This window comes from Giraffa tippelskirchi, chromosome 9 (assembly GCF_054371585.1).
Source record: "Giraffa tippelskirchi isolate mGirTip1 chromosome 9, T2T-mGirTip1v1.2.pri, whole genome shotgun sequence".
Taxonomy (NCBI): Eukaryota; Metazoa; Chordata; class Mammalia; order Artiodactyla; family Giraffidae; genus Giraffa; species Giraffa tippelskirchi.
Window position 1 is genome coordinate 165,383,316 of NC_137283.1, and position 71,089 is coordinate 165,454,404.

The 71,089-nt window shown below is 50.5% G+C and overlaps 1 protein-coding gene and 2 long non-coding RNA genes across 11 annotated transcripts in view; 2 read left to right on the top strand and 1 right to left on the bottom strand.

Annotated features, from left to right (window-relative positions):
* Positions 1 to 18,576: 18,576 nt before the first annotated feature.
* LOC145519775 (uncharacterized) lies at positions 18,577 to 22,783 on the bottom strand. Of its 9 annotated transcripts, none has more exons than XM_081524482.1 (4): positions 22,711 to 22,783; positions 21,066 to 21,208; positions 19,927 to 20,121; positions 18,577 to 19,474 (listed from the first exon to the last, which is right to left on the bottom strand). In XM_081524482.1, the coding sequence occupies exon 4, from the start codon at positions 19,235 to 19,237 to the stop codon at positions 18,614 to 18,616; it is 624 nt and encodes a 207-aa protein (XP_081380608.1). In that variant the 5' UTR covers positions 19,238 to 19,474; positions 19,927 to 20,121; positions 21,066 to 21,208; positions 22,711 to 22,783; the 3' UTR covers positions 18,577 to 18,613. The 9 variants fall into 9 exon arrangements, with proteins under 9 accessions (XP_081380608.1, XP_081380603.1, XP_081380600.1 ...); XM_081524477.1 differs by having other exon boundaries at positions 19,859 to 20,121; XM_081524474.1 differs by having other exon boundaries at positions 19,859 to 20,121; positions 22,599 to 22,739.
* Positions 22,784 to 33,026: 10,243 nt separating this feature from the next.
* On the top strand, positions 33,027 to 38,804 carry LOC145520809 (uncharacterized). Its single transcript, XR_014064845.1, has 2 exons — positions 33,027 to 33,575; positions 38,157 to 38,804. It is a non-coding gene; the product is annotated as an uncharacterized LOC145520809 (long non-coding RNA).
* A 19,023-nt stretch (positions 38,805 to 57,827) lies between these two features.
* LOC145521195 (uncharacterized) overlaps positions 57,828 to 71,089 on the top strand; it is a 31,492-nt gene continuing 18,230 nt past the window's right edge. Inside the window, exons 1-2 of the long non-coding RNA XR_014065214.1 lie at positions 57,828 to 58,223; positions 65,224 to 65,415. This is a non-coding gene — a long non-coding RNA (uncharacterized LOC145521195). The remainder of the gene's footprint in view (positions 58,224 to 65,223; positions 65,416 to 71,089) is intronic.

The window sequence follows — 71,089 nt, forward strand, 5'->3', positions numbered from 1 at the left end:
ACAGAGGACTGGCAGGCTACAGACCGTGGGGTCACAAAGGGTCAGCCAACAGAGCAACTAACACTTTCGTGCTTTTGCGCTGCCCTGGGGCCCTGCACTGTGGCTTCCTCCTAGCTCTTACATCTGCAGTGATCCTGTTTACAGATCAGGCCGCAGGTAAGGCTCTAGGGTTTAGGACCTCGAGACCTGAATCTGGGGACACAGTTCATCACACAACACACACTTCAGTGTTCTAATGGAGAGAGCAGTGTGCTCTGGAGTCCCCAGCAGCTCTTAGGAGCCTCCAGGGTCCACACTCCAGAGCTTGAGAAGCCCTGACAAAAATATGCATTTATTAATACATTTTCCTATTGTGCTGTTATTTCACCGTTCTTTCTTTTTTTTTTTTTTTGATGAATTTTTAAAAAGCAGATTCTAAGTAATCGTGGTGGTCATGGGTTAGCAATCTTCCTTTCGGATGAACCGAGCTGTCAGTGACAACGTCGGGTGGGGGACCCCCTCTCCCTGCCTTCATCCGTGTTGCTAATCCAACCTCAGTCTCTTCCACGATGTTAGCTGGATGCTACTGATGCTCAGGACATAGAAAATTTGGGATGTTGAGGTTGTGATCAGCAGCTTGATGGATCGTGTCATTCCTGTTTTCTCTCAGTGATGTTTTACGAAGTGTCCCGGAGAGAGGGTTTGGGCTGTGGTTCCAGCTTGGCTCCTGGGGAAGAGGGAGCCCACAGAGAAGAGGCAGGCAGCCGCGTCTCTGACCGCAGACGGCTGGTCTCACCACCACCCCAGGGACCAGTGAGTCAGGGCCGGGACCTCCAAGACCCTGATGGCCTTGGACGCTTGCTGTGGGCTTTCCGGAGTGCTCCCTCCGGAGAACACCCTGACGCCCGGGGGACGTCACCTACTAGCCAGGCGGGTCTCTCCATCACTTCTCTCTTTTTCCAAACAGTCATTACCCTTGATCTGTCTGCTCCTGAATTACACTGCAAAACAGGCTGTGCGTTTTTTCACTGAAAATATTAAGCTTCATCTGTGCAATATCAGGACTGAAGAGAAGCAGAAATCCATCTGGGGTCACCCACTGCCAGCCTTTCCACCCGAGCCCCACGCCAAGGAGACCACCTCCTAGGCAGGTTGGGGAGGGTCTCGTTGCAGAACCACCTTTGATCCACAGGCCTGCTCCCCGTGACCTTGAATTACAGCCACCGTGATGTCCATGCAGACAGGGAGCTCTCACCACGCGAGGCGTGTTGGGCGGGGGTCAAGCGCTCACTCCTAGACTCGCGGCGCAGAGAGGAGCGGCTGACCCAGCCCTTGGCCCGCTGGGCTCGCTTCTGGATGAGAAAACAGGGTGAGGCGGGAGCTCTAAATTCCCCTCCACCCCACTTGGCCTGCGTGGGGAGAACTCCAAAGATGCAAATGACAAAGCAAGACATTTCACGTGGCCACCACAATAAGCTGATCCAAATCCAGTTTGAGCGATTTGTTTGGATTAACAAATGGGACCTGAAATGAAGAGGGAGCTATTGTATTTTTGTGCCTTTCCCTTTGGGCGATTTGCCTAACTTCTTATTTCCAGTGGTCCTTTGAAGGAGTCCTAATGAAACTTCTCTCTAAACCTCTCAGCTCTGGTTCTCACTTGGCCTTAATTGTAAAGTACTGAGCAGGTTTACAGGTGAACTTCATTTAGGTATCATCGCATAAGGGAAACAAGCCAGCTTGTTCCTCTCTAGGGAAGACGAATTCTTGCAGAACCCAGGATCCCCTCAAATTCAATCCCATTTAGCTTGTAATTGATAAGGGATTTAAAGCTTCCACGGCGTTAAGCCCCTCAGCCTAATCCCAGGCCTTCACATATCGCGGGGCGAAGGTCAGCGCTTTACGTAGGAGCCCAGGAATTCTTCCTCATCACCTGCTCATCCCTCTCGCCTCACACCACACTCACGTCTGTGATCAACAGCCCCTGGTCCCATCCGAAGAGCACAGAGCCGCTTTTGGCACAGACTGATGCTGGCGAACAGTCACTACATTCTTCTCAAAGCCCCGGGGCCGCGGGCCGTGCGGACCCTGTGGGTGGCTGAGCTGGCTGTTCACATACACGCAGGACCTCAGCTCAGCAGAAGCCCCATCACCCTCTGTGGACTAACAGGGAGAACAACCTGCATTCTTCACAGAGCAGCGAAAATTTAATACTCCAAGTCAGGATTGATTTAACTTGAACCAGCTGTTGGCCCACGTAGCTTTCTTCCCCTCCTGACATTTCAATGCACAGAAAAAAACTATTGTAAATACTTCTACTTAAACCTTTTCTCCACACTCATAATACAGTTAATTACCCTTGTCCTGTTTTCTTCTTTGGTGATCATAAATCACATTACATCCAAATTCAGCTAAGTGGAGAGGATGTTCGCTTTCAAAATCCCATCATCCTGGAGTGGAAACACTGTGTGTATATTATTTCAAGACGCCGCAATCAGCAGCAAGGGGTTTCTGAAGAATGATGGGCAGGGATGGGCCCCACGCTTTCCTCGAGAGCTGGTTCAGCCCTCCAGCAGAGAGCGCCGGGATTAGGGTACATTTCTCCTCTCTTCTCCCAGAATTTGTGTTTTAAAGGGACAACGCACACTACTGCATTTCGAGGCGTGACAACTAACACGTCTCTTAGCGATGTGCTACAGAAGGAGAGCCTCTGTTACCCAGTGAGAAAAGCTGAGTTATTGATTTCTTGTTTGCTACTGGCTACAGAGTACAAATACGTGCATATATGTGTGTGTGTATGTGTGTATACATATATGTCGTTGTCTGGTCGATCAGTCATGTCTGACTCTGCAACCCCGTGGACTGCAGCACACCAGGCTTCCCTGGCCTTCACCATCTCCCAGAGTTTGCTCAAACTCATGTGCATTGAGTCAGTGATGCCATCCAACTTTCACTATATATAGTAGTGTAGTGAAAGTCACTCAGTCGTGTCTGACTCTTTGCAACCCCATGGACTGTAGTCCACCAGGCTCCTCTGTCCATGGGATTCTCCAGGCAATAGTAGTGGAGTGGGTAGCCATTCTATTCTCCAGGGGATCTTCCCGATCTAGGGATGGAACTCAGGTCTCCTGCACTGCAGGAAGATTCTTTACCAACGGAGCCACCACATTGCCAGCTATTTAAAGGCAACCTATATGTCTGACCCTGTTAATTCATTGATTCGGGAAGCATTAACAGGTGCACTGACCAGCTCCGGGAATGTGGGCCCGGGGACGCTCGCCTCTCTGTTCTCCCCTCTGACCTCTGTCTGTGGAATGCAGCGCAGGCCCAGCGTGTTCAGGGGCCTCTCAGGCACCTCAGGACACCGTGGTGACAGTGACAGATGGTGCTCCAACCGGATGGGGAGGAAACAGGAACTCGCTGGTAGGACTGAAGACCCTTCCCACTGCAGGCTTCCTGTGAAGGCCGGGGTGCTGTCTGACTCGGTGTCCGGAGAGCCAGGCCCCCCAAGGGCTAGCTGGAGCCCTCTCCCCAAAGTCGGCATCGCCTGTGAGGGGCCGGAGGTCTGAGCTGACAAAGCTGGTGTTCAGCCTGGGCAGCAATGGGCACGGGGACCTGAGCTCTGCTCACTGCTCTTCCACCATCAGTCCGAACAGGGAGCACGAAGCTTCAAACAAGGATGGCATTGTGTGTGGGCCCTCGGCCTCTGGGAGCAAAGGGGTAGCTCTCCATTTCCACCTTCTTCTCCCGCAGACCCCTCCAGCCACTGACGCACCCCGCTGGGTCAGAGGGAGGGCGGGACGGGTTGGGAATGAATTTCTAAGGTGTCTGTCCTGTCAGATGAGTCGGGGGGCCCCCCTCAGCGGCTCAGGAGACAGGAGAGGAGGCCTGCGCTCCTTCCTGGGTGAGAGCACTAACGGAGGTGGTGAGAATCGCGAGGACATCGCCAGATCTTGGCAGCTCCCTGCGCCACCGCCAGCCCTGGAGCACGGGGACCGGAAGTGCGGTCTGTGCTTCAGGAAGCTGCTACCAACACGGAGTGCAAGTGCTAAGGTACTGATTGAATACAATCTGGATGGTCCAGACTTCAACAGAGCTACCCAGTAGAGTCCTACCTATTGAAAAACAGCTGACGAGCACTCTTCACATAAGATATGGTGTAACAGTCAGGGTTCTCCAGAAAAACAGACTCAGCAGGGGGAGGGAGGGACACCCGATGTAGGAGCTGACTCACTTGATCTGGGAGTTGGTGCGGGGACGTCTACGAGGCTGACTGGGGCCGTGTCCAGGGCCGGCTCTGTAGCTTGGTCCCCAAGGCCCTTGGAGAAGAGGCCCCCACCTCCTCTGGAGCCTCGGTCTGCTCTCGTAAGGTCTTCGATGGATTGGGCGCAGCCCCCCACACTGTGGAAGGTCATCTATTTACTCCAGGATGTGGGTCATCTACACAAACCGTCGCAGAGACATCTAGACCAAGTATCTGGACCATGGCCTTGCCCAGATGGCTCGTAAGCTAACCACCCTGACTTACTCCAGGGGTCAGCGTAGGAGTGTGGGCTCCGCTGCACAGCACAGGTCATGGGATGAGCTCACATCTGAGCATGTGATCCCGCCAGAGAGCGCGGGCCGTGTACCACCCGTGTCTTTTCTTACTTCATCCTCCCGACAAGCCTCAGAAGAAGACTGTTTTTCTCGCCACTTCCCAGAGGTCGCTGAGCAAACAGGGTCATGATGGTAAGTGAGATCACTGAGGCAGAGACATGTCTGCCTCCCGGGGGCATCCTTGGCCGCCAGGACATAACCGGGGGGCTACGGGCAGAGGCAGCTCGGTATGGAGGAAGCAAGGACACCTTCCGCCCCATGATACCTGCTTGCATATCTGCTCTGTCCCGAGCATCAGGCTGGTTCTTCTCACCAGTGCATGCGAGGGGCCTTTCCTGACTGTCCCAGGTGTCAGGACATCTCGGCTGGTTCTGTCTGTCTGCTCCAAGGCCGTGCAGACCTGTCCCCTCACACCGCACCCGCTGATCTGAGGCCGGGACTCCCGTCCCTAGCGGGAGGACAGAGGCCGACCAGGCCCTGGTCCCCCTCTGCCCGCAGCTGTGTGCTCCCCGCACGTGGCTGGTGTTCTGGTTTCAGCTCCCTGCCACGCCTCACACGGAGATCACCTGTGACTACAGAGTAAGCAGCCAGCCCAGCGTTCCCAGAGGATGCCGAGCACGCATGTCCTCATCGGGAAGAAAACCCCTGCATTCAGAGGGGGACAGACATGCAGCCTCGGGCCCAAGGCGGCTGAGAGCTGAAACCCTTCTGCCCCTTAGACACAAACCCACCCAGGCAAGGAAATGCTTGCGAGCACTTGGGGATGATTCCCCCAGGTGGCAGGTGAGAAAAATGGGGATGTGCTTTGAGAAGATCTATCACCAGGAACCACGCCTCCTTCTCTGGCAGGGGCTCCAGACCAGAGCAGGGAGGTGAGGGGCCCAGGGCAATGTTCAGGAGTTGGTCCCCCAAACTGGGCACTCTGTTGAATATGGGGCTCAAAAATTGGGCTTACATTTTCAAATATGCCTATTTTGTTACCTTTCGTTTTTCTTATAATTCACACCTTTGGGCTGTGATGAATTGTAAATTAAAATATATGCAGCTTAAAATCTGGGCCCTGCTCTGTGGTCCCGAGAAAACTCCCGATCCACCCAGGCCCCAGCACAGGCCGGCACAGCGTCTGCGAGGGCGGGGTGCCTTCCCCATGCAGACTCCATTTCAGCTCCTGGGGGGGGGACCCCAACACCGCAGAGGGGCTTCCGGGGATGGAGTGAGTCAGGGCGGCTGGCTCCAGCTCCCCGAGACCCGATGCAGTCCTTGGGAAAGTCTTTTAGCCTCCCCAGTCCTCAGCTTTACCATTTGGAAAGTGAGGGGACTCCACTAAAAATGTTTCCCTCTTGGGCTCCAAAACGTGTACGATTCAGGTTGAGAGGCTAGAGGGATTTGTTAGGGGAAAGTTCCATTTCGCAGGGGCCTCGAGGCGCCGGAAGCCTCCAGTGAGGCTGTGTGATGCTGGTATCTGCAGACCATGTCCCACAGCAGGGCCACCCACCCAAGGCGGGGGCTTGGATGAGGGTCTGGGGTGGCGTCCAAGTCCCCAGAGGCTCTGACGTTCTGACCAGACAGAGAGCTATGGCCCGCCAGCCTGCAGCCACCACATCCCAGCCCGCGTGCTGTGTAGACGGGCCCTGCACTGGGGCTGCAAGCCAGTCCCAGCTCTGGCGGGGCGCTTAGGGAGCGATGTGCCAGGATTGGCTCTGGGCGTCTCCAGCTCTTGATTGTGCCCGTGAGGGGGTCATGCAGGCAGTGCCAAGAAGAGGTGGTCGCCACTCTCCCCAGCGGGGGCGGACGCCTGCCCTCCGCAGACCACATGCGCGGATACACGGGCGGCTCCCCAGAGAGCTCAGGATGGCAGGATCGGACAGGAGGGGCTGCTCTGAGGAGGCAGGCAACGAGTGTCTTCAGTGACCTGTGTACGTTCACTCCTGATGGACTGTTTCAGAGAAGAGTCCGTGGCTGATGCCGAGTCAGCTCCAAGGTTCACGAAGTCCTCCTCCTCCAGCCGTCTTCCATCTCCTGCATTCAGAGATGCTAATAACTTGCAGATGAGCCACTCCAGTGCAGCCTGGAGGTCTGCGTGTGCGGAGCTGGAGGAAGGAAGATTTCAGGAAGCAAACGGGGACAGATGAGGGATTGTAACCAGGGAGAGAATCGTGTGTGCAGGGTTTGGGAAAGGAACAGAGAGACAGAGAGAGCCAGAGGGACAGAGAGAGAGAGAGGGAAGGGGGCAGACAGAGCCAGAGAGACAGAGAGAGAGAGAAAGACAGAGAGACAGAGGGACAAAGGGACAGAGGGACAGAGAGAGAGAGAGGGAAGGGGGCAGACAGAGGGACAGAGAGACAGAGGGACAGAGAGAGAGAGAGAGGGATAGAGGGACAGAGAGAGAGAGGGAAGGGGGCAGGCAGAGACAGAGGGACAGAGAGAGAGAGAGGGACAGAGGGACAGAGAGAGACAGAGGGACAGAGGGACAGAGAGAGACAGAGGGACAGAGAGAGAGAGGGAAGGGGGCAGGCGGAGACAGAGGGACAGAGAGAGAGAGAGGGACAGAGGGACAGAGAGAGACAGAGGGACAGAGGGACAGAGACAGAGGGACAGAGAGAGAGAGGGAAGGGGGCAGGCGGAGACAGAGGCTGATCTCCCCAGCTTTCCCATCCTTCTCCCCTCAAAGCTTCCCAGATGAAGAGAGAAGCAACTTTCTGCATCAGACGGGAGCGGTCACCTGCTGCCGAGGCTCGGACAGCAGGACTCGAGGGCCAGCTCTGGACGGTGTCCGTTAGGGACCTGGATTGTTCTCTATGTGTTTTTGACCAAGAAGAGATCTCAGGAGAGACGCTGACGGCCTCGGGGGCTGGCGGGGGGGAGGAGAGCAGACAAGGAGGGGGGTGGTTTGGGGGCTCAAGCTTGGGGCCCCGGAGGACAGGGCCTCGCTGACCTGTGGGCGGTCAGATGGAAGGACCACTAGTCCGTCTCCGCTCCGACCGCTCGGGAGGCAGAGCTCACACTCCAGCTTCCAGCCCCGCCGGGGAAAGTCCTAGCAGCACAGTGGGGGTAGGGGACGCTGGGGGACGCCCTTTCCTCCGCGTCTGCTGACCTCTGACCCGTGGGCGGTACCGCCAGCCTCTCTCTGCACAAAGGAGGTCCCTTCAGCTCAGAGCTGGCAGGTGAGGAGCTGGGGACCCCCTGCCATCCTCACAAGGAAGCTGAGCAAATGGAAAGCCGATGACTTCCCCACCGCGTCAGGGCGGCGAGGCCGCGTGGCAGAGGGGCCGCCAGGTCCGCCCTGGACTGGGAGAGCCCAGGCCCAGACTGGCAGGGAGGGTGCTGATTCCCACGGGTCCCTGGAGGCCGAGCAAGGACCCCTGAGGGGGCCCCACAGATTCCCAGCTTCACCCTCAACAAGGGAGCGATCCCGTGTGTCTGGCGGGGGAGAGAAGAGGGGCCATTTAGAGACTTACTCTCAGGGGCTGAACTGGGCGCTCAGATTCCTAAGCTGGAGCCTGACCCCCCCACCCCTGTTTGGAGCTGGGTCTTTGAAAATGGATTACATAAAATGACATCACGGGGGCTTTCCTGACCCCACGTGGCTGGTGTCCCTATAGGAAGAGGAGATTTGGTCACAGACACTCACAGAGGGATGGCCATGTGAGGACATGGGGAGAGACAGCTGTCTGCCCACCCAGGAGAGGGGCGTGGAGGAGCCAGCCCTGCCCACAGCAGGAGGCTGGGCCTCGGATGTCCAGGCTCCACTCTGCGAGCGAACAAGTGTCTGTTGTTTAAGCTGCCTGGTCTGTGGTGTTTGTCCAGTGCAGACACCCAGAACCTTCTAAGGCCATCTCCCGCAGAGCTGACTCCTGCGGGGCCCCGGCCCACCTGCCTCCTGGAGACAGCGGCCACTCGGGCTTATTTTGCAGAGTTAACCCCTCACTACTTGATCATCCAGGAACCACAGAGCTGGTCCTATTTCTCAACATACATCATGAAAATCTTTTTTAAAATGGTAAACATGAAAAAGACTTCCTTAAAGACTCACCTTCCTTAAAACATGTATTTTAACCCAGGGCAATAAAGCAACAAAAATACACAGCAGAGATTATTTCAGGTGGCGACTGCTGGAAAACCCAACCAACTGGCCAGAGTCACAAATCACTCAGCTGATCAGAGAAGTTTTTAAAAAACTGCTTAAACTGCATCTGAAGAGAGAAAATTGTCCTGTGGTACCTCACAAATGTCGGTTTCAACGTTGCAAGTATGAAGTTCAACCTATAATAAATGGAAAACTTGAGCATTTCAAATTGCTGCCTCATGTTGGTATCTGTCAGTTATTAATGGTTGGGGTAAGTGAAAGCTGTAAGCACATTTCTTTGGTCACCTACATATGCAGGAGTTAGATATATTTAGATATGATGTAAACTTTGGAGCAAAGGAAAGTCGTACTCAAGCCAATAATGAAATTAAATTTAACCAAATGCTTTATCCCAGCATCTGTTTCCTATCCACTGGGCACTAAAATTCTAAAACTGAGCCAGACCTCAGACTCATCACTTGCAGGGCGATGGTCCTGTATGACCCTCCCTGAGCGGCCTCCGCCAGCCTGGGCTCCGACCTCCAGGGGACAAGGTGCTCAGGGAGCTGAGCTAAGGGCTTGCAGTTTCATGCAGCCGAAGGGTGCTCCTCACATCCCATAATATCCCTCAGCCTCCTCCTCGGACCCGCCCTTTCACCAGGGCAGTTGAAACCATCTCCATTTGATCAAAATTGCCACACTATCAGTTTTCTGAAAATCCCCTGTGCCCCATCCTCCATGGTGGCCTCTGAGACCTCAGTATAGACACTCTAGGACCACGACTGGTTGACCGTCTCGTTTCTGCCTTGCTGGAGCCCTGTGACCTTGGGCAAGCTCACTCATCATTTTGTGCCTTGGTTTCCTCTTCTGTAATATTACCTCCCTTATAGATGCATCGTTTTGGCGAGAATTAAGTGAACAAGTACATAAAAAACACTTAGTATAATGTCTAGTGGTGAAGGGTGTTGGCACTGCCATAATTATTATTTCATTGTTTTTATGAAACAGCCCCAGTGGGATGGGCAGAGCACAGGGAGACAACTGCAGAGGCTGAAATCGAGCTGAGCCGTGGGGTCCTGGGCTCACTGTGGGCCGCCAGGGTCCCGGCAGAAAGAGAGTCTAGCTCACAGCCTGCTCCCTGCTGTGTCCACAGATGTTCATTCTCAGCACACATTCATTTAGGTCTCTAGGCTCCCACTGCCCCTGCACTGGACTGGCTGTCTGAACTTTGTGATAAGTCGTCTTGGCTGTTTTCTGTTTTGGGGGCTCACTTTTGTGTTTACAATCACCTCGTCTTAGCCTCCTTCCTCCTGGAAAGACCAGAGCTTTCTGCTTTCCACATGTCCTTTCCACCGAGCGTCATGGTGGTGGGCGTCCAGCAGGCACTCAGCAAGTGCATTGCAGGGACTCACTGATTCAGGCTCACACCGTGTTTTTCCCCAGGACTAACAGGGAAAGGAGTACCAAGGCCGTATATTGTCACCCTGCTTATTTAACTTACATATAGAGTACATCATGCAAAATGCCAGACTGGATGAAGCACAAGCTGGAATCAAGATTGCTCGGAGAAATATCAATAACCTCAGATATGCAGATGATACCACCCTTATGGCAGAAAGTAAAGGGGAACTAAAGAGCCTCTTGATCAAAGTGAAAGAGGAGAGTGAAAAAGCTGGCTTAAAACTCAACATTTAAAAACCCTAAGATCATGGCATCCGATCCCCTCACTTCATGCAAATAGATGGAGAAACAATGGAAACAGTGACAGATTTTATTTTCTTGGGCTCCAAAATTACTGCAGATGGTGACTGTAGCCATAAAACGAAAAGACGCTTGCTCCTTGGAAGGACAGCTATAACCAACATGCTGCTGCTGCTGCTAAGTCGCTTCAGTCGTGTCCGACTCTGTACGACCCCATAGATGGCAGCCCACCGGGCTCCGCCATCCCTGGGATTCTCCAGGCAAGAGTACTGGAGTGGGGTGCCATTGCCTTCTCCAATAACCAACATAGACAGCCTATTAAAAAGAGAGACATTACTTCGTTGACAAAGGTCTGTATGGTCAAAGTTATCATTTTTCGAGTAGTCATGTATGGATGTGAGAGTTGGACTATAAAGAAGGCTGAGTGCCAAAGAATTGATGCTTTTGAGCTGTGGTGTTGGAGAAGACCCTTGAGAGTCCCTTAGACTGCAAGGAGATCCAACAAGTCCATCCTAAAGGAAGTCAGTCCTGAATATTTATTGGAAGGACTGATACTAAAGCTGAAGCTCCAACACTTTGGCTACCCAATGGGAAGAGCTGACTCATTGGAAAAGACCCTGGTGCTGGGAAAGATTGAAGGCAGGAGGAGAAGGGGACGACAGAGGATGAGCTGGTTGGATGGCATCGCTGACTCAGTGGACATTCAGTTCAGTCGCTCAGTTGTGTCTTGACTCCTTACGACCCCATGGACTGCAGCACGCCAGGCTTCCCTGTCCATCACCAACTCCCGGAGTTTACTCAAACTCATGTCCATTGAGTCGGTGATGCCATCCAACCCTCTCATCCTCTGTTGTCCCCTTCTCCCACCTTCAATCTTTCCCAGCATCAGGGTCTTTTCCAATGAGTCAGCTCTTCCCATCAGGTGGCCAAAGTATTGGCGTTTCAGCTTCAGCATCAGTCTTTCCAATGAATATTCAAGATTGATTTCCTTTAGGGTGGACTGGTTGGATCTCCTTGCAGGCCAAGGGACTCTCAAGAGTCTTCTCCGACACCACTGTTCAAATGTATCAATTGTTCGGCACTCAGCTTTCTTTATCGTCCAGCTCTCACCTCCATACATGACCACTGGAAAAACCATAGCCTTGACTAGATGGGCCTTTGTTGGCAAAGTGATGTCTCTGCTTTTTAATATGCTGTCTAGGTTGGTCAGTTTTTCTTCCAAAGAGCAAGTGTCTTTTAATTTCATGGCTGCAGTCACCATCTGCAGTGATTTTGGAGCCCAAGAAAATAAAATCTCTCACAGTTTTCACGTCAATGGACATGAGTTTGAGCACATTCGGGGAGATGGTGAAGGACAGGGAGCCCGGCGCGCTGCGGTCCCTGGGGCCACAAGGAGTCAGATATGACTGAGCGACTGAACAACACCCACCACCTCGGGATGGTGGTGTCTGGGCTCCGACCTCAGTGACCTCCAGCTTCGGAGCAGCGGATGGTCCTGCGTTGTCTGTGAACATTCATCACTCAACACCCACCAGTTTATAGTCATTCATTTCTTCTTTCATTTCTCTGAAAACCTCTTTATGAGGTCCTACTCTGAGCCGGCACTGTGCTCAGAAAAAGGGTAAATAAGCTAGACTTGAAGGTCATGTCACGGTGGAAGAGGAGTTAGACGTGCAAGCGTAACTGAAATGAGTTTGGTCCATGACACGATGAGACACTTGCCGGAGGAGCGCGGCCTCTGTGACTGTCTGTGGCCGAGAGCTTGCCTGGTGGGGAGGCCGCCCGCCGAGCCGCAGGCCTGGGGAGGCTGCTTGTCTGCTGGACGGTGAGGGATCTGACAGCAGCCTGGGGGGCGCGGAGATGGGCTGAGCTTCTGGACAGTCTTCCTGCCTGGGGACGGCTCAGGCTTAATTCCACACGAGAAGGGAGCCAGAGAAGGTGAAGTCAGCCCGAGAGATGTGTGTTTCCAGAGGGAGCCCCGGAGACCAGGCATGTGCGGCTTGGGGAAGGCAGGGGACTGATGTTGGGTGTGAGACCCCAGCACCCCGAGAGTGTGACGCTGGGGTCAGCTTTGGAAGACCCGCAACAGCAGAAGGCAGCAGTCCTGACAGCCTCTGTGACAGAAGAGGGACGAGGGGCTCATCCCTGGGGTCCCACGGACACGTCCCAGGCTGGGGGGCAGCCAAGCAAACACACGTGCTTCCGACTGAAAGAGCAGCAAGGAGGCACTTTATGGAGAAGGAGGCTGAGGGGCTTCTATAACGATAAGTGGGGAATTATAAAGACTTCCGGAAGAATAATGCCAGGTATCCAATAAGAAATTTATTGTTCCATGGAGAGCAATCAAACACTTCAGTTTTTAATTGGAAAAAATACACACTGTGTCGTAATAACGCTTTAGTTCCCATAAATGTGGAGAGACAACCTCCCTGGGAGTCAAGAGGCTTATGGAGAAAGCCCGGGCGCTGTTCAGAGGAAGGCGTATGCGTGTGTGTGTATGTGTGTGTCTCACTCTCCCAGGAAAAGGCGCTGTTTCCCCTAAACATAAACCGCAGACTCTGAACTCCGCATGTGGATTTCAGCAGGGCACAGAGGAGAGGGGGCGACGTGTTCCTAACACAGTTGCCCCAGTTTCTGCTCATTTCGTCTGACCCTTTTTCATTCTTAGGCCTGTGAAGCCCCACACCGTGAGGACGCGTTGAGAAGCCGTGCGGACGGGCGGAGGCCGACACGCACCGGGGCCTGCAGCCAGCCGGGCACTGGGCAGGGCCCACGTCTCCCGCCCGGCTCGCTCTGGGGGCAGGCGCTGCGAGCAGTGGTCACACACTGGATTCATTAGATTTACTGGGCTTCAAGGCCACGGGTGCTCTTGAACTGGTTTAAAGGTCAGCTCCAGTGCCTTCTGTTAACACTTGACTTTAAACTTGGGGAAGCACATGTGATGTTGATTTCGAATAAGTTTCCAATTAGCTCCCAGAGAAGACAATGTCTTTTAATACTTGGGGTAAAATTGAGCCAATGGAGGTGGACGCTCTGTCCACCGCCCGGCTCTGAGGTGGTTCAGGAGGGGAGGGTTAGGCTGGATCGCGTGTGGATGCGACCCTTCAAGTCGAGAGAGCGTCCAGGACCCTCTCAGCTGAGACTCGCCTGTGTTCAGTGGGTGACGGTGGAGCTGAGGGTCTCCAGGCCCTCGCCGGGGATGGCTGTGCCCCTTCTGTCCTGTGTTTGGAGAGTTCGGAGCTGGTCAGGCTGCGACCTCTCCGCCTTGTGCGCCTCTGTTAGGGGACACTGGGTGGAGAGACCAGGGCGTCGGAGGACTCAGTTCACGGAAGGGGAAGAGCGGTGGTTCGGTCTGGGGGCCGCGGGCACAGTCGTGTCGTTTGCTGTCACTTGTGTGGACAGTTCAATGGCCGCTGGTCTTCCCAGTGTGGAAACAACTTCCAGAGCCTTTGCCAACCACTGTCCCCGTCACCTGGCCGTGACGCAAAGGGGCAGGACCGAGACCAGGCCCACCGTGGACCTGTCCTCTGGGCCTGGGCTCGGGAAGCAGTGAGGCTTGAAGGGACTGGTTCTTCAGTTGTTAGCAGCTTCATTCAACCCCAGTTCAAGCAGAAGATCTCTTAAGTTGAGAATATTTCGTGAAGAAGGCAATGCTAAACACATAGCATATACATAGAAAAAAAAATACATATGTATATATTTATAATGTGCGAGACAGAATTCACCACAACCCCAGGGTCAGCAAGGCGTAGACTGGGAACAGAGTCACACAAAGCAAGGGTCTCTTCCATGATGTCTCATGTTTCATGATCATCAATTAAATTGCAATAAAACTAAAAATTGCATACTTCTATGGAAACAGAGTTTTCTCTCTAGGGGATATGACATTAAAATAGAAAAATACTCATTGACAGGTGAAAGGTAGTTAAATAGTATGTGGAACATTGGGAGAAATTTGTTGCATATTCAGTTCAGTTCAGTCACTCAGTCGTGTCTGACTCTTTGCAACCCCATGGTTGTTGTATATTAGTTACTTAATTAACATGTATTATTTTACATGGATTTTCTATGCTTGAAGTATTTGTCAGATTTTTTAATTAAACGCATAATTTGTGTTTTTCACACTGTATGTGAATGTTCACCTTTGTAACTAATTTTCCATTTGTCCTTTGGGGTTATTTTTCCTGAAGAGGGCTGCGTAAATCATTGTGTGAACCCACGCTGAGGGCATTCACGTAACTGCAAGCTGATGAGATGTTTCAGTAGATGCCGAGAGGGTGCTGAAGGGGCCTGAAGTCACCTGCCCGTGTGAGCTGTGCACAGGGGTTGTGCACAGCGCGCGTGAAGGCGCCAGCCGGCCAGAAGGCAGCGGACGCGTGAGAAGACGCCCTCGTCGGAGGCGGGACAGCGCCCCCTGGTGGTCCAGCCGCGCCCCGACGCCGGCCGCCCGCCCCTCCCGGCTGACTCGGAGGAGCGAGCACATTTGGCCCCAGGGCCGGAGCTGCAGGGCTGACCGCCCCGGGACCGCGGTTCCGCCGAGGGTGGAGGGCACTCCCCCGGGTTCTGGCTCTGGTCCGGGGAGAGGCTGGCCCTGGGAGCCCTGGGAGCCTCTTGAGGCCGATTGCAGTGTGACCCCGAGCCGCCAGCCCGCCCCGAGCCCTTTGGTCCGGGTCAGCAGGAACCCATGGCCCAGGAGCGGCTTAGATTCCCGAGAGCTGGCCACGCGGTTCTCTTTCTTGCAGGGACCTGGGAAAGCAGTTCACTCTTTTTGAGTCTGTGTGTGCATCGTAATCTTTCGAGTGGGGGTGAAAGTCTCCCTCCTGGGACAGTTGGGGAGAGGAGAGCGGCCGCTCCGGCCCATCACCCTGCATGCTCTGTCCTCACAGTGAGGGACCCTCATGCCCTGCGGCGATCACGGCATGGAAACCAGACGTGGGGGAGCCCATGGCGGGCCCTCCGAGGTCGGCTGCAGTGACATGTACCCCTGGAGTGAATATTTGCGCCAGGGGGGCAGGCATTATTTCTGGAGTCAGCTCCCGGCCTGGACGCATGACTCACCCTGGGGGGGTTGAGGCCTTTTGGGGACAGCGGGCGGGACCCACGGCTCGTGTTTCAGGTGACAGCGCAGCTCCCTCCCCACCCCTCCCCTGGCCGGTGACAAAGAACCCACTGATGTAGGCAGCACAGAACGCCCGTGGCCTGGGGCCACGCAGCCCTGCCCTGGCGTCACCAAACCGAGATGAAGGATGCAGTATTTACGGCCTGTCTGTTGCCTGGGACACGCGGCTCCTTCACTCCAGACTGCAGCATCCCAACAAGGATGCTGTTGATCTCAAGGGCCAGATTTATCACTTGAGGGGTTGGGGAGGCCGAGGCGGGGTGACTGCAAATGGAAAAACGCACTTCTGGAAGCTGTTATTTATGGGCTGCTCAGGAACCAACCCTGAGACATAGCTGTGCTGTTTCCAGTCGGTGGACGCACCACCGAGGGGACCTGCCCGGGAGGTGGCTGTCCGAGCCGCGGCCGCGGGTGGCCCGCACGTCTGGGGGCCCAGCCCTCCCGTCCCGCCTGTGATGACAGGATTTACGCTCAGTGGTGCCCGCAGAGCAGACTCCGTCCGCTTCCCGCCGCCTCAGGGCCAGCGCACGGCAAGGCCCAGGATTCCTGAGCAGCCTCCAGGGTTCATTAGTGAGAGCTGTTTTGTTTTTCTGTATCTGATGCAAGGTTATCTTGGGCGATCGGTCCACAGGGAAATGTGAACACAGGCTGTAACAGAACCACAGGCCCACCTGCCCCGCTGGGCATCAGACAAAGCTGGAAATAATCTGTTGGCTGACAGTGTTCTGTCCAGTTGCGCGGTTTATTTCTATTTTCCCTTTTCTTTCTTCCTTTCTGTTCTGTTTTCAAAAAGGACACTTTAAATGCCTGACACACCACTGGTTGTTTACAAGAAAATAAAATGTCAAGAGGCACTAAAAATAGGCATCCACCGGCGTTCTGCATTCCTATTAGGGATTTTTTTTTCTTTAATAGAAACCTCTTTACTGGCATGCTAGCAGGTTTAACTGCTGAAAAATAGACAGATTTAGAGGTGGGAAGTTTTGCAGAGTTAGTTAACATTAAAAGGTGATTCGTGTCTAAATTCAGCTTTTACATAATTGAACTGAGGTCAGAGTCATTGTGGGCAAGTTTGGCCTTGGAGAGCCAGCCAGGGGAGGGGACTCTGCTCGCAAGTCTCATGCAAAATGCTCAAAAATAAAGCTTAGAACCCAAGTGCCCAGGTCTAATTGTCTGTTTCTTTTTTTCCGGTTATCTGTCTGTGGCTTTTGTTGAATTTCTTCTGAAAGAAAGTCCATAGGTTAACGTTCAGTGTCAACTTCCCAAGTCTTGACCTTTCACCCAAGGGGTGTTCCAGACTAGGACACATGATACAGATTAGGGGTCACACCGGTGCCCCAGAAGCACCGCATCCGGGGCAGGTCCTGCCCAGGGAGCTCTGCATTCGGGGCCCAGGGGACCCCAGTTCCCCAGAGCCTCCCCCGCTTTCCTGGTCAGGGCGAGCAACGCCGTCCTAGCTCTCCCGGGGTGGGGGAGAGGCTTCTTCTGGCTCTGGCTTTTGAGGGGCGTGGGGGGTGAGAAGATGTCTACCCTTGAATGCGGACCCCACATACGTGCACGTCTTCAGCCATCCAGAAGCCGGCTCTGAACGCGCCGCGTTCCTCTCACTTTGTGCTGACGGTTTGTCGAGGGAAGGATGGCATGAATGGGGGGAAGACCGAGCCCCCGTCCAGGTGGAAGGACCTCCAGGTTTAGAGCTCTGGCCCGGCGCTGACGGGGTGCAGGTGCACCTCCAGCGGGGCCCCCACGCGCCCTGGGGGCACCTCCATTCTGACCGTCTGCGTCTCAGACGCTGGCCTCAGCTCTCCAGCCACAGTGGCCTCCTTTGGGGGTCTTTGGCCCGTCTCTCTGAGGTCCCAACCCAGCCCTGAGGGTCCCTCTGCACTTCCCACTCTCGTTTCGTCTCCCTGACTCCAGGGCAGGGAAGGCATCTCTGGATGGGGACACCGGGCACGTCAGGGGCCGGTGCTGGGCAGCGAGTGCAGACGTCTGTTCTCTGGGGTGAGATGTAAGGTCAGAGTGGGTCCAAGAGCGAAGATTCTAACAGACATAATATCAGAAATAGTCAACCTTGAGTTGTATATAAATATGGCAAGATTATCTTAAAAAGGGGAACTGAAGTAAACATGTGTTTTGGCTGTGAAAAAAATAATACTGATAATAATCAATTATCTGGTGATGTCCATGTGTAGAGTCTTTTCTTGTGCTGTTGGAAGAGGCTGTTTGCTATGACCAGTGCATTCTCTTGGCAAAACTCTATTAGCCTTTGCCCTGCTTCATTCTTTACTCCAAAGCCAAATTTGCCTGTTACTCCAGGTATTTCTTGACTTCCTACTTTTGCATTCCAGTCCCCTATAATGAAAAGGACATCTTTTTTGAGTGTTAGTTCTAGAAGGTCTTGTAGGTCTTCATAGAACCGTTCAACTTCAGCTTCTTCAGCATTACTGGTCAGGGCATATAAAGAAAGCTGAGTGCTGCAGAATTGGTGCTTTTGAACTGTGGTGTTGGAGAAGACTCTTGAGAGTCCCTTGGACTGCAAGGAGATCCAATCAGTCCATCCTAAAGGAAATCAGTCCTGAATATTCATTGGAAGGACTGATGCTAAAGCTGAAACTCCAATACTTTGGCCACCTGCTGTGAAGAACTGACTAATTTGAAAAGACCCTGATGGCGGGAAAGATTGAAGACGGGAGGAGAAGGGGACGACAGAGGCTGAGCTGGTTGGATGGCATCACCGACTTGATGCACATGAGTGTGAGTGAACTCCGGGAGTTGGTGATGGAAAGGGAGGCCTGGTGTGCTGCAGTCCATGGGGTCGCAGAGTCAGACATCACTGAGCAACTGAACGGAACTGAACTGAAGGTAGTTTTATATTTTGATTCCCCATTTTTAAACAAGTCTGCATATATCAGGACCCCAGAAGTTAATTCTATGTGTTTATAAAGGTATCAGATATGTTGAGGATGTTGCAATAAATGGAATCTGAGGGCCTTTAGCTCACAGCAGCTGTGGTCCTGTGATGCGGGGGCCATGGGCATTTGTAACCAGCGGACTGTTTTTGATCCCTCACTGCCCCTAAAACCGTCTCACCCACAAGGAGACACTTCATTAGACATTGCTTTGCGAATGTTTAATATGCATCCACTATATACTTACAGCTGCACAATTGTACTAAGGTAATGTTTGGGTTTATAAAAAAAAAAGTCCAAGTCACAGGAGGTCCTCAGAGGGTGGACAGGGTTCACACAGACGCCAAGAAGAGTGAGGACATGAGGGAGGTTAGTCCAGGGCCCCAAGTCCGCGTGGTGAGAGGCGCTGGGTGCTCGGAGCGTGAGAGGCGCTGCCCGCGCGGCCAGTGTGGGGGCCCGCCGGGCAAGGGTGCTCAGGGCGCCCGGCTGAGCGGGGGCCCGCCGGGCAAGGGTGCTCAGGGCGCCCGGCTGAGCGGGGGCCCGCCGGGCAAGGGTGCTCAGGGCGCCCGGCTGAGCGGGGGCCCGCCGGGCAAGGGTGCTCAGGGCGCCCGGCTGAGCGGGGGCCCGCCGGGCAAGGGTGCTCAGGGCGCCCGGCTGAGCGGGGGCCCGCCGGGCAAGGGTGCTCAGGGCGCCCGGCTGAGCGGGGGCCCGCCGGGCAAGGGTGCTCAGGGCGCCCGGCTGAGCGGGGGCCCGCCGGGCAAGGGTGCTCAGGGCGCCCGGCTGAGCGGGGGCCCGCCGGGCAAGGGTGCTCAGGGCGCCCGGCTGAGCAGGGGCCCGCTGGGCGGGTGGCATCAGAGCGTCTGGCATCAGAGCGTCTGGCTAAGCGCGGGCCCGCCGGGCGGGTGGCGTCGTGGCGTCCGGCTGAGTGGGGGCCCGCCGGGCGGGGGTGCTCGGGGCATTCGGCTGAGCTCAGGCCCGCTGGGCAAGTGGCGTCGGGGCGTCCGGCTGAGCGGGGCCGGCCAGGCAGGTGTGATCGTGGTGTCCGGCCAGCACAGGGGGCAGATGGCACGACCGAGCTCTCTCAGCACAAGTTCACTTTGAAAACTGAAGAAAGATTGGGAAGGAGGCCGGTAAAAAACACAGCAGGCAGCTTCACATCCAAGTGGCCCACGCTGTCGTCTTGATTAAAGGGCCCGGGGCCATTTCAGTGGCCCCTTCAGAAGAAGCAGGCCCTGACATCCTGGCTGTGGACAGACCAGCGCCGGGAGGCACCGGTTCTAAGATCCAGAGCGGCCACCCGGCAAGTGGTGCTGCCCGCTGCCGGCCGAGCCCCGCGCCCGCAGACCCTGTGGTTCCCCGAGGAACGTGAAAGTTGCAAGTTAGGCGCTCAGTCATGTCTGACGCTTTGTGATCCCCTGGACTAGCCCAGCAGGCTTCTCCATCCATGGAATTCTCCAGGCAAGACTACTGGAGTGGGCTGCCATTTACCTCTCCAGGGGATCTTCCCGACCCAGGGATCGAGCCCAGGCCTCCTGCACTGCAGGCAGATTCTTTACCAACAGAGTCACTGGGAAGCCGCGAGGAACAGGGGGCATCAGAACCAGGCCAGCAGCTTCCTCGTGCTGGGGGTTCGGCCACCGCCCGGGCCCTAGGGCAGCGTCATGGCTGACAGCGCTCCCAGGATGAGAGTTTTCTGCAGCGGAGGAAGTGGGTTTCCTTGGATTCCTTCTGCTTTTGACTTAATCGTGCTCCTGACGTGGAGAGATGGGCGAATACTCAGTGTCCCTGGACGCCCCCCACCCCTCAGACCCCCTACTCAGGAGGCACGGGCTTTTGGGAAAGGCAGCTCAGGGGAGGGCGAGGTTTGGGACTCGGGGACCCAGGAGCAGCGCCTGGACCCACGCAAGCCCTCCTCATCCACTCTCCCTCTGGGTGCGGCTCTGGGTCCACCTCCCCAGCCCTCGGTGCTCCAGCGGCTTCTGGATCTGTGTGCCCAGAGGCGGGAGGAGCGTCCAGACATCCCACCTTGAGGGAGCCAGGGACCTGGTCTGGCTTCTTAGGAGAACCGCTGCCCTGAGAGACTTCCCCTGAGAAACCAAAGCGACTCAGGCTCGGGGTCCAGGGCAAAGTTGAGTTCACCAGTGAGCACAGGTCCGAGCCAGCAGCCAGGGCATCTTGGCCGGTGGGGTTGGCTCGGGGCGTGGACCCCGCTCCTCCACGGACGCCTCCCTGCTGCCCTGCCCTGCGGTCCTGTCCAGGGAGAGGGGCCTCTGGAAATGAGTACCATCCTCACCCAACTGTGAGGTCCATTTTCTAGAAAAAGGACCCCTCTTAAAGACGATCAGATCAGGTATGTAATATGTGCAGACACGTAACAACTGTGACCTCCCCCCAAGTTGTACACATCCCCCCGACATCAAACAGACTCCGAGCTTTGGTCCTGTGACCAGACACCACGCCGAGCACAGACCTGGCGTCAAGAGGAAAAGTCCTTAAATGAAAAGACGGCACCGTCTCAGGGCCGGGGTCTTCCGGCCCAGCCATCGGGTTTCACTGTAAGCTAATCAGCAGCAGTGAAGACACCTTAGTAAGCGGGTTTCTCTGGCAGCCCCTGCACCGCCACCCTGAGGGATGAGGTAGGGTCTCCGGGGGGCTCCGGGGGCCCTGCCCAGAGATGAGAGCGACACGGACCTACCCTCGTGTGTGTCCCGCCCAGCGCCTGCCCAGGGGGAGCTGGACTCTGCCTCCAGGTCTTTGCTCCAGTCCAATTGCCAGAAGGATCTTCTCCAAGAGATCAGGTCACCGAAGATGGAACTGTGACGCTTACAATGGCCGTGGCTTAAAGGGTAAAGCGAAACAGGCAGCTTCATTTCAATAAAATACTTAGTATATGTAAAACATTACTTCAACATGCTGCTGCTGCTGCTGCTAAGTCGCTTCAGTCGTGTCCGACTCTGTGCAACCCCATAGACGGCAGCCCACCGGGCTCTGCTGTCCCTGGGATTCTCCAGGCAAGAACACTGGAGTGGGTTGCCATTGCCTTCTCCAATGTATGAAAGGGAAAAGTGAAAGTGAAGTCGCTCAGTCGTGTCCGACTCTTCGTGACCCCATGGACTGCAGCCTACCAGGCTCCTCTGTCCATGGGATTTTCCAGGCAAGAGTACTGGAATGGGTTGCCATTGCCTTCTCCATACTTCAACATAAAACAGCACAAATATAAATGAATGGTTTTCTTTCTATTTTTTTTTTTTCTCTTTGGCCTCTACTGTGCTCACTGCATCTCTGGGAGGGGGATGCGGGCCAGCCTGCCCTGTGGATCATCCCACAGCACGAGGGACCCAGACCGTCGCCCTGTGACGACGGCAGCCATGTCTCAGCAGAGCCGGGAGGAGAGTCCTCGGAGCCCTTCACAGCCTCAGCCCACAGCAGTGCACACGCGGACTCGGGGCCCTTCACAGCCTCAGCCCGCAGCAGTGCACACGCGGACTCGGGGCCCTTCACAGCCTCAGCCCGCAGCAGTGCACACGCGGACTCGGGGCCCTTCACAGCCTCAGCCCACAACAGTGCACACGAGGACTCGGAGCCTGGGGGCTGCCCAGGACCACATGCGGGGCAGTGCAGGGCAGGCCCCCTCAGGCGGGCCCCGGGGTGACGCTGGGCGATGGGCCCCCCGGGGAGGAGCACGGCTGTGCCGGGGGCCAAGGGCTTCATCCGTTTCTGCCTGGACATGGGCTTGTTCTGCTTCTCATTTTCCTAACTTTATGCAGTCCTATTATAATTCTATTTTTATCTCTTTCCCTTTCACAATTGCACCTTTTTATTTTCATTTTAATGTGTTAACACCTGGGGGCTGAACTGCTCGGACTTGGAGCCCCACGTTTTGTGGGGACCCCTTCTCTGGTGGAGGGAAGTCCGCCCCTTGGCTCCCCTGCGAGCTCAGGTTCTGCTGCAGCTCTTTCTCCTGGAGAGAACTCTGAGCAGGTAGGAGAACTTGTCATTAGATTTGCTTAATATCGGAGGATATTTGGATATCTGCTTAATATCCAAAAAAGTTCTTTTTCCTCCAAGATCTCATGCTGCCTTCCCCGGTCATCCTTCCTGTGTCCTGGTCTCTTTTAATTTGATCCAAAGAGTCAAATTAATAAGGAGAAAGAACACAGCAAGGGCTGACCCCCAGCTGCGCAGCTGGAGTTGAACCCAGGTTCTCGCTAAGGCAGGCGGGCGCTGCCCTTGTCCTCCGCGCGCTGGGGAGGTCACCGCTCCGAGGACGCCCCCACTGCAGCCAGGGCACCGGGGGCCCCGCGCCGGCCGCCTCGGCAGGTGGTGAGGGCCGCACGCACCCTCCTCCTCCGTTAGCTCCTGGGATGCCGAGAGCGTCGCGCTGGCGTTTGTCCAGAAAGCACCCGTCGTCACAAAGAGCGGGTGCGGGGGGAGGGGTCCGGGACCCGCAGATCCAGGTCTGCGGGGGAAGGCGCCCGCGGGCGCAGTGTCCGGGCCTCCCACCAGGGGGCGCTGCAGGCCCGCCCCTCGAGGCCGGCCCTGCGGTCGGACCCAGACGCGGCCGCACAGGCTCCCGGCGTCCTGGGCAGGGTCAGGCTTCCTGGGCCGTCCCCCAGACGAACGCTGAAAGGCCGACCAGAGAGCAAGGAAGCTCCCACTACACGGATTTAAACGTGTATTTAGGATCCACAAGGATCTGATGATGCTCACAGTCTGGTTGGAAATACGTATGCGTGCACAGGTGTACATGCTACGTGCCTGTGTGTTCGTGCGTGTGCTGATGTGTGTGCCCGTGTGTGCACGTGTCCCCTGTAAACAAACCTGCTGGGAAAGGCGGCGAGCCGGCCCTCACTCAGTGCTTGATTCAGGCCCGTCTGCTGGCCTCCGAAGCCCATGGCCCTTACGCTCAGAAATCCGCCTTTTCCACACAGGGACTCGCAGACTCAAGTCCACCTTGTGTCTTTAGATCAAAACTGTAACATTCCCAGCTGCTGACAAGGCACAGCCTGGTCCATCCCCATTAGCTGGGTGAGGTGGGTGGTGTGGCCTGAAGTCGCCCATGAAGGCCTGGATTTCCTTCTCCGATAAACAAGGTGAACGAGGTTCTTTCTCCGCAAACCTGGAAGTCCAGGCCTGCCCCCTGCCTGGCTCCTGCTCATCCCCTCTCCCGGGTAAGGACTGAGCCACCTGGTGACAAGTTCCAGCTGCCCCGTCCACAGTGTTGCGCTTCCCCTGTAAGAGCCGTCTTTCTAGAAGGCAAATCGGCGATCCCCGCCCTGTGGCAGATGGACAGCTCTGCACACCTCCCCCAGCAAGCACCCAACAGAGTGAAATGCCTGTACCTTTCGGGTTTAAACTTCGTGGTTCCACCTGGCAACTCTGTCACATCTGATTTACTGGACGGGTAACAACCTGTGACTGATGTTCAGCTTGGCTGGTAGGTAGGGCTTCCCAGGTGGTGCAGTTGGTAAAGACTCTGCCTGCCAATTCAGGAGACACAAGAGACAGGGGTTCGATCCCCGGGTTGAGAAGACTCCCTGGAGGAGAGCATGGCAACTGTCCCAATATCCTCAGCTGAGAAATCTTGTGGACAGAGGAGCCTGGCAGTCTACAGTTTATGGGGCCGCGGAGTCAGGCACGACGGAACACGCGCTGGCTGGCTCAGGGCCGGGATCTCCGAGTGAGTGTGGACCGGCATTCAGCACCCACAGAAACCGCCACGATGCCTGTGGGTGGAAGGCTTTGAGACGGAAGTTTAAGCCTGTGCCTAAATGGATCTAGAATCTGATTTTATACCAGCTGCCCACGGCCATCAGTGTTTAAGAAACTAACACAAAAATTGATCCAAGCCAGTGATATGCCTGGAGTACACAAGAAGAGCAAATAAAATGACATTTTGAGCAGACTCTTTGATAATCCAAGTGGCATGCAATACTTTCAGGAACAAAAGAAACCCGGAAAAACTATAAAAACTGACACAAGGAAACAGTCATTGCAGCGCAGCGCTAGCAGACTTAGTAAGAACTGTATTTCAGGGAACACGAAAGAAAATATTCAATAGAGTATTGTTATTAATAAATAAAAAATATTGATTATTATTACGTAATAAATTTATGTAAAATAATTAAATAGGATATTTAATTCTAAAGATTGAATAGTCAATTCAATATTTAATATTCAGTTCAGTTGCTCAGTCGTGTCTGACCCTTTGTGACCCCATGAACCACAGCACGCCAGGCCTCCCTGTCCATCACCAACTCCCTGAGTCCACCCAAACCCATGTCCATTGAGTCAGTGATGCCATCCAACCATCTCATCCTCTGTCGTCCCCTTCTCCTCCTGCCCTCAGTCTTTCCCAGCATCAGGGTCTTTTCCAATGAGTCAGCTCTTTGCATGAGGTGGCCAAAGTATGGGAGTTTCAGCTTCAGCATCAGTCCTTCCAATGAACACCCAGGACTGATCTCCTTTAGGATGGACTGGTTGAATCTCCTTGCAGTCCAAGGGACTCTCAAGAGTCTTCTCCAACACCACAGTTCAAAAGCATCAGTTCTTCGGCGATCAGCTTTCTTTATAGTCCAACTCTCACATCCATACATGACCACTGGAAAAACCATAGCCTTGACTAGACGGACTTTTGTTGGCAAAGTAATGTCTCTGCTTTTTAATATGCTGTCTATGTTGGTCATAACTTTCCTTCCAAGGAGTAAGCATCTTTTAATTTCATGGCTGCAATCACCATCAGCAGTGATTTTGGAGCCCAGAAAAATTAAGTCAGCCACTGTTTCCACTGTTTCCCCATCTATTTGCCATGAAGTGATGGGACCAGATGCCATGATCTTAGTTTTCTGAATGTTGAGCTTTAAGCCAACTTTTTCTCTCTCCTCTTTCAGTTTCATCAAGAGGCTCTTTAGTTCTTCTTCGCTTTCTGCCATAAGGGTGGTATCATCTGCATATCTGAGGTTATTGATATTTCTCCCGGCAATCTTCATTCCAGCTTGTGCTTCCTCCAGCCCAGCGTTTCTCATGATGTACTCTGCATAGAAGTTAAAGAAGCAGGGTGACAATATACAGCCTTGATGTACTCCTTTTCCTATTTGGAACCAGTCTGTTGTTCCATGTCCAGTTCTAAATAAATGAATAAATTTATTTAATATTCAATAATTTAAATTAAATATTTAAATTTAAACACTTAATTAAAATTAAAGTATTTAAATTAAACACTTAAATCATTTGAATATTAATTAAATATTGAGTATTTAATTCTAAGTCTTCAAAATATTCAATAGAGTATTTTATTAATAAACACAAATATTTATTATTATTACATAATAAATTTATGCAAAATAATTAAATAAAAGGCAATGTGAAAACTATTATAAAATAGACTAAGAGGAATAGGCAGGTATGGGAAAAATACAGAAAGATTTTCAATAAATAAGAAACGGAGTCCCTGAAATTTTATATGTGATGAATGTGTAAAAACTGAAGAGCAGGGACAATTCCTGCAGGTCCGGTGGTTGGGACTCCAAGTGTCCACGGCAGGGGACACGGGTTCACCTCTGACTGGGGAACTAAGACCACGCAGGCTGCACAACACGGCCAGAAAAATAAACAAAGGAAGCTGAAGAACAGGTGAGCGAGAGGCAGGCTGAAGAGATGCCCCGGCTGCTCAGATTCTCCACCCGGGGGCATGCTGTGGGCTGAAGCCCCTCAGCCGCCCCTCTGACCACCCTGTATTTGGGAGAAGCTGCCCTTGGTTGGCCCTGAGTCGGGGGGGACTTGAGGCAGCTCTGCCTGGGAGACCCTCCATGGAGGAGACGACTCGGGGGTTCTCCCCCGGCCCCACGGCAGTGCGGTCGTAACGTTGCTGCGTCTGGGTCTCTTCCAGCCCAGTCCCTCCTCTTCTCCCTCGACGGGAGCCCAAGCTGCATCGCCGTCTGAAGACTCGTCCCACTGCTCCCCTCAGCCAGCAAGCCTCTCGCAACACCTCACCCCACCTGACATGCAGGCATAGCTGGTGTTTGAAGGATGAGAAGAAGCTGTTCGTGAAAGGGTGGGAGCATTTAGACGGCAACGTCCCACAACAGAACGTTAAAGAGCCCCGGGTGTGGAGCAAGAGTCAGAGCTCCTCATTTTAAGCCAGAGGCGGCCAGGGCCCGGGCTAGCAGGGGCCGTTTCAGGAAGCGCTGACCTGGGAGGGCCCCCTGCTACCCATCTCGAAGACAGGTGGGGTTAGCGTTCGGAGGAGGGGAAGCGCAGGCTCGGACCTCGGGGAGGCACAGGGGCTGCAGGGGAAACACGAGATTTAGCTTCCAGACCCGTCTGCAGCCCTGCCCACTGCGCAGACCCAATAAAGAGGCGGAAAGTGGTGGAAAGGAATGTTTTCTTTATTTCAGATGCCGGCAACCAAGAGCAGGAGGGTGGACTCCTGTCCAAAGGCTGACTCCCCATCACTGATAATCAAGGGAGGAGAGCTTTTATAGACAGAGGGAAGGGGCTGCCTGCAGAAACAGCACAGTCAGCTCTGACTGTCATCCTGAAATGGGTTGTCAGTGGTCTGACCAGCATCATCTTGGTTGTTTTGGGTACAGCTAATCTTCAGTTCTACGCTTTGTTTGTTTCCATTTCCTTGAGGCCGGTTCTCAGAATTGTGGGGTTTATGTCACGGCGATAGTCTGGTCATCGTGTGGTTAACCTCTCCATCTGGTGAGGGATTCAGTATCTATAAGACAGCTCACAGGATATGGCTCAGAATATTATCTACAGCCCTTGAGAAAGAACTAAAGGTCCTTGACTTCACTTAATGACTAAACTATTATTATTTAGTCTGTTGGATGCTTTTCTTTGCTCTGCGTTTTCTCACTTCTCTGAACTTATTCTTTGGCTAAAGTTTATCCACAGACAAAAGGCAGGCAGAGGGCATGGGAGAGGGACCTTAGGGCCTTGCCGGGCTTCCGAACCACAGGCCTGTCCTGCTCCTGACTCCTGGGGCCGTATCTATAGCAACAACACTGAAACAATAGCGTTCCATTGTAGAATTATCCCTTGACCTAAATTGAGTTGCCCCTGAATTTGCCTTTTCACTGCTTCCTGAAATATGACAGTGTTGGTTTGGATAAACAGAATGTTCTAGTTTCCACTGGGGAAAAAAATCTCATATTTTAAAATCAACACTTTTAATAAAGATGGTTCTTAGGAAATGGCCCAGAGAAGAGAGAGAACCAATCTTTACTGAAATTGTACCGTGTATCTAAAGCTAGATCTTTTTTAAAGCTTTATTGAAATTGAGGCATAAATGATACATAAGAATTGCAGGTTTATTTTTAGACTTTAACCTTTCTGTTCTGTGTTGGGGTATAGTTGACTAACAGTGTTGCGGTAGTTTAGGTGAACAGTGAAGGGACTCAGCCATACATACACACATATCCATTCTCCCCCAACCCCCCCCATCCAGGCGGCCACATAACATTGAGCGGAGCCCCCTGTGCTGTGCAGGAGCTCCTTGTTGATTATCCATTTTGAATCTATCATTGTGTGCTGTACACAGTTCACTGAGTTTAGACATCTGTCTGCACCTTCAGTACTACCAAGATACTTAATATATCCATCACCTCCAAATCTTCTTGTGTTCTTTCGTGATGAGTGTGTGTGTGCATGAGCGTGTGTGTACGTGTGTGTGTATGTGTGTACGTGTGTGTATACATGTGTGTGTGTACACGAGTGTGTGTTTGTGTGGTAAGAACACTTGACAAGAGGTATGCATTTTGAAACACGCGGTACAGGCCCACTGACCACAGGCACTGCTGGTATCACAGATCTCTAGAACTCACTTGTCCTCTGAAACAGAGAATTTGTACCCAGAATAGCAACTCCTCTGTCCGCCCTACCCCCAGCTCCTGGCAACTCCATCTGCTCTGTGCTCCTGTGAGTCTGACTTTCCAGATCCCTCATGGAGGTTCATCGGTGTTTGTCCTTCTGTGGCCGGCTCATGTCGCTCAGTGGGAATGTCCACTGGTGCAGTCGCGATGGAAAACACTATGGAGCTTCCTGGAAAATTAAAAATATAAGCTCCATATGCTCTAGGAGCCCCACTCCTGGGTATTGACGCCAGAGAATGGAGACCAGGATCTTGCAGGTCTGTCTGCACTCTCACGCTCACAGCAGCACTGCTCATGGTGGGCAAGTTGTGGGCAGACACAGGTGTCCATCGACAGATAGGTGGACACGTAGAAGAGGTGTGTGGGCACACAGAGGACAGGGAACACGGGAGTTTGCAGCTGCGGGGCTGGAGGGGCTGTGTGCATTTCAGAGAGCGACTGGCAGGTGATCACAGTTGCTTACTTGCAAATTTCCGTGAGATGTCCTTCAAATATCCTATTTCTTTCAAATGTCCTTCAAAGCCTATTATTCATAAAAAATGAATGAACCCAGCCAACCAAGCCTCCATCCCTCCCTCAGCAGACAGTGCTGAGTGCCCGGGGCTCTCAGGAAAGGGGAAGCAGCCCCAAGGACAGTGTTCCTTCCTCGTCTGCCTGGGTGTCCGGTGGTCGTTAGGATCTGGGGCCCCTTTACACCTCTGATCAGGCTGCATGTTCCTTCATTAATTTGTACACATCGTCCACACAGTTCACACAATATTTCCATTTGTCTTTGCTCATCTGTATCAATGTCCTTCTGCCAAACTTTCATCACGTAGGAGACAGAGAATCCAGCAAGGGCGATGGGTCTCCTACATACTCACCATATTCAAAATCCTCAGTCTGTTCCTACACGGACTTCCCCAGCTGATTGGCTCTTGCAGCTGTTAATCATTCTTTTCCAGTTTCCTGTGATTATTTGTTGAAGAATATTCTGACCACATGTAAACAACCTTGAACCTCAAGCGCAGAGGGTCATGTTCGTCAGAGCCCATGACAACAGGCTGTGTGTTCGCCGTGCAACGCTGCCCCCAGGCTGGGGAGATTCCATTTATCTCACACCCGAGCCTCCACTCGCTTTTCCTTGCTCTTCCCACAAACTCAACAGCAATGCGTTTAATGTGTCCCTGGATACGTAAGTGTCCCTTAAACACAGTTACTCTCTGGGTGTAAGCGCTTTTAAGGTCCATATATCGTATCGTCCTGTAGACTTCATAGTGGGTTTTTTTGGTGCTTCAGCGTTACTTCTTAAAAGATCGAGATTGTTCTGTGCGCACCTGCTTCCTTACAGTGTATACCTCGTGCGTTAAATGAACACCTTTCGAATTACTCCACAGCACTCCAATTTCACCGTCTTTCAGTGCTTCCTCATGACACCGCAGTTGCCCGGGATTTTTTGAGAGCCCAGGAGCTGTGATGAATTCACCTTGGAATCGTCAGATCACATGAGCTGCACAAGCCAAGTCCTTCCAGTTGAAATGCTTTCTGTGATGGCTGGAGCAGTTTGGGAGCACCTCGTGGGAAATCCTTATTTTCTCACATACTCACCAAAGCGTGGCAAGACCAGTCTCTCAAATTTCTGCCATCTGGTGAGAAGAAGCAGTGCACTCTTGACCTTCATTTACTAGTGCAATTTCGCACTTTTCACACACTTGTTGGTCACATACTTGAGTTCTGTCTCTGTAAATCACCTATCCGAATCCATTTTTCAATCTTGGATTTGGAGAGGAAGTTGTTGGTTCTGATGGATCTTCATCCAATGCCAAAGAATGTTCAACTGCACAACTGCACTCATCTCACACACTAGCAAAGTAACGTTCAAAATTCTCCAAGAGAGGCTTCAATAGTACGTGAACTGAGAATTTCCAGATGTTCAAACTGGATTTAGAAAAGGCAGAGGAACCAGAGATCAAATTGCCGACATCCGTTGGATGATAGAAAAAGCAAGAGAGTTCCAGAAAAACATCTACTTCTGCTTCTTTGACTATGCTAAAGCCTTTCCACAACTGTGGAAAATTCTTCAAGAGATGGGAATACCAGACCACTTTACCTGCCTCCTGAGAAACTTGTATGCAGGTAAAGAAGCAACAGTTAGAACCAGACATGAAACAACGGACTGATTCCAAACTGGGAAAGGATTACGTCAAGACTGTATATTGTCACTCTGTTTATTTAACTTATATGCAGAGCACGCCATGAGAAACGCTGCACTGGAAGAAGCACAAGCTGGAATGAAGATTGCCGGGAGAAATATCAATAACCTCAGATGTGCAGATGATACCACCCTTATGGCAGAGGATCTAAAGAACCTCTTGGTGAAGGTAAAAGAGTAGAGAGAAAAGGCTAGCTTAAAGCTCAACATTTAAAAAACTAAGACCATGGCATCTGGTCCCATCACTTCATGGCACACAGATGGGGAAACAATGGAAACAGTGACAGACTTTATTTTCTTGGACTCCAAAATCACTGCAGATGGTGACTGTAGCCATAAACTTAAAAGACACTTGCTCCTTGGAAGAAAAGCTATGACCAACCTAGACAGCATTTTAAAATGCAGAGATATTACTTTGCCAACAAACATACGTCTAGTCAAAGCTATGGTTTTTCAAGTGGTCATATATGGATGTGAGAGTTGGACCATAAAGAAAGCTGAGGGCCAAAGAATTGATGCTTTTGAACTGTGGTGTTGGAGAAGACTCTTGAGAGTCCCTTGGACTACAAGGAGATCCAACCAGTCCATCCTAAAGGAAATTAGTCCTGAATATTCATTGGAAGAACTGATGCTGAAGTTGAAACCCCAATACTTTGGCCACCCAGTGGGAAGAACTGACTCATTAGACAAGACCCTCATGCTGGGAAAGATTGAGAGCAGGAGGAGAAGGGGACGACAGAGGATGAGATGGTTGGATGGCAGCACCAATTCTATGGACATGAGTTTAAGCAAGCTCCAGAAGTTGGTGATGGACAGGGAAGCCTGGTGTGCTGCAGTCCATGGGGTCTCAAAGAATTGGACACACCTGAGCAACTGAACTGAACTGAACTGATCCATTATTACTGATTTTGTACATTGCAAAATCTTCTCCCAGTGTATCATCTTTATGGCTGCTGTTGTTGTTCAGTCACTAAGTCATGGTGACTCTTTGAGACCGTGAGAGTACAGCACACCAGGCTCCCCTGTCTCCCACTGTCTCTTAGAGCTGAAACTCATGTCCATTAAGTCGGTGATGCTATCCAACCATCTCATCCTCTGTCACAGAGTTTTGCCAAGAGAACACTCTGGTCATAACAAACACCCTCATCCAACAACACAAAAGATGACTCTACATATGGATACCATCAGATGGTCAATCGCCTTTATTAATTTTCTTAATATCAACTTTTATTGAAAATAAATCCTCAATTTTGATATATCAACTAATTAAACATTTGTTTTGTTCTTGGGATCTCATTTAAGAAGAACCCCCACCCCCAATTCTCAAGCATGTTCTTATATTTCTTCTTATATTTTCTTTAACATTTTTAGCTTTCACATTTAGAGCTTTCGTAAACCTGGCACCAAATGTAGCCCGAGGTAGATTCTAACCTATTTTTCTTAAGAAGCTGACCAGTTTCCCCATCTGCTAAATATCCCCCTCTTCTCATTGGCCTTGATGCTTTCGTTAGAGAAAGCACTTTCTGCCTCATATTGTGGATCTGGTACAGAAATAAGAGAACAATGGAAACCTCCGTCTCCACTCACACCGGTGCCCCCGGGGTCCCTGCACCCCTCCTGCTGCAGGCAGCCCCTGCCGTCTCCCTGGAGGTTTCTCCTGGCTCTCACACCTGCTCCGCCTCGTTCTCCTGTCCACCACATCTCAGGACTGAGTGGGGGAGGCGTCCAGCATCTCGGGTTAGTTTGCTAGAGGGTTGGAGCTGGGAGCTTATTGGTACAGTTCTTGGGTTCTTAGTTTCTGGTGGTGTAATTCTTTCTTTCTCTCTTGGTATCTACGTGTTCCTTGGGATTAGGACCCCCAACATCCAGTTCCCCCTCTGATGCTTGAAGTCAGTTCATTCATTAAAAAATAAAAGCTCCATCCCAACTCTGTGAAGGGTCATCAGTTTGGCTCTGGGAACTCAGCTGTGCAAAAAGACTGAAGTGCCCACAGATGTTTAAAAATGTTTCTAGTGAAATGGCGCAGCTCATAAATGGGAACAAGAGCGCCACTGGGCATGCTGCATGGTGGGAGGAAGTGGGCTGTGATAAATCGTAGGTGGTGAGAAGGTTGGCGTCTCCGAGATGAGGCTGAGCACCTCGTGAAGGGCAGACGGAGTGACCCCGCCCTTCTGTGGGAAAGTGCCGGGAAGCAGGCGGCGCAGGACTGAGTCAGGGGACCAGAGGTCTGCCTGAGTCATGCAGAGATCCGATACCGTGTGCGGAGTTTGGACTTGACTCTGAAGTGGTTATGTAAGCGTGAGAAGGGAGGCGTGGGGAAGTAAGTCTAATGTAATAAGGAGCCCTATGCACATAATGAGAAAAAGGTCTTTCTGTGACATTTGCTTCGTACTGGAATCCCCGCAATAACATTTCCATCTGTCTATAAACCAAGAAATTGCTTTTTTTGTGGAGGGGAGAAATTTTCCAACAACAAAAGTAAGACGTGTGTGCTCTAACAGTGATCTCAGCTAGAAGTGACCCCGTGACTCCTCTGGGCCAGCCCTTGTTTAAGTCTCGATGACTCGGCACTTTCAACGCTGCGGTTGACAGCACAGAGACAACACTGAGGAGGGAAAAGTCTGGCAAAGCCTCTGAAGGTACTGCTATCCCCACCATGTATGGGGTCATGCGAGGATTCTGCCAGAAGCTAGTTTCTCTCTCATCCAAGAAGGAGAGAGAACGCACAGGCTCCGTGACATCTCCTGGACCCACCAGTGGGGAGACGGCCACCCTGTGAGTCCCATGGGCCTGCCTGAGCATTGAGGAAAGGACCTCACATTGGAGTTTCCCACATTAGCATCCTTCAAGTTTCACACTGGATACCGACCCCTAAGCTCAGATGCGCATCAAATCTCCGTAAGATAAACACGGCTTTCTGTGAATAAGACTTAAAGAAAAGTGCATAGGGATCCATGCAAAGGAGAGGAATAAATTATAACAGACACACCCAGAGCCATCACCAAGAGGTCAGCCGGATAAACCTGCTTCTCAGCAACTACTCCTGCTTCGAAGAAAATAACCCCTTCTGTAATCGACAAACAAGACCTTCACCAGAGTGTGCGATTGGTACACCGTGAAACCACATGAGTTCTAAGTGAGTAGAAATACAAGCTTGAGAGAAGTCATGGGCAAACACTGGGGTCACAATATAACCACACATTTTCCATGAAGATTAGTTTTTAGACTATTTTTAATTGAAGTTAATTTGGGGGGCTTCCCTGGTGGCCCAGTGGCCTGCAGTGCAGGAGAACCAGGTCCAGTCCCTGGATGGGGAAGATCCCCTGGAGGAGGGCATGGCCAACCACCCCAATATTCTTGCTGGAGAATCCCATGGACAGAGGAGCCGGGGGGCTCCCGCCCATGGAGTCGCCAAGAGTTGGACTCAAATGAGCCACTGAGCGCACGCAGTTGATTTGCAGTGTTGTGTTGGCTCCAGGTGTGCAGCGCAGTGGTTCCGTTACACACACACATTGTGTGTATATGCACACATCATTTTCCATAATATTTCCATATACATTATTACAAGATACTGAGTACAGTCCCCTGTGCTACCCAGTTAGGTCCTTATTTTTTCTATTTTATATACAGTATTGCATGTATTTTAATTACAAACTCTTGATTTCTCTCTCCCCTCTTTTCCCCTTTAGTAACCATAAATTTGATTTCTACGTCTGCAGGTTCATTTCTGTTTCATAAATAAGTTCAGTTGTATCTTTTATTTTTTAGATTTCATATATAAATGAATGATATGATATTTGTCTCTCTCTGACTTACTTTACTTAAATATGATAATCTGTATGTCCACCCATGTTGCTGCAAGTGGTCATATTATTTCATTTTTTATGGCTGAGTAATATTCCATTATATATAGAGAGAGACACACACACCAAATCTTCTTTATTCATCTGTCGATAGACATTTAAGTTGCTTCCATTATCTTGGCTATTGTGGATAGTAATGCTATAAACGTGGAGTACATGTATCTTTTTGAACCCCGTTTTCTTTAAACCTGTACTGAAAGTGGAATTCTGAATTCCCACATTAAAGATAAATAAAAAGGACTATCAGACTTTGATTGGTTGTGAAATACATTTATATGCCTCTCCTGTTGTGATCACCTGAGGAGTCACAGGGCAGGGGGTTCCTCCAGGGGCAGGAGGTGGGGCCTCTGCGCTTCCCCTACGTTGCTTCTCTGCCTCTCACTCCAGCTCCCTCCATACACACTCACACATACACACACACAGAGATACACACACACATTCATCATGGACACACACACGTACACACACACGTACACACACTCATCATGGACACAAACACGTACACACACATGCACACACACACACACCATGGACACACACACGTACACACACGTACACACACACTCATCATGGACACACACACATACACATATGTGCGCACACACACTCATCATGGACACACACGTACACACACGTGCACACACACTCATCATGGACACACACGTACACACACGTGCACACACACTCATCATGGACACACACACATACACACACGTGCACACACACATCATGGACACACGCACGTACACACGTACACACACACTCATCATGGACACACACGTACACACACATGCACACACACTCATCATGGACACACACACATACACACCCGTGCACGCACACACATCATGGACACACGCACACACACATGCACACACACACTCATCATGGACACACACGTACACACACCTGCACACACACTCATCATGGACACACACACGTACACACATGTGCACACACACTCATTATGGACACACACACGTACACACATGCACACACACACTCATCATGGACACACACGTACACACACGTGCACACACACACTCATCATGGACACACACACATACACACCCGTGCACACACACACATGGACACACGTACACACACGTGCACACACACACTCATCATGGACACACACACATACACACCCATGCACACACACACATCATGGACACACACGTACACACACATGCACACACACACTCATCATGGACACACACGTACACACACGTGCACACACACTCATCATGGGCACACACACGTACACACATGTGCACACACACTCATCATGGACACACACACGTACACACACGTGCACACACACTCATCATGGACACACACGTACACACACATGCACACACACACTCATCATGGACACACACGTACACACACGTGCACACACTCATCATGGACACACACATGTACACACACCCTCTTCCTCATCCTATTCCTCCCCTTTCCTTTCTCTCCTTCACGCTGCCTCACTTCTTTCCTTTTGGCTAGTTTTCTCACTTCTCAGAAAGTGCATATATTCACAGTATCTTCACTAAAAGTCAGTTCAGCTCAGTCGTGTCTGACTCTCTGTGACCCCATGACCCACAGCATTCCAGGCTTCCCTGTCCATCACCAACTCCCAGAGTTTGCTCAAACTCATGTCTGTCACGTCAATGATGCCATCCAACCATCTCATCCTCTGTCGTCCCCTTCTCCTCCCACTTTCAATCTTTCCCATCATCGGAGTCTTTTCCAATGAGTCAGTTCTTCACATCAGGTGGCCAAAGTATTGGAGTTTCAGCTTCAACATCAGTCCTTCCAATGAACACCCAGGACTGATCTCCTTTAGGATGGACTGGTTGGATCTCCTTGCAGTCCAAGGGACTCTCAAGAGTCTTCTCCAATACCGCAGTTCAAAAGCATCAATTCTTCAGTGCTCAGCTTTCTTTATAGTCCAACTCTCACATCCATACATGACCACTGGAGAAAACATAACTTTGACTATATGGACCTTTGTTGGAAAAGTAATAGTTCTGCTTTTTAATATGTTGTCTAGGTTGGTCATAGCTTTTCTTCCAAGGAGCAAGAGTCTTTTAATTTCATGGCTGTAGTCACCATCTGCAGTGATTTTGGAGCCCCCCAAAATAAAGTCTGACACTGTTTCCACTGTTTCCCAATCTATTTGCCATGAAGTGATGGGACCGGATGCCATGATCTTCGTTTTCTGAATGTTGAGTTTTAAGCCAACATTTTCCCTCTCATCTTTCACTTTCATCAAGAGGCTCTTTACTTCTTCTTCACTTTCTGCCATAAGGGTGGTGTCTCTGCATATCTGAGGTTACTGATATTTCTCCCCGCAATCTTCATTCCAGCTTGTTCTTCTTCCAGCCCAGCGTTTCTCATGATGTACTCTGCATAGAAGTTAAATAAGCAGGGTGACAATATACAGCCTTGACGTACTCCTTTCCCAATTTGGAACGAGTCTGTTGTTCCACGTCTGGTTCTAACTGTTGCTTCTTGACCAGCATACAGATTTCTCAGGAGGCAGGTAAAGTGGTCTGGTATTCCATCTCTTTAAGAATTTTCTACGGTTTGTTGTGATCCACACAGTTAAAAGCTTTGGTGTAGTCAATAAAGCAGAAGTAGATGCTTTTCTGGAACTCTCTTGCTTTTTATATGATCCAACGGATGTCAGCAATTTGATCTCTGGTTCCTCTGCCTTTTCTAAATCCAGCTTGAACACCTGGAAGTTCACGGTTCACGTACTGTCGAAGGCTGGCTTGGAGAATTTTGAGCATTACTTTGCTAACGTGTGAGATGAGTGCAATTGTGTGGTAGTTTGAACATTCTTTGGCATTGCCTTTCTTTGCAATGTTTTTTGCAATGCAAAGTATCTTCTGCTAATTCAGAATCAGCTATTTCAGTCAGGTCCTCAAAGTTCTCTGAGCTTCAGTGTCTTCTGCACAAAAAGTGGCAGATTCTAGCACCCCGCTCTGGGAGTGCTCACGAGGATGAAATCAAATGACAGACCTCAAGACTAGCCCATATTAGAAGCTCCAGAAGTCCAGCCTCCTTCTCGCCCACCAGAGATCAGAGCAGCTGGTCCTGAGGCTGCAGAGACGTCTAACGCCCTGCTCCAGGCCAGGTCAGTGTGCAGCCTCTCCTGCCTCGCCTTCCGAGGCTCTGAGCTGTAAAGCCTGACTCACACGGTCGGGGGCTCCACGATCACTTCTCAGTTTACAGCTGGGTGAGAACCAGGCCCAAAGCTGCTGAAAAGTCAGACTGTTTTATTAGAAGTCTAGAACCTGGAACTAGAGATTAGGGTTAGGGTTAGTAGCTTAAAAAAAGTCATTTTGGGGGTGAAACCAAACTGGTTACCCATGTAGGAAAAGGCATTCTGCTTCTGCAAAACCCAAAAAGTATTAGCTTGGTGTTGATATCAGACAGCAAGAATTGTATGTGTCACAGACTGTGATTCTATAATTCAGGGTTTGAGGAAAGAACCCCAGACGCCAAGACAGGAGGGTGCCAGCAGGAGGAGCCTGGGATCTGCATTTCTTGTTTTTGCAGTCCCTGCATTTTGGGACAGCTTACTAAATTGGATGACTTTTGAAAACCGGATTCCCTGCACCAGAGTAAAGGTGGTTATGTGCTTGAGCTGGCCCGTGGGTCTCGTGGGCCCCGTGGAAACATCACCCAGGGCAGAAGAGAGTGTGGTCCTTGGCCGAGACCCCCTCACCCTCCCCATGCCATCAGCAATGTGGACAGTGCCGGACGGGCATTCAGGGGGCGGCTGGAAGGGACAGACCCTCCCTCTTTGGTCCTGCTCGGCTCCGGCTAAATCCGCACTTTCCTTGCAGCCTAGCAGGTAATCCTCCGAGAGCACCACACCCCAGTGAGCCAGCGACTGTAGCCTCTTGTTCTGGAGCAGAAGGAGGGGGCGCTGGCAGAGGTGACCTGAGGCTGCGGCGGCCTCTGAGATGCCTGGCTGAACACTGCCACAGCCTGCCCTCTGAGAGCAGGGACGCCGGCGGCTCCAGAGAATGAGAAACAGGTGCTTTTAAATTACAGGAGGCCACTCGCCTGCGTCAGGGCCGAGACGTCTGCCCAGAGGCCTTGGGGACCCCAGGAGCTCTGTGACCACCCGCCCCACCGCCCCCGCCACCGACGCCCGGGCCTGGCTGGGTTTCTGCTCCCATCACTGCACCCTGCGGACGGAGGAGCCTGGCCGGCTGCAGTCCATGGGTCACAAGGAGGCGGACACGACAGAGCGCAGGCGTGCACGCGCTGTGGGGAAGGGCTCATCGCTCATCACTCTCCCCCGGAGGCCCCTGACAGCCCTTCTCTCAGAGCCCGCCTGTGTCTTGTCCGTCCGCACATTCACTCCCTCAGACTAGAAAGTGCTTTTGAACAAACTGTGCCTGTTTTTAAAATTTCTGTTGGCTCATAGTTGACTCACAAGCTTGTGTGAGTTTCAGGTGTACGACAAAATGAACCAGTCTCACGTATGCATATAGCCCCTCTTTTTAGATTCTATTCCCATTTAGGTCTTTGCAGAGTGTTCAGTAGAGTTCCCTGTGCTACACAGCAGGTCTTTATTAGCGATTTGTTTTATGTATTGTGAGGAGGGCATGGCAACCCACTCCAGTGTTCTTGCCTGGAGAATCCCATGGACAGAGGAGCCTGGCAGACTGCAGTCCACGGGGTCACAAAGAGTCAGACATGACTGAGCGACTAAACACATTTCATATACCGTAGTGCGTCTATGTCAATCCAGTCTCCCAATTTATCCCTCCCCTCTCTTCCTCTGGGAACCATGGTAGTTTTACCCAAGAGTGACCATTGATTAAGATAAAAGTTTGGAGGACTTGGGGTCCAAGAGCCCATCACAGACTCCAAAATGTCTGTCCACTGACTGTGGCAAAATCAGGATTTGAAGGGTGGTCTCGAGGCCGACGGCTGGGTGCAGCCCCTCGGATCCCAGCAGCAGAGACATGGGCACGGGGACAGGGCACCTGCTTCAGACCTGGGCCGTGACCTCGCCTCAGCACGCTCACTCCCTGGACGTCAGCACTGTCTTATCCACACAACATCACACAATATTACACACCATATTGTGTGTGTACAATATTTAGACTTCAAAAATCAGAGCGATTGAGTCATTATAGAAGCCACACATGTTATTTCGTTTAGCTTGCTTCAATTTTTAGGGGGAAAAAGCAGATTCTTTTTCCCTTTTGGTATCTGGTTTAGCAGAAATGTATCAAAATCATCTATAAAAATGAATGCGTGTGCCTTTTCAGGTTTAGCAAAGCGGAATCATGCCTTCGCCGGAGGCTGGCCTCTGTGGCGAGCACCCCAGCGGGCCGTCCAGGGGCTGGGGGGCAGCACCCTCGCCAGGGCTGCGTGGCCCCCTGCGGCAGCTCCAACCCCAGCTGCACCCCGGACCCCCCGTCACAAGCCAGAGTCCTCAGGCAGCTCTTTCTCAAGGCTCCACCAGGGCAGGAGGTGTACGTGGTGGAACCAGCCAGCACAACCTGGAAACGCAAACTGCGTCGACCTCAACGCCGGTTTGCAGTTGACCTAAGAAGTTATTCTGTGAATTCTGACATCAGTGCGTTCACCAGGCGGTCCAGCGCCAGGGCCACCGTCCGCTGGCCAGTCACACCCCGGGGGTTTCATCCCTCTGGCTTCCCCTCCAGGTGGAGCCATCTTTGGGGGACCCCTCCCTTCGCCGGGTCCCTTCTCTGCACGATAAGCAGCCGCAGGTTGTCGGCTTCGGGCGACCTTTTGGAGCCTGTGACGTGTCCCCTCTAACTTGTGTTTGCGTCACTCACCTCCAGTCCTCACTGGTACCTCGCCTCTTCTCAAACACGCCCGCGGCCTGTCTTCCCTCCCCATCACCTGAAATGGACCGGCTACTTCCAGCCATGTAGATGTTGGGATAAATGTCACCCCAGGAAGGGCCTCTCTGATCTCCCGAGAGGAGGCAGCTACCAGGCCACTTCAGGTCTCACTGCCCAGCCTTAGTCCTCCCAGGGGAGCTGACGGTTCTGAGGAATTTCATTGTCGCTCATTTGTCTTGCTCTGCCCTCGACATCGAAGCGGAAACATCACGTTCATGAGAAACGTCAGCTGTCTCCCCAGGGCAGAAAAAGCTCCTACGTGCCTTGGTGAAGCAGACGGGATTACGTGTGTGAAACTGGAAGCCTGGAGACACAGTCCCTCTGTCTTTCTGTTGTTTCCCAAGTAACTGCTTGAATACTTGTTTTCACTGGAGTCCAGTTGCTTTACGACGTTGTGTGAGCTTGTGCTGCACAGCAAACTGGTTCAGTTACACATGTATCATCAGCCCCTCTTTTTTGGATTCCTTTTCATTTAGGTCACCACAGAGCACCAACCTGTGCTATATGGTAGGTTCTCATTGTAACCATAGAAACCTTCTTTAACTCATCCCTCCCCCCAGAATCGAGGGATCCCTTCCCATCCTGCAGTTTGGACTTTATCGGGTCAGAGGAAGACCCGTTCCCGGGGCCGATCTCTCCCAGCCCAGAGATTTCTCCCTTCCAGCTGTCCCTCTGTCAGGCCCCCGGCTTTGGCGCTGTGGATGGTGAAGGCCGCGCTGCGTCAAGTCATGGGCATTTTTCTCATCTCTTTCCCCTTCTGTCCCTCACAACCAACTGACGGTCAGGCCTTGCTTTCGATTATTAAAGAGCCAGGGCCATCTTCTCAAACTGTTTTAAAAGTGAAGCGAGCTGGTTCTAAACAGAGTTGCGTAGTGTTCTCTTCACACGCCCGTGTGCCTCCTCGGGAATCCCACCTGGCTTCAGGGGGCTCTTGTCCGTGGTTGAGCGGCCATGGGGATCCTGTGTCACTCAAAACAGCCCCCATTCTGATGGAGGAATTCACTTAACCTCAGGAGCTTCTATTGCTTGCTGTGTTGAGAAATGTTTGTGATAAAGATATGGGAAGATCATATGTATTATTAAAAACTAATGTAGTAAAGTGGATTTAAAAATTCGCATTTCAGCAGGTGCAGTGCAATGCCACTGAGGTCGGGTCGGTCACAGCTGGGTTTCCCCCGGCTCCAAGGCTCCTGAACTGAGCCTCTTCACACGAGCTATTTAACTGCTCCAAATCTGTTACTTCACAAGTAAATCCGGAGGTGATTTACTCCCTAGACTCCTAGTGACGATTACACACAACTCGGAAGGCAGTGCCACAGGCTCGCTCTGCTTATCCACAGGTTTTGCTTTCCTGCCACGCATGGCAAGGACACCCTCAGATCCCGGCTCATCTCAGAAACCACCGTCTGACTCACATCTTTTCCAGAGGACTTCCTAGTCTAGTCGGGACTTCCATTTTACAGCCATGGAATGAGTGGAAAATGCAAATTACAGATCAACTTAGAAATAACAGACACCACCCCTTATTTCTCTTCCTGCTTTGTCAGACACTCACTGAGACATCAGCAGCAATCTGCAGGATGCGCTATTTGAAACCAGCTCTGACAGGACATAAAGGAGGATGTGTGTACTGACTTTCGAAGGTTACAGAATTTTTCCATTAGAGTTGCATTATTGTCGATCATCCACCTGATACTTCTCACCCTCCTCAGAGATGTCAGCTTAGGAATCGGAATTGCCAGGTTTAGGAACCAAACACGCACCCAAGCAGCACAGGACACCCAGTTAAACTTAACTATCAGCGAAACAATGACTAACTCTGAGAACGTGCTGCGCTGGGCTGAGTGTTTAACTCTTTGTGACCCTGTGGACCGTAGCCCACCAGGCTCCTCTGTCCATGGGATTCTCCAGGCGAGAATACAGGAGTGGGCTGCCATTACCTCCTCCAGGAAATCTTCCTGACTCAGGGATTGAACCCAAGTCTCTTATGTCTCCTGCATTGAAAGGCAAGTTCTTTACCACCGGGGCCACCTGGGAAGCCCAATTTTGAGACAAGCTTATACATAATGATCAGTTCACTGCTGACCTTCACTCGAAGTTGCACTGGGTGTCCTGCCCTTTATCTGTTAAACCTATGTGCATCCCAGCTGGCCCTGGGAGGTCTGCTGGCTTATGGAACAGAGCTCAGCACATTCTCAAGGCTGAAGGTGGAGCCATGACATCTATCAACGGATTCCTAGATAAAGTCGAAGTTTCTCAAACAGACCCACAAATGTAGCAGAGAGTTGACCAGTAGTCTAAGTTAGGAGGCGTGGCTGCACTGCTGGGGGCAGGTGGCCTGAGTCCAGCCTCCCCTGTGGTAGACCAGGACCTCATCAAGGCTCAGTCTTGTCCCTCATCACATTAAGTTGTCAGCTTGACTTGTACTGGGGCTGCAATTTGTATTTATTTTTCCATTTGTATAAGAATGCAAGGATAAGGATTTTACATCTATCTACTGGAATATCTTACATGACATTATGTGTAAAAAAAATCATAGATCACAGTGCTATGGGCCTATGAGATTCATTTTCTCCTTTTAGGGACTACAGCACTTTAATCATGAGACTTAAGGTTGACGAACAGGCCTTGCCAGCTTTGTTTGTTGGTCTGTTTGTCTAGTGGCTACACACATTCTCTTAGGAGCCACTAAGCTCTGGAGGCTCTATCAGGCATCAGGAGGCGGCTGCTTGTCAAGCCTGCTATCTTCCTTATGACTCTCTGATGATGCTGAGGGTCCCGTGGAGACGGGGAAGAAAGGACGATTCACCCCACTGCCCTGAGCTGCAGTAACAGAAGCAGAAATCACTGAGAGACCTGCTTAGGTGGATGTACTCCAAGCCCAGGGATGGGCCCCGCGTGGATGCTGCAAAGGGCAGGTCACTTGTCCTGTGACCCTCTCTGTACCTGCAGCCGGAGGTGCAGCCTGGGCTGACCTGTCGCCTGCCTTCCTACAACCCCAAAGCGTGGGGCCACTTGCCAGGTCAATACCCATTTTCTGTGGCCCAAGTTTAAACCAAGACAAGTGGAACTCCAAAACGCTGACATTTAAAAAGGAATTATATAACTTTCTTTTTTCAATTTTCAAATCTAGTTGGAAGATTTTAGTTCTCCTCTTGAAATGTTTTTTTAAAAAAAGCAAGTTCAGATCACTTCATCCATTTCATCCAAACTGGATTGTAGAAAAAACCAAAGGGCAAGGAACCACAGGAAAAGGTCAACGTACATCACAGATGTGAGTGACCCCACAAGGCGGGACCCTGGCCTTGGGGCTGAAACCTCACCCTCATCATGCATCTCGAGCTTGACTCTCACTGTATCTCTTTCCACTTGAGTTTGAATTACGTCGATTCCAGTTCTTTTTTAAGTGTTAATTTGAGTGCTGCTGTGGCTGTTTTTTCACCAGAGCCATGGAGGTTCTGGGCTGAATACACTTAACATGGCTGTAAAAAAGTTTTAACCCTCTGGACCACTGACTTTTTTAAAACAAAAGTTATACAAATACAGTCTGTGTACAGCTTTCACACTATGTAAACTCACAGGTGAGAAAATGTTCTCAAAATAATTTTTAAAGATTTAAAAAAATTAGTAAAATTTTAGAGACTTTTTTAGAACCAGAGCCCACTTTTTATTTACTCAAGAAGACCAAAGGTTGGTGATCCAGGTCCTTCGGTGGCCCACGCCCCAATGGTTCCCGAGCCCCGCCAGCAGCTCCAGATGCGGCAGACCTCAGGAGCCGGTCCTCAGCCTGATCTCCAGCAGGAGAGGAGAGCTGCAGAGGAAGTGATCTCTAGGAACAGAAGACAGCCAGAAGGACTTGCAGAGCCGTGACCGTGACCCTCAGCCTCCTACCTGGGCTTCCGTGCTGCCCGTCTACTCGCCAGCGCAGGTCGAGAGCTCCGGAGGGCGGCAGATTCAACTTCGGCTCCCAGACTTGGCTCCTCTCCATCTCAAGTTCATGGGAATGCCAATCCTAGTTTTGAATTAGCTATCATTCCAATAACAGCTCATTTTCTTTCTAAAAACATTGTTAATCTTGTGGAAATGCACATAAACGACACAAAGCAGAAGCACAGTCTTTAATTTTTTTCATCATTTACCCAGGTCATTTCCCAGGTCCCCTCTTCATCTTGATCACTATCTTTCTTCCTATGATACTAATCAGTTCTTTGCCTTCCTGCAAAGATTCAAAACAACTTACGCTTGATAAAAATTCCTCCAGTTATTCCATCATGAAGCACATGGTGTAATACACACAACACACGTTACCTTTGATTCTACCCAGTTTGGTCAATTTAAAATGGATTATTAAAGTAGTTCAGGATCAATCTGGACAAAACTGTAAGATGGAAAAAGATGGTTAGCAAGGCAAGTCAACATGTTCAAGAGAATTGATAAGGTTAAATTGTTTCAGTAATTGAAATGGGAGGATCACTATTAATGTTATTGATCAAATCCATCAAATTTCACACCCTTTTTGCAAAGACACAGGATATTTTAAATGCAGTAAACAGACACATACATGCACTCACATGTGTAAGGAAGATAGGAGAGGATAGCACAGCTATTTTTGTTAAGAAACCAAACGACTGCCTCCTGGACTCCTGCAAGCAGGCACCCAAGCCCACTTATTTTATATGCTGCTCTGAGGACAAGGAGCTGGTATATTTTTAGCTTCTGGTTCTCTGGTCACCATCCCAACCACCTGCCCGGGCCCCAGGCCTGCCTTCTGCTCAGGCCCGGGTCCTCACTGGACAGGAGACCCCAGGGTACAGCAGAGAGTGATGGGGCGGTTTCCATGGAGACAGAGAGTCGAGGCTCCCCTCAGGCTGGGAGAGCTAAGCGGCTTGGCTGCAGCCACCAGCTCTCTGCTCCTCCTGCTTCCCACGCTGAGCTGTCTTCTCCACAGCACCCGAGACATGCTTGGTCCTGACCTGCAAAGGCGGCCAAAACCACAAGAGACAGCTAACTCAGCCGGGTTCCCGCTTCTGACTGCCCGCCGGCAGGAAAATGCAAACCTTCATTTTTTGGTTGAAGAAATCGTGACACGTTCATTGATTTCTCACCGAATTAGTTTAAGTGGAGTTTCAGTTTTTCTGAGGGCATATGTATCCTGTCTCTTGGCGGCAAGACCTGCAACAGAACACACTCTCTCTCTTACACACATGTACACATTATGCACACACACACGGGTTCACATATGCATGTCCACACACCACACATCATGATTAAAATGCTGGGGCATAATCTGGAGATAACCTAACATTCTGCAGCCATCATATTTTCAGCGAACTTGCAGGCATGTCAGGGGGCAGCAGGAAATGCCGCTGTCCTCACCCTCAGAAACTCGCTCCCCCTCTGACCCGGGCTCCAGTCCCGGGGGGCTGCGGCAATCCTTCCGTCATTCTTGGGGTCCACACCCTGGGGCGGCTGTGAGCCTCGGGTAGAGTTTTGCACGGTGCCAGGAGGGTGTGTAACAAGCATTTGCACGGCCCTTGCTGTGTGTCATGCCCTCTTCCCAGTGCTTTCAGGCTGTGAACCCACCTAAGGCTCATGGCAAACTTGGGGAGAACGCGGCTCCCGGGAGGAGCGCTGAGCAGCTGTCTCAGTGGGCAAGGCTGCCTGTGACCTGCCAGGACCATGGCCCTAGGCAGGTGGGCGGACTCTGAGCTCCGGGGCTGTCCTGCCCGCCAGCCGCTCCCCAGACACCCGGCTCCCGGAGGGCCTGGCCTGGCAGCTATGGGGACCAGCGGGTGGGGCCCACGCCATGCGGGAACCTCCTGCCCCCCTTTCCCTGAATGCGCCTCGTGTTCCTGCTTCCTGCTCGGCGCTGACCCTGGGAAGCAGAGGACCAGTCCTGTCTGATTTCAGGCTCTTGGTCAGACCTCTGCTGACCACACCAGGAGGCCGCCCGCAAGTGGTCCTTCTTGCCCCTGCTTTGCCAACACTCTCACTTCAGAGACTCACTGGCATTCCCCTCCACTCTCCCTTTCCCTTAATCTCCAAAAACCACCTAAGTCCTCGAAAGGCTGACACTTGGGGAAGGCTGTCCTTGCAGAGCGAGCAGCTTTCTTCTGTGCAGAAACGGGAAGAGCCCAGCAGACTACAAGGAGAGGATAAGTCCCTGCATGCAGACGTCGCCAACGTCCAGCCACCAAAGACAACCTTGCTTGAAATCCTTTTCATTAAATTATCATATTTCTTTCCTTCTCTGTGTTGGCCAAGATCCTAGCTGTTTACCATGGGCTGTTGAAAATGGCTCACAGATGCTGCCAAGATTAGAAACAGCAAAGTGTCCCAAACCAGACTTCTGACCACTAAGCTCTTGCTTGCCGACTCCAGCGGACTTGCCTTATAAAGGAATGGAACATCTGAGCACAGCACACCGTCCACATATTTTGGCTGAAATATATGGTTCAAAATGAGTGTTTTCCCACAAAAGGGTCATCAGTAAGTACTGGGCGAGTGTGTGATCTTGACCACGTGGTGGAGGAATAAAAGCATCTGTCCCTGGAGGACACTGTCCCACAGGAGAAGAGTATCTACCTGGTCAGCTCTGAGCTGCCCCTCACTCCTCCAGAAAGGAACTCAGCCACCTGGTGACGAGGACATGCTGGCCACTCGGCCTGGGTGCCAGAGCAAAGCAGCGGGAATGGCCAGTGTGTTAGCCAGAGCGTCAGGAATGCCAGACACCAAGGTCTAAGGATCCTCGGTGCCTTGAGGAAAAGGCAGCGAGCGGCCTGGAGAAGGGAAGGAGACCTGCCCGGGCAGAGGTTCCGTCTCCGTCCATCCGAGGGTCTCTGCTTCAGTGGTCTTGGTGGTGCTGCATCCATCCAGGGCTCTGTGCCCCTTTAGTGACACTCGTGTTCTCCTTCCCATGGGAGTGAAGTGTTAACTCAGTGTCTGTACCATGCAATCACTGTAGCAGCCATGAGCCATGTGCGGGTTAGAGGGATCAAAGTAGATATTACAAAGGGATCTGTAAAAAATGAACTTGAAGATAGTGCTTAAAATTTTTTAAGATGCTGTTTAGTAGGCATTCAGTGCTTACATAAGCAAAAGATGTGATATCATCTGGTCCCATCACTTCATGGCAAATAGATGAGGAAACAGTGGAAACAGTGGATGACTTTATTTTGGGGGGCTCTAAAATCACTGCAGATGGTGACTGCAGCCATAAAATTAAAAGATGCTTACTCCTTGGAAGGAAAGTTATGACCAACCTAGACAGCATATTAAAAAGCAGAGACATTACTTCGTCCACAAAGGTCCATCTAGTCAAGGCTATGGTTTTTCCAGTGGTCATGTATGGATGTGAGAGTTGGACGGTGAAGAAAGCCGAGCGCCGGAGAATTGATGCTTTTGAACTGTGATGTTGGAGAAGACTCTTGAGAGTCCCTTGGACTGCAAGGATATCCAACCAGCCCATCCTAAAGGAGATCCTGGGTGTTCATTGGAAGGACTGATGTTGAAGCTGAAACTCCAATACTCTGGCCACCTGATGCGAAGAGCTGACTCATTTGAAAAGACTCTGATGCTGGGAAAGATTGAGGGCAGGAGGAGAAGGGGAAGACAGAGGATGAGATGGTTGGATGGCATCACTGACTCAATAGACATGGGTTTGGGTAGACTTCAGCAGTTGGTGATGGACAGGGAGGCCTGGTGTGCTGGGGTTCATGGTGTTGCAAAGAGTCGGACACGACTGAGCAACTGAACTGAACAGAACACACATATCTGAATATTTATGAATTTCTTCCTCAGTAAGTAATAGTATTTTTCTCCAGGAAGCAACCTACACTGGATAACAGGGAGAGAGTGCTTTTACTGCTTAAAGGTGAGATTCTCTATTTAGGGAAAGAAATTTCACATTTCTGCTATTTTCTGGCTCTCTGCTTGGTTATCTGTTTTACTTATGGGTCTAGAGATCATGATCCTCACTAAGAACAGGACACCTTCCAAATGCTTTCTTCTTTTTTCCTTCTTTATAATAAGAATAAGTAACAGTATTAATTTAAAATATTGCAATTCTATTTTTAAGCTTTTTATAACAGTCTATTGAGCCATCATTCACATACTGTCAAATGAATGCATTTAAAGCATACAATTATCCTGCAAGGAGATCCAACCAGTACATCCTAAAGGAAATCAGTCCTGAATTTTCTTTGGAAAGATTGATGCTAAAGCTGGAGCTCCAATACTTTGGCCCATCTTATGGGAACAGCAGACTCATTGAAAGAGACCTTGGTGCTGGGAAAGACTGAGGGCAGGAGAAGGGGACATGACTTTGAGCAAACTCAAAGAGGCCTGGCGAGTCCATGGGGTCTCAGAGTCGGACGTGACTTAGCAACTGGACAGTAAGCCTTTATATACTCACAGAGTTGTGCAACCATCCACAAAATAAATTTTGGAACACAACATCACCTAGCCCCCATTATCAATCACTCCTTACTGCCCGCCCACCCTGGGCACCTGCCCTCTACCCTGTCTCTGCGTTCCCTGTCGGCACGCCTCCTGTAAGTGGACGAACGTCACAGGCCAGCTTTGGCTGTAGTTCTGTTTTGTCAGGAGCCTCCGGCTCCTCCCACATGCTGAGCTCCAGGGGAGGGAGTCTGGGGTCTTCTCTGCTTCAGGGGATATGAGAGTCCCCTTCGGCTTTGGGGTGACCCCAACTGTAATGACTGAATTTCTGGGTGCAAGGCCTAGGAAGCCAGTTTTCTCTTGTTTTGTCAAGACCCAGACACATGACCCACCATGAACACTGACTCATGAATCATAAAATTATCATTAGGAAAAGCTGGAAAGAGGCACAAGCAAATAGCCAAATGACAAAAAATTCTATTCTTAGTTGTTTTCATGTAAAGTTATGTAAATAAAGCCATCTGGTTCTCTCTACATAGTTTAACGGGCTGCTTAGCTTGTAGGACATTTTCTCAAGCTGTGAGTGGACACACACAACATGTGTCATTACTTAGAACCCAGTCATGTGGACAACTTCAGCACAAAGGCCGGACCTAGCACGCCTCGTGTGCTCTTAGCCACGCTCATCAGAAACTCATAGGGACTCGAGAAGTATCTTTTTAGTCCCAGCTTATGTTTTAACAAAGGGCGCTTGTTCACACCTTCTCACTAACAGAAGAGATAAGAGTGTGTCTCTCATGTGCAAATGCGTGATTGACCCCACCTAGAACACACTTCCACCCTCCCCTCCAGACTCCGAGACCCTCACCATGTGCCCCCAGAACTGCAGAGGCGGACAGTGCTCAAGTCACTGGACTTCCCACCTCCAGGCTTTCCCAGGAAGAACGGCCACGGCTGTTATGAAGCAGCCTCTCAGAGCTACGGTATCCAGTCCATGGGAACTAAACACCAGCACTAAGATGCTGTATGCAAAGGTGCTATTGGAGCATCACTGGCCTGCAGACACTGCACAGATGGAGCTGGGGCTGCCCGTGGTCCAAGTGGCATCATCAGATGGCTCTAAAGGGTGACCACGAGATCCTGTGTTAAGATCTGAACCTAAACCAAGGGTGCTCCCTGGCTCCCAACAGGAGCGAATGCAAATGTTTAGGGGCCTCTGTATTAAGCTGTCTGTGTGCCCAGTCGCTCAGCCGTGTCTGACTCTTTGTGATCCATGGACTGCAGCACGCCAGGCTCTTCTGTTCTGGGAGTTTGCTCAGATTCATGTTAATTGAGTCAGTGATGCCATCTAACCATCTCATCTTCTGCCACCCTCTTCTCCTGTTGTCTTTAATCTTTCCCAGCATCAGAGTCTTTTCTAATGAGTCAGCCCTTTGCATCAAGTGGCCAAAGTATTACGGACTTGTCTATTTCTCTATGCATCTCTGTTGGGTTTTTAAAAATCTATTTTTTCCAGATTTACTATAGTTGACAAATAAAGCTGTATATGTTTAAAGTGGACAGTGTCATGACTTGATACACATATACTGTATAAGACAATCACCAAATCAGGCTAAATAACACAATCATCAGCTCACATATTTCCCTTTTACTTTTAGTGGTGAGAATGCACAAAATCTACTCTCAGCAAATTTCGGGTACATGATACAATATAACTAACTATATTCACCATGCTGTACATTAAGTCTCCAGCTGTCCTGATGCAGGTAACTGTCGGGTTACGGAACTCACGAGGAAAAATAATCTGAATACGCATACTTCTACTCTTTCTATTGTTCCTTCTTTCATCCTGTTGCTCCAAGATTCTTCATCACTTTCTTCGTGACTGAAAATTTTGCTTTAGCCAGTCTTTAAGCATCTGTTAGCCATGCCCTCTTTTCGCTCTTTCTCCATCAGAATATGGCTTTATTTCCAGTATTTCTTAAGTGATCTTTTCAGATGTAGAATTTGTCGTCAGCGGCTCTTTTGCACCCTCTCCTCTCTTGGCCGAACCCCGTCATCTTGGAGATCTCTGAACATACCGCCCTCCTCTGCCCTGGGTGTGAGAGCCTCCCGATGACCCCCTTGCTCCACGCTTGTTCCCTCCTGTTCTCTCAACAGAGCCATGGGGACGACCCTATTGAAGTCCAGTCAGACACACTCAGTCCCCGGCCTGAGCCCTCCAGCTTCTGCTCGATGGGAGCAAGCAGCCCGCGGGAACCCGGGACGCGGCGTGGTCCGACCTCCGCACGCCTCTGCTTCCAGCGCCGGCTGGTTCCTGTTTGTTCTGCTGGACCAACTGCCCGCTGCGTGTGCCCAGGAGCCGACCTTCGTGACTTTCACGCACAGGGCCCCTTGCCCTCCGGTTTCTGTGCTGCTTAGAGTGGGAGTGGACAGCAGAGGAGGTCGGGTGTGGGGAACAGAGGGGCTATTCCGTGCTTCCTCCCACCCTTCGGCCTCAGGGCTGGGGGGCTGCTCCTCCAGGCGCTGACCGCAGGTCCGGGCCTACAGGTCACCAGAAGCCGAGGTCTCAGGGGCTCCTGGCTTGCCTTCCGATCCCCCTCACGCTCCGGGTAGAACATCTTACCTTAAACTGACCACCGCTTCATAACCATTTCGTGAACACATCGTCTCTTTGTTTGGTTAGGAGACCTCCTTCCCCTTGGTTTTTTTCTCTACACATGTGGTCCCCTCTCCTGATACCTCAACATCAACTGTGCTCTTTCTCCAAAGCTTTGAATTTGCTGTGCCTTCCGCCCAGATTGACCAGTATCTTCAGGGACCTCTCCCCAGAATTTCTAAATAAGATGACCAGAGAACTCCTTCACTTCTACTCTTGATTATTTTATTTACCATCCCAATATTCACTTCCTACCCCAGTACTCTGGATTGCCTAGATCCCAGCTTATTTTTCAATGGAGAAACACAAAAATGACTGAAGTAGAAAATGGATCACAGATAGTATTATAACCTGTAAGAAAGATGAATCAATACAGAAAGCCCTGTTCTCAGGTGGTTTTCAATGTATTATTTCCATAAAATTTGTGATATTCCTAGGAGGTAGGCAGTATTATTATTTCTTTTTGCAAATGAGGTAACAGAGGCTTTGAGAGGAGAAGGGACTTGTCCAAGGTCAAGCAGCGCATAGCATCCAGGCAGGGATTAGACAAGTCACCTTACTGCTACTTTAGAATCTTATAAAGCATACAACCAAAGTATGTCATCACTGCAAAGAATCCATAAGCTTTACAAATTGAAGCACAAGAGAAGGTATAAGCTCACACGTTTTCGGCAGTATGTCCATGAATTGCTTTCATGGGGTTACCTCCCTGAGTCACCGAACCTGCCACGACTGTGCGCATGACGCGATTTCCCTAATCACTGTAACCGCAGCAGAATAACCCAGCGTGTTTCCTGTTTGCTGAGCCAGTTATGAAAAATGAACTACAACGGCCAGTCCTCTGTGCTTCTCTAAACTCGCGTCAGAAGCCTCGGCAGAGAAGTGTGAGGCGCCGGAGCCCCGAGCGGCGCGGAGGCTGAATGCACCGCGGCAGTGGACTCGCTGACGTGGCCGGGCCGGCGGGAGCGCCGCGCGGGCTGTCTGTGCCGGTCACCGCTGCCTCTCGACATCTTTAATTTATTATTCCTCTTATATAACTTTGTTTTGCTGCTGGAACTTCCACTCCCGTGACTTTATGTTGAAAAACACTTTAAAATCAGGATTTGCCTTTCACAACAGGGCTGGAGCTCGGTAATTTATTGCTGTGGCAGCCTGGCCCGCTGCCCTGCGAGGCTACGTCTGGAGTAAGTGAGGACCCGCCGTGGCACTGAGCGAGGCGGGTGCCCCTGCGGACCCGGGTGGGCCTTGCTGGGGTTGAGAAGACCTGCCCCCGCACCTCCCGGTCCGCCCCCCACCTCGGCCCGCAGCCTCCCGTCTGACGGCTCGCATGTCCAGGTCCGTCTCGGAGAACAGCACACGCCGGGTCGGGCTGGAGTGAAGGATGAGCCGGGTGCTGCTAAGCGTGTGACGACTAAACCCGAGAGTTTTACCGAAGAGAAGGTTTATAAAGAGGAACAGAAACCACTCCTGCACATGTCTCGGGGGCCGCCACCTGGGCGTCCCTCCCCTGCCCCTGCCTGGCCAGCCGTGCTGGGCGCTGCCGCCCCGGGCCGCTTCCCCGAGACCCCGGCCAGCTGCCCGGCCGGCCCGGCCCACGTCCCCCACCTCGGCACGCGATGCTCTCTGCTCCACGGCTTCCGGACGTCCTCGGAGCGCTAAGTGCTTACTGCCGTGTGGACACCGAGACGAGAGGGACGGGGCAGGAGATGAGTCCTCAGCCCTGACCGCTGACCTCCGACCCCACCTGTCTGAATCCCCGATGCTTCCTCTGTGAGGCAGCCGCTGCGAGGCTCCTCCTGCCCGGGGTGCATGCAGGGGGAGATGGCAGGAAGGTCAGAGGGAAGGGACGGGAGCCGGGAGGTGGAGTGGAGTGAGGGGCACACCCGGGAGCCCCAGGGGTCCTGCGGTCAGCACCCTGGGTGGGGGCCTGGGCCCCGCCCCCCAGCCCCCACCCCGGGCCCCCTGCCGCCCCCGTCCCCCACCAGCCCCCGGCCCCCCCGGCCCCTGCCGCCCCCACCCAGCCCCCGCCCCCCCCGGCCCCCCCAGCCCCCGGTCCCCCCCGGCCCTCCCAGCTCCCGGCCCCAAGCCCTCCGTCCTCGGCCCCCGGGGCCCCCGGCCCCCAGCTCCCTCGACCCCCGGCACCCGGCCCGCTGGTCCTCCCAGCTCCCGGCCTCCCGCCCCCGGCCCCTGCCACCCCCACCCAGCCCCCGGTCCCCCCCGGCCCGCCCCCCAGCCCCCGGCCCGGCCCGGCCCGCCCCCCAGCCCCCGGCCCGGCCCGGCCCTCCCAGATCCCAGCCCCCCCCGGCCCCCGGCCCCGTCCCTCGCAGCTCCCCGGCCCCCGCCCCCGCCCCCGCCCCCCGGCAGCCCGCCCAGCCCCTCGTCCCAGGGCTCCTCTCCGGGATGCCGGGGGGACACACAGCCTGGCTCCGCGGTTTACTGTTCACCCTCTGAAAACAGTTTTATCCCTGAAGCTGTCATTCTCTCGTGCTTTTCTGTGTGCGTGCAGCATGCTCAGTGGTGTCCGACTCTTTCGACCCCATGTACCATAGCCCACCAGGCTTCTCTGTCCTGGGATTTTCCAGGCAAGAATACTGGAATGGATGCCCATTTCCTGCTGCAGGGGATCTTCCGGACCCAGGGATCAAACCAGCATCTTCTGAATTGGTAGGCGGGTTCTTTACCGCTGAGCCACCGGGAAAGCGCCTGGAAACTAGCGTCTCAGCACATGGAGTCCTGCGGCATCTTCTCTTTCACACTGCTTCCTGTCCTCGCAAGATGGGCTGGATTCCCCCATTCAGGGCGCGGACCAGCTGCATGTCCCTTCCGTACCTGGGTGGGTTGTTCCACAGCACAGCACAGTTTGCGTGTCCATCGTGAAAGGGGCTTCCCTGGTGGCTCAGCTGGTAAGGAATCTCCCTGCAATGTGGGAGGCCTGGATTCGATCCCTGGGTTGGGAAGATCCCCTGGAGAAGGGAAAGGCTGCCCACTCCAGTGTTCTGGCCTGGAGAATTCCATGGACTGAATAGACCATGGGTCCTAAACAGTCAGACACAACTGAGTGACTTTGATTTTCACTTGTTGATGGTCATTCAGATCATTTCCAAGTTTTGGCTGTTACAAATGACAGTTACTTTGAGCATCTGTTTCCAAGAATTTGTGGTTTAATTTGTGTATTAATTCTAGGAGTAAAATGATTGGGTCCTATGAGAGGTATAGTTGTAACATTTTATGAATTTGCCTAAGAGTTTTCCAAAGTGATTTTGCTCTCCCTCCAGGAGCACCTGGGTTCAGCTCCCACCCACCCTAGCCCACACTTGATGTGGGCACACCTCCATTCTGGCTGACCAGTAAGGTTTTGATTTGTGGGTTTAATCTGCTGTTTCTAATGACAGATGCTGTTGGGATCTTTTCGTTTGCTTTTTTGCCAGTTTTGCAGTTTTTGCTGTTACTGAATTGCCCCTGGAAATCTCTGCCCACTTTTGAGTCAGATTATTTATTGTTATCATTGCACTGTAAGCTATTTGCATATTCCAAACAAAAGCCCCCTGTCAGATACTTGTTTTGTAAATATTTTCTATCAGTCTGATATAATCATTAATATTGTCTTTTGAAGGATGAAAGTTCACAATTTTCATGTTTTCTATATATACATAATTTATGCTTCTTTATGTCCTTTCTACGAACCTTTCACCAGAGAGTAGTTCGTTAATCTTTTCTCCTGTGGCCTTTCTATAAATCCTAGTAAATGACTTGACATTAACAGATAATTCCATGTAACAGCAGCAGCATGTATTTTTCTCAAGATGAAACATTCATCAAGATAGATTATATTCTGTGGCAATAATAGAAAACACGCACAGTATAGCTCTCAATATAACTACCTGGGAAATAAAAAACAATGTATTCAGAAGATATCTGAATATATGGAAACTAAAGAGCATGCTTCTGTATAACTCATGGGTCAAAAAGAAGTCTTGCACTAAATTTAAAATATATTAGGATAAATGAAAATGCAAACATATCAAAATTTGCAAAATATAGATAAAACAGTGGTTAGAAGGAAATTTAGAGTATTTAGGGTATTAAATGCTTGAGTTAGAAAATAAGAAACATCTAAAGTTAGTACTATTCCAAACATAACTGTGCCCATAAGTTAAACAACCTATAAAAATGTTAAATCTATTTCTATGTACATAATGAACATCTAGAATTTGAATTTTAAAAATTTACAATAGCACTGAACAAATAGGCTACTTAGGTAAAAATATAACAAAATAAGTGAAGCATCTGAATGCTGAAAACTATAAAACACTGATGAAAAAATTAAAAAGTTCTCAATAAATGGAAAAATATATGGTTTGTGAATAGGAAAATTCTGTATTTTAAAATTGTCGATTCTTCCAATTCTCCCCAATTTGATCAATGCCGTGTGTCAAATTCCAGGAAGTCTGGTTTGTACATAATAAACTGAATCTAACACTCGCATAGAAAGCAAAGGAACTACAAATAAGAACAGTAATTCTGGGGGAAAAAAACAAACACGTAAAGGATGGAATTTTGTAAACTCCCATGACCCAATTTCAAGACTCACTCTTTAGCTATCGTAATCAATACAGTGTAGTGTAGGTATTGAGACGGACAATAAACCCGCGGAGCAGGAGAGGCCAGAGCATTGGTGCATGACTTTTGTCAAAGGGGCAAAAGGCATTTCAGTTGAGAAAGACAGTCTTTTCAATAAGTGGTGTGGGAACACTTGGATGTTCATATGCAAAAAGGAGCATTGATCCATATTACGCCCCATATACAGACAGTCATTCGCAATGAGTAAACTTCTAGAGGAAAATACCAAGGGAAATCTGCTTGACTTTGGTTTTGGTGGTGAGTTTATAGATGCAATACCAAAAGCTTGACTCATAAAAGAAACATTTGCTAAGTTTGACTCGATCAAAATTAAAAACTTTTGCTTTGCAAAACACACTGTAAGTATAATAAAAAGGCAAACCACAGAGTTGGAGAAACTATTTACAAATTACTGATTTAATAAAGGGCTAGCATTCCAGAAGCTTCCTCCCACCCAACTGTGTGTCGCTAAAACCATTTTTTTTAAAGTGGCAGCGCCACACGTGTGTGGAGCCACGAGAATGCGCCTTTGTAGCGGGCAGCCCTGCAAGGACAAAAGAACCACCCTGGGGACGGCTGGCTGCTTCCTCAGGTGAGAAATGCACGTTCACCATGTGCGACAGAAATCCATCTCTAGAACTGTGCCTAAGTGAATGTAAAACTCATGTTTCCACAAAAATCTGTTTGCGAATGTTCATTTTAACTTCATAACACCTCAGACTGGAGACAGCCGAGCTGCCCTTTAAAGGAGAGCGGATGAAAGCTCTGCGGTCTGTTCTCACTGTGGACGAGGCTCAGCAGTGAGGGCCGTGCTCGTGACTCCCGAAGGTCACGGATGCCTCCCACCTCCATCCCGGAGGCGAAAGACGCCAAAGCCCCAGAGCTCCGTGCTGTAATTTTCTGTCTACATGACATCCCGGAAAAGGTGAAAATACAGGGTTGGAGGGGAGAGCGGTGGTTTTTTGGGGTTCGGGAAGGGGTTTGGTACAGACAGGCCACAGTCAACTATCAGAGCGATGGAATTCCATATGTTACCAGATGGAGTTCTGGCTGCATTTGTCAGATTCCAGAGAAATGCCAAAAGACATAGAAAAGCCAAAATAAAATGTACTGCATGCAAAGCAGGAAAAAACAACCAACCAGGATGTAAAAGGATCTCAAGACAGAATGCAGACCATGACAGATGGATCTGACTGTATCACACATGGTAACACATCTCACAAATTTGGCTCCAGATTAAAAGAGATTTGGGGAAGAGTCTGCTGAGAATTTGCAGGACAGCTTGAAGGGTCATTGGGTCAGCCACTTGGTGGTGCCAGAGTTCCTCAAATAAAATCTTGGCACCTCTTTTTTTATTCCCCATGAAATAGCCTTTTATAGCAAAGACAGATTGGCCACCGGACTCGGTCATAAGAGTGGGAAATTTGCTGAACGCAAGGCTGAAACATCCCTATTGGTCAAGAGTTTATCACCAGTAAAACTGAAAACCACGCAGGAGCTGGGCCTCAGGGCTCCTTCCTGGATTCTGCGTAATGACCCTGTGTGATGAGTCTTTCTTTGGCTTTTCTCAGAACCAACAGGGACTTTCACAGGTCAGAGATCTTGACCTGGACAGCAGAGCAAGAAAATACATGAATAAATGTACTTACGTCCGTTCTCAGCGAAGAAAACATATACATGTCCCCACTGTTGCCTGGATTGTCACAGAGAGCCTGGAGTAAAACCTGCCACTTACTCAAACACCTCACCGTCCTCCCGGGACAGAGGTCCCCAAAGGTGGCCCAGAGCTCACACCACCCAGGAGGTCCGGCACACCCAGTTTCCCTCCATGAAGACAGTTCACGCTTGTGACCGTGACCCACAGCCGCTAGCAGTCATGGACCTTCACACGTGACACGGCGCGTCTCACTATGACGTCAGAGGCTTGCCCCAGTTTCCAGCTTTCCCTCCCTTCAGGCAGATTCAGTCAGTGACTTCGTGCAATAGACTCGGTCCTGTAGCCTGTGTGTAGAAGCTGCCTTTTCTCCACATGCTCCCAAGACGCTCCTACTGGACCCGGAACCTGGAGACCTTGTCTTTTCTGAGAGTGAAGAGAAGACCAGGCCTTAAACTCATGTTGGGAGGGCCCCTGTAGGTCACTTACGATGACAATGAAGCTCCAGCACAAAGGCTCCTGGACTTAGGTGTCCCGGGGCAAAGCTGTGAGGTCTCACCCTGGGTCACCTGGACCACCATCCCACCAGGACACTTCGCAGGAAAGGCTGTCAGCAAAGTACCAGAACAGATGGTTCTGAGGGGAGGATGCTCACCCCAAGACCTTCAACTGAAGAACAGAATTGAAAAAAGTGAGTTGTTTCAACCAAGAGCCACTAAATTTTTTTCAGACGGCTAGATAGAGATTGTCACGCTTCAAATCTGTATGCTTTTATTTCCCAGTCTTCTGAGCGCTTTCATTATTTTCTGCATGTGTAAGCTTAACAGACACAAGTTTCTCAACTACCATGCCTACAATACTTCTTCCTGTCTGTAGGATGACTTTTCTACCCCCAGTTAGCCTTGTTATGACTCTAATTTCTCATTTTAATATTCTCAAAATTTAACTGGCTCACTTGATCAAAGCAGCTCTTAGATTTCTTTCGCTTCCTTTGGACGCCATCCAGACTCTTTTGGTGTCAATGTCTTGTAACAAACTGGTTGGTTTCCCGGGTAACTGTGCTCGACCACGAAAATCATGCATGTTCAATGCAAATTTAAAGATTGTTTCAAGGCATTTCTGAAAACCAGTTTATCAAGAGAAACAGTTTGATAATCCGAACAAAAGTCACTGAGGACAGTATATTGCTAATCTAAGTAAAAAGTTCATTTGTGAAGCAGGAGGTGTGAAGACTCACCTCAAACTTGCTTCCCTGTGTCATCAACCCTACGTGGCCTCACGGCTAAGCACACAGTCCCCTCACTCACACCTGCATCCTACTCCCACCTCCAACACAGGGAGCTAAGACTCTGCCAAGTGATATTTCTCCTTATTGCAGGAAATCTAATAAACCAGCTTTGCTTATTCAACAAGCCTGTGGGCTTGTGTGGAGTTGATAATCGACCCTTAATTCGCACAAAAACATTAATCTGGGTGGTTTTCAGGCCACGAATTGGCTCTCGCTTTACTCCTTTCTTCCACTAATATTTTGGCTTTTGCAAGATCCTGACTCTACCAAGGAGAATCAGTGTGGGGTCTGGGTACTCTGAGCAACCCTGGGGAAGCACTAAGGCTGAAGGTTCTTAAGCTGCAGCAAACACACTCACCGTTTCCTCGTATCATTTCTTTCTCACAGCGTGTGTGCGTGCATGCATCATGCGGTCACTGCGTGTGCCTTGTGGCGCACACGTGTGTCCTGCTTTATGCATCCACTTCAGTGGGGTATGTAAAACAGTGCTTTGTCTTTTCTATCTTTCTGAAAAGTTTCCCAGAAAGATACACGCATTGGCACTGAGTGCGTGTACATGGACACGTGTGTGGTGGGGTAAAGAACCCAAAGCTTTGAAAGATTACATAACTTGCTCAAGGCCACACAATAAGTTTAAGAACTAGAATTCATATATTTTGAAGATTTGATAGAAACAGGGGAAAATCGTAAAATGAACTCATACATATAAAGCTCAAATCTTCATGAAAATGTATTGATAGATGTGCGCATGTGTGCGTGTGAGCTCGGTCATGTCTGACTCCGTGACCCCAGGGACTGTAGCCCACCAGCCTCCTCTGTCCGTGGGATTTTCCAGGTAGGAGCACCGGAGTGGGTTGCCATGCCCTCCTGACCCAGGGACTGAACCTGCGTCTCTTGTGTCTCCTGCACTGACAAGTGGATTCTCTACCACTGGTGCCACCTAGAAGGCCGTGCTTTTAGGCAGAGCTCACTTATTAGACTTCATTCATGAAATTCCAGTCAATCCAGAGCTCCTGAAGTTACATGGGCTGACCTTTTCTATAAGTGAATATTGTCATAGTACCAATACTGAAGGATAAAGTACAAACTATACAAACCAATGTTTTTGGTCTGTTCTCAGTTTTGTGCAATCATAACCATTGTTAGTCTCGGAAAAGCTGATACCCACCAACAGTCACTCTCTGTTCCCTCCACATCCCTCCTCCAGCCTAGGCAGCTTCTAGCCTGCTTTATGCTCTATAGATTAGTCTACTCTGGACATTAGATATAAATGCAGTTTTATAATTTATGAACTTCTATATTTGACTTCTCTCACTTATAACATTCTCAAGATTCACCCAAGTTGTCTCCTGTGTCAACTTCATTTCTCTTAATCAAACTGATTTTTTTAAGCTTTCAAAGCTCTGTCTTTTCCCTGTTCGCCTGTGTTCATGAAACTTTTGAAATACTTAACGAAACGTTTCAAGTTACTGTTATCAGAAAGAGTAATACACAACATTTGAAAAGAATGTGTCCATAAACAAATTTCTTTGAAGAGCTCAATTGTTAGTGAAAATTCCTAGCCCAAGGGGAAATAAAATTAGGATGCTGCTGCTGCTAAGTCGTTTCAGTTGTGTCCGACTCTGTGCGACCCCATAGATGGCAGCCCACCAGGCTCCGCCGTCCCTGGGATTCTCCAGGCAAGAACACTGGAGTGGGTTGCCATGTCCTTCTCCAATGCATGAAAGGGAAAAGTGAAAGTGAAGTCACTCAGTCTTGTCCGACTCTTAGCGACCCCATGGACTGCAGCCTACCAGGCTCCTCCGTCCGTGGGATTTTCCAGGCAACAGTACTGGAGAGAGATACTAATTTATACCACAGTTCATGATGGGAAAAAGATCTGAGGCATTTACTGGAAAGTCAATTCCTGACCATGCACAGCAGGGCATGAACTCTGGCCGCAGAGAACTCTGAAGAGGACGCATGGTCATTCCCATTAAGTACGTACGTGGGAACCTGGTTTGATTTTAGGAGACAAGCTGAAATATTTCAGTACATGCATGGTGACAAATTCCAGTTTTATGGGGAGGAAAACAAGCTCTCCAAAAAGGGACTGGGCGAAAAAGGCAAGAGCGGGCAGGGCTTAAGCCGAGGCTGAGGGTCTTCTGGTGCCTCCCTGCCCGGCAGCCCGCTGTCTCGTTCCGTCCACCTCGGTCCGGAGATGGAGGAGAACGCGTGGAGTTCACCTCCAAACGGGCTCACGCGTTCCCCAGGCTTCTCTCCACTCGGCCTAGATATAGCAGCCCATGCGTGTGGAGGGAGCCCTGACGCGTGGCAGAAAGTGCCGGCTCTGTCTTGGGTGCTCTCTGGAATCTGGATAGACGGCAGTAGCTCTCTGACCCTCAGACTCCTCATTTACAAAATTCTGGCTTTTTGTAACGGCTAATTAACATGCCGAAGTCGCAGTCCCGGGCCTGGCTTGCTGCAGATCCTCCACAACTGCCACTTGAAGTAGATTCCAGGGGTTCTTTGATAGAAAGACAGCTTAAGAAAGGAGGTTTTAAATACCTTACCCACAACCTCCGAGAGAAGCGGTGAGCATGCGAGGTCTCTGTCTCTCAGCTGAGCTGTGGCGCATGGTCGCTGTCTGCAGCGCGAGCTGCTGGTGCAAAGGCCAGCGTCCCCTATGACCGTCACTGGAGTGGCCGCCATTGGAGCTCCCCTATGACCGTCACCGGAGTGGCCGCCGTTGGAGCTCCCAGATGCCAACCATTTCAAAGCTTTTAATTCCCTCAGTGCAGACAGCTTCCTCGCTCACAGTTGTTGCTGTGTGATGCTTTGGGACACGTAGCCGAGAGGCTATTTTGAAAATGAAGAATGGATGTTTTTCCCTTAAAAAGAAGTCTTTCCCTGGAGAGCAGGGCCACAGAGACAGGGGTCCCTCGCTCCACATGCTTGAGGCTTTCTGGAGACGCCTGGGGGCCTAGGTGTGCTGGTATTTACCAGGAAACACCCCCTTCTCAGTCTTTAGCTCTGCCCCGCTGTCCCGCTCGCTGGTGGCCAGTCCTGGTCAGTCGCCTTTGTGTCTGCTGATGGGACAGGGCAGCCCTCCCTGGGGTTGGGGTTTGCTCTTCTTAATGGCTAATAGCAGACTTATTAGAAAAGACCCTGATCTGGGAAAGACTGCAGGCAGAAGGAGAAGAGGGCGACAGAGGATGACACGGTTGGATGGCATCACCGACTCAGTGGACATGAATTTGAGCAAACTCCAGGAGATGGTTAGGGACAGGGAGGCTTGGTGGGCTGCAGTCCGTGGGGTTGCAAAGCGTCAGACATGACGCAAAAGCAAAAGCAATGGCTAATAACATTGGGCTTCTTTCATCTGTTCACTTTCCATCCAAGTATCTCCTCCGGTGACATGTCTGCTCCAGCCTTCTGCCCATTGTTTAATTGGTGGTTTGTTGTCTTATTACTCGGTTTGGGGGGGTCCTTAGACACTTAAAGCGTGAGCCTCTTTTCAGAGGTGTGACTTCCTCCCAGTGGCTGGTTCCTCGCGGTCCACGGCTCGTGTTTTACCCTCTCAGTGGTGGGGGCTTTTTACCAGCATTTGCTCTTCATTTGGAGAAGGCAATGGCACCCCACTCCAATACTCTTGCCTGGAAAATCCCATGGATGGAGGAGCCGGGTAGGCTACAGTCCACGGGGTCGCTAAGAGTCGGACACGACTGAGCGACTTCACTTTCACTTTGCCCTTTCATGTGCTGGAGAAGGAAATGGCAACCCACTCCAGTATTCTTGCCTGGAGAATCCCAGGGACAGCGGAGCCTGATGGGCTGCCGTCTATGGGGTCGCACAGGGTCGGACACGACTGAAGCGACTTAGCAGCAGCAGCAGCTCTTCATTTGGATGGTGCTCAGCTTAGCAGTTTCTCCTCTTCTGTGGCCATGCTTCTGCTGCCCAATTTTAAATTTCTTTGCCCAACTCAAAGTCACAAAGATTTCCTTCAGTGATTTTTACTAAACTTTGTATCTTTTATATTTTGCATTAAGTCTGTTCTCTATATTGAGTTTTTTTAAAACATAGTATGAGATATGGATGGAAATTGATTTTTGCATAAGATAGCCAAATGCTTCAGCACCATCTGTTGAAAGGCTATTTTCTTTCTGCACTGAATTATCTTTACATCTTTCTTGAAAATCAATAGGTAGTAAATATGTAGGTCTATTTCTGGACTATAATTCCATGTGTGCAACCTTACGTCAACACCAGTTTTGTTTACTGTATCTTCATAGTCAACTGTGAAACTAGGTCAAATAAATCTTCCAGTTTTGTTGTTAATGGTTCTTTGGCCAATTTAGACACTTCGCACACCCAAGCAAAGGTTAAAATAGGTCTTCCAGTTTCTAAAAATAAATAAAAGCCTCCTGGGATTTCTATCAAAATTACATTGATTCTGCAGATTAATATGGGAAGAATTTAGCACTACTGAGTGTTCAGTACCATAAGCATAATATGACTTTTCATTTCTTTGTTCTCTAATTTCTTTAAACCAGGATTTTTACGGTTTTAAGTGGATGAGTCTTGTGCATATGTTCACAGATTTATCCTCAGAGTCTCGCACTGCTGCTGCTGCTGCTCTAAATCACACTGTATGCTCGGTGTCATTTTATGATTGTTTGTTGCTGGCGTGCAGATAATAACTATTTTTATATATTTATCTTGAATTCTTCAATTTCTTTATGCTCATTTATTATACTCATTTTTTTGTGTGTGTGGATTCCATAGGATTTTCTACATAGGTACTATCTCATCTGCAAATAAAGACAATTTTGCTTTTCCTTTCCAGTCTGGATTGCATTTATTTCTTTTCTTATCTTAATTTACTAGCTAAAACTTTCAGTTCAAGGTTGAAGAAAAGTGGTATGAGTAGATGTCTTTGCAATTTTTCTGAACCTCAGGGAAAGTATTCAGTCTTTCATCATAGAAATTATGTGAGATTTTCGTCGAGTCAAGAAAGTTCTATTTCAAGTTTGTTTATTATAATGAATGCAAGATATTTTCAGATGCTTTCTCTGCATCTATTGAGATAATTATTTGCTGTTGTTCAGTCGTTAAGTCGTGTCTGACTGTTTGTGACCCCATGGACTGCAGCCCGTCTCCTCTGTCCTCCGCTATCTACCCGAGTTTGCTCAAATTCATGTTCACTGAGTCAGTGATACAATCTAACCATCTCATCTTCTGTCACCCCCTTCTCTTTTGGCCTTCAATCTTTCCCAGCATTAGGATCTTTTCCAGTGAATAGCTCTTTGCATCAGGTAGTCAAAGCACTGGTGTTTCAGCTTCAGCATCAGTCCTTCCAATAAATACTGAGTTGATCTCCTTTAGGACTGACCGGCTCGAGCTCCTTGCCGTCCAAGGACTCTCAAGAGTCTTCTCCAGCACCACAATTGGAAAACATCAATTTTTTTCAGTGCTCAGCTATCTTTACGGTTCAACTCTCATGTGACTACTGGAAAAACCATAGCTTTGACTATGTGACCTTTGTCATCAAAGTGATGTCTCTGTTTTTTAATATGTTGTCTAAGCTTGTCATGGCTTTCCTTCCAAGGAGCAAGCATCTTTTGATTTCATGGCTGCAGTCACCATCTACAGTGTGTTTGGAGCCCCAAAAAGAAAATCTGTCTCTGCTTCTGCTTATCCCCCTTCTATTTGCCATGAAGTGATGCGACTGAATGCCATGATCTTAGTTTGTTTAATGTTGAATTTCAAGCCAGCTTTTTCACTCTCCCTTTTCACTCTCATCAAGAGACTCTTTAGTTCCTCTTTGCGTTCTGCTATTAGAGTGGTATAGTCTGAATATCTGAGGTTGTTGCTGTTCTTCCTGGCAATCTTGATTCCAGCTTGTGATTCATCCAGCCCAGCATTTCATATGATGTCTTCTGCGTAGAAGTTAAATCAGCAGGATGACAGTATGCAGCCTTGTCATACACCTTTCTCAACTTTGAACCAGTCAATCATTCCATGTCCAGTTCTAACTGTTGCTTCTTGACTTACATACAAGTTCATTAGGAGGCAGGTAACGTGATCTGGTATTCCCATCTTTTTAAGAATTTTCCAGTTTGTTGTGACACACACGGTCAAAGGCTTTAGCGTAGTCAATGGAGAAGTAGATATTCTTCTGGAACTCTCTTCTTTCTCCATGATCCAACTAATGCTGGCAATTTGATCTCTGGTTCCTCTGCCTTTTCTAAATCCAGCTTGAACATCTGGAAGTTCTCAGTTTTCTTGAACCTCGCAGGGAACCGGCCTGTTTCTCGTCCGTCCCTCTGTTGCTTCTCTGCTCTCCGCCTCCCTGACCTCCGCTCCCAGCTTTGACGCTTGCCTTCTTCAGCTCACTTTGTTTCGGTTGCTTTTCTGTGTTTAGATTCTAAACCCGGAAGCTGAGGTCCTGACTTTAGACGTTCCTGTTACTCCGAGGAAAACACCTTGTGCGCTGCCGCTAAGTCGCCCAGCCGTGCCCGACACCGTGCCCGACTCCGTGCCCGACTCCGTGCCCGACTCCGTGCGACCCCACAGACGCAGCCCACCAGGCTCCGCCGTCCCTGGGATACTCCAGGCAAGCTCTAGTTCTACTCATATCCATCCCTGCTGTCTGCTGGGTTTGTATATGTGCTCTCGGGCAGTTGAAAACATTTCCTATTTTCTTGCTTATTTTTTAACATAGAGGTTATTCAGAAATATGTTTACTCATTTCCAAATATTTGGGTATTTTCCTAGGTATCTTTCCGCTGTTAATTTTCTGCTATTCTATCACCTCAACCAACTACAGACTGAAGTGGGTGCTGGCTATAGCTATGGGCCCTCTTCCCTTTCTATCCAATATTTCTTACTATATTCCAAAGCTCTGTGATTAGACAGCTGAACATTTGGGACTTTGATGTCATGTTGCCAAACTGACGACTTTATCATTAGGAGAGCCGCCTTGCTCTCCAAATGCACTGGGCACTGAAATCTCTTTATGATTTTCACACAGCTGCTCCAGCCTTCTTTGACTGGTGTCAGCTCAGCATATGTATTTTTAATCCTTTGTGTCATTATGTTTAAGGTGGGTTTCTTATTGGCAGCAGGTAGTCGATCTAGGTTTTTAAATTTATCTAATATGACAAATTTTACATTTTAATTGGTGTGTTTGAACCATTTAACTGTGACAGAATTGGGCTTGAGTCTACCATCTTGCCATTTGGTTTTTCTGTGCCTCGTTTGTTCTTTGCTTAGTTTTTCATTGTTAGCTCTTTGTTGTGTCGTTTTATGGTTGTTGGACTTTATGTCACCCACCTTTAACTTATCACAGCCCACCCTTAGTTGATATATCATTTCACATAGAGTAAGGACTTTCAGCTTTACCTTTCCTTTATCTCTCATCATGCATTTTACTTGCAAATAGTTTTTAAATATTTATTCTTTTTGCTTTAAATATTTGTGTAATAAAACATTGCTACTGAGCTCCCCTCTAAAAACAGTTTGGTCCTTTGAGGTCTTGCTTTTCACCTTTGCTAGAGAAGGGCATCCAGGGGGGCTCTGATCCGAGCCGCTCTGCCCTCCTGGTGAGGTGACCCCCTGCTTCCCACAACCCATCCCCACCAGGGTTCCACCCAAGCCCTGGAATTCACAAGTCCCGGCCCTCTGACGGCTAGAGACAGACCTATTCCAGTGCTGGAAGATTGTTCCTGCAGATCTTGCAGGCAGCTTCCTCCTGGCTCACACTCACGACCAGAGAGTTCAAGGTGAACCTCGAGCCCCAGAGTCCCTGCAGCCACCTCCTCCTTGTCCTCTGCCCTCTGCCCTCTGCCTCCAGCCACCTCTTCCTCCGCAGACCCCGGCTCCACCCAGGTTGGAGGCTCCGTCGGGGTCATCGTCCAGATCCCTCCCTCCAGGCGGGGGTTCCGGGAACTGACCGGCTCCCCTTTTGGGTTCTGTGTCTCAGTGGGACGCTGCTCCTTTGTAGCCTGAATTTCAGGGCCTTAAATACAATAGTTTCATGTATTAAAATCGAACACAAGGGGAGACCAAACCTGAAAATACCCTGCTCAGACAGAACCAGTTACTCACACCAGTGAAGTCACTCTCGCTTATTTTGCAAGATGAGCAAGGTTATCTTGACCTGGGTCACTTGCTGAAAATCGTCAGCAAAACTAACAGCTACCCCGAGTTTATACGTGGTCACCCCTAACCGCGTCCCTTTAAGAGAAGTCTGACCTGTGGCCAGTCGCTCTAAGGAGCAGTCTCTGCCTTCACACCGTGTAAGCTGGCTTATTAAACACACGCTGACCCTCATTCCAAGTTTTGGTTTGAGTGCCCCGCGGCTGCAAACTGCCTTTCTGCCATGAGCACAATAAATGTTTACTAATTACCCCCAGTGAGTGAGTCACTGTTTTCCTTCTGTCTTTTACGAGCTTCGACACACATCCTTAGTGATGCTCTTTTGACTCCGGTGGAGTCTCGGCCTGCCTGGTCGCCCCTGGCGCGGGCTCCTCCGTCCCTCTGGCCCTCACCCTTCCTTTCTGGTCCCGCAAGATGGTCCAGACTCACACCACCCTTTCCCTTCCTCACCCTGAATCCACCTTCGCCCCAAGAAGTCCAGACTCTTCTCCTGGAAGGACATTGAGAAGCCAAGATCAGGGTCACAGCTGCCCTCATTTTTACTGAGGTTCATTGACTTATATTGTGTGAGCGTCAGTTGTGCAACCCAGTAATTCAGACAGACTTCTCCCAGTCACCCCGGCTCTGGAGCCAAAGACACTGAAGGCGCTGCAGCTGGTGGCCCTGGGGACAGCGGGGCCATAGTGTCCTCAGGCCCCCCTCCCCCAGCCTTCCAGCGCGTGGCTTCAAGTCAGCCCTGCAGCAGGGGTGCCCACCTCTCACAGCTTGGCCCACTTCACCCCAGACCAGCTGCAAACCCCCCTTGCTGCTCTTTATTTCTAATTCCATCGATAAGAACATAGAATAACCATCTCTATAATCATGGATGACAGAGATTGGAAACCTGGATTAGAATTATCCACATATAGAGGCTTAAAGGGGCTTCCCTGGTGGCCCAGACAGTAAAGAATCTGCCTGCAATGCAAGATACCTGGGTTCGACCCCTGGGTCAGGAAGATTCCCTAGAGAAGGGAATGCCTACCCACTCCAGTATTCTTGTCTGGAAAATCCCATGGACAGAGGAGCCTGGTGGGCTACAGTCCATTCGGTTGCAATGAGTTGGACCCCACTGAGTGTGACTAGCACTTTAGAGGCTTAAAGGGCCCGGGAGGAGATAGAGAGGTAGGTCTGAAGACCTTGGTTGATCTGCACTGTTGACAGCCTGCATTTTTTTTAACTTTTTATTTTATATTGGAGTATAGCTGATTTATAATGCTGTATTAATTTCAGGTGTACAGCAAAGTGATTTAGGTATACATATTCATATATCTAGGGCTTCCCTGGTAGCTCAGATGGTAAAGAATCCGCTTGCAATGCAGGAGACCTGGGTTCGATTCCTGAGTGGGGAAGATGCCCTGGGGGAGGGCACAGCGACCCCTTCCAGTATCTTCCGTGGAGAATCCCACGGACAGAGGAGCCTGACGGGCTACAGTCCACGGGGTCGCAAAGAGTTGGCCACCACTGAGCGACTAAGCACAGAATACAATACTCCATTGCATTTATGACCATATCTTATTTATCCATCCTACTTTCAACGGGCCTTTTCACTCTGAGTCTGACCCATGCCGCGGCTCCGTTCTCTGTAAGTTCCTTTAAGGCTACCCTGCCTTGCTTCACTTTTGATTCACCTTAGAATTTTGTCTCAGGTCATCTCTTAGAGATGCCACTCTCCCTGGGTTTCCCAAGGGCGTCTGGCTCCAGCGTGCAGAGCACGTGAGGCCCCGCTTGGTGGCGGTCCCCAGCTGTCACCTGCACTACTACCTGTCTCCCAGGAAGCCCCTCCGCTTCTCTTCCGTGAAGCCCGTCCAGCCTGACTAAGGACTGCTCTGCCTGGAGGCTGCAATGGCGCCTCCGTCCTACACGTTCCTACCCTCCCTCCACATTTCTGGGGCAGCCGTTAGGGCACCAGGCCCCTCTCCTGACCCAGTTCCCGAGCACTGTCTCCCAGGTGCCTTCTTGGGGAGCTCCCGACCGCACCCCCATCAAGCAGACAGCAGGCCCTCTCAGGAATGGTCTGATTCCCTCCAGGCAGTGGGCAGAAGGAGGGCTCCTCTCCAAACGACGGATGAGATGGGGGCTCCGGAAGAGGTCTCATGCAGCACTGCTCATGCAGGGAAGAGCTTTGCTTCATGGTCTGGTGGACTTGAAGGTAGAAGAAAGCATTTCATAAGAGGGTTTTTACTGTATTCGGAAAAATTCGTGCTTTAGCCAAATGAATCAGAAATGGCTTTTTTTCCTTTGGCCCAAAGTGTCCATATGTTTTGAAATGCGCCACCAAAGCAAAAGCACAGAAACATTAATTTGTTAAAAGTGGGGCAAAACCACATTTTTTCCCCTGGAAAAGCTCAGGAGTTGGGAAAGGGAATTGGATGTGTCATCTTGGATTACACTGAGGAAAATCTGCCATCTGGATGAAAGTGAGCGCCGGGCAAGCCCTGCCAGCGCCTGTCCCCGCGGGCTCAGCTCTCAGCAAGCCTTCCACCCTCGCTTGTGGGACGTCCTCTCGGTTCAAGTTGGTGGTGCCTTTACGAGGACACAGGAGAACGCATAATAAACACGAATTTGACACAAATAAAGCATATTTTCAACCAGGCAGCTGAGGCCATCGGATTTTAAAAAGAATTAGATGACTTTGTACTTTCAGAGTCTATCTGAGTGGATCCCTTCGAATGCATTGGCTCCGGGGGTCATGCTCTTTGCGGATAAGCCAAGCCAGACTAGTCTTTGCAGCACCTGAGCCGTGGGAGAGAGGCCCATGACAGGAAGGGACCCCTGCTCACCCAGGACAGATGCTCAGAACCCATGGGACTCGATCTCACCAAACACCAGTGCTGGTGGGGACATTAGTGAGTTTCTGAATCTGGCCACTCTCGCACATCCAGACCGAAGGGCAATCCGAAGTGACCTGGCATTTGGTAGAGAATCTGTACATTATGAGTCCCCCTAACTGTTCAAATGGGAACAAGAAAGTCCAGGAACTGACGCAGAGCAAGGCACGCCGCCTCCAGCCTCCAGTCCACCGCTTTCATCACCTGGTCTGATCAGGACACGAACATGCTCCCCAGGCCATACTCATCCCCAGGGCTGGGCCTCATATTTGCAGAGTGAGCCTTTACCAGGTGAGAGGCCGTGGACCTGAGCCCCCGCTCAGCATGTGGGGTCGTCCCCAGAGCTGCAGGCCACGCTGAGATACGACAGGACCGCTCCCAGCGGCTCTCAGCCCACTCTTGCCTATGAGAACAACCGAGATAGTCTTTTTTAAGCACTCTTTATCCAACACAGGCTTCCCTGGTGGCTCAGCTGGTAAAGAATCCACCTGCAATGAGGGAGACCTGGGTCCATCCCTGGGTCAGGAAGATCCCCTGGAGAAGGGAAAGGCTACCCACTCCAGTATTTTTGCCAGGGGAATCCCCAAGGACAGAGGAGCCTGGCGGGCTACATACAGTCCATGTGTCGCAGAGTCAGACACGACTGAGCCGCTAAGCACAGCACATCAACACACTTTACAGGAGACTCCAGGGATCCTGACATGGCGCTTCTTGCAGATGAAGAAAGCGAGAACTGGTGAAGCGAACTCACACCGGCAACGACTGGAAGCCAGTGAAGGACGGGCGTTGAGCCACCTGCTTGATGGTCATGACTTTGAAGAGGTGCTTGAGGATCCAAGGCCACCTCGCCCCTCCTCCCGGTGAAGCTGACACAGCCGCACAGCGACACATCCTGTGCGACTCAACCCAACACCTCTTGGTGATGCTCAAGCCCCACTCAGAGAACATGCTCTCAGACCGGGCCTTTCAACCACTTTTCAATGTATGACCCAGTTAGAAAAGCATTTAATATCATAAGCCCGAACATAGACATCCAATACGGAAGTTCACAAAACACCTTTTTTTCTTAGTTTGTGTGTTAAAATATGATATTTCTCTTTTATTTTTCCTCCCCTCTTATCCCCTTCTTTGTCTTTTCACTCCTTCTTTTCTAATAAATTTATTTTTTTATAAAAAGAATATTCAACCGTCAATTACATGGATCTCATGATATACTAATGGGTCAGCCTCCAGTTTGGAAAATAATCCTCAGACTTGAGAGGA

What these genes read in the sequence shown, in the direction of transcription:
- LOC145519775 (XM_081524480.1), bottom strand. Translation starts at nt 19,237, where the DNA reads ATGCCAGACGCTCTGATGCCACCCGCCCAGCGGGCCCCTGCTCAGCCG.